This window comes from Podarcis pityusensis (genome assembly GCF_964106645.2).
Source record: "Podarcis pityusensis genome assembly, chromosome: 6".
Taxonomy (NCBI): Eukaryota; Metazoa; Chordata; class Lepidosauria; order Squamata; family Lacertidae; genus Podarcis; species Podarcis pityusensis.
Genome location: NC_138030.1, coordinates 35,890,813 through 35,962,901, shown reverse-complemented (window position 1 = coordinate 35,962,901; position 72,089 = coordinate 35,890,813). Strand labels below are relative to the sequence as shown.

The 72,089-nt window shown below is 41.8% G+C and overlaps 1 protein-coding gene across 2 annotated transcripts; it reads left to right on the top strand.

Annotated features, from left to right (window-relative positions):
- Positions 1–16,746: 16,746 nt before the first annotated feature.
- CTTNBP2NL (CTTNBP2 N-terminal like) lies at positions 16,747–46,941 on the top strand. 2 transcript variants are annotated; one of them, XM_081009847.1, is made up of 5 exons: positions 16,747–16,803; positions 25,443–25,550; positions 39,258–39,488; positions 40,876–40,983; positions 42,190–46,941. In XM_081009847.1, the coding sequence occupies exons 2-5, from the start codon at positions 25,452–25,454 to the stop codon at positions 43,633–43,635; spliced, it is 1,884 nt and encodes a 627-aa protein (XP_080865973.1). In that variant the 5' UTR covers positions 16,747–16,803; positions 25,443–25,451; the 3' UTR covers positions 43,636–46,941. The 2 variants fall into 2 exon arrangements, with proteins under 2 accessions (XP_080865973.1, XP_080865972.1); XM_081009846.1 differs by lacking the exon at positions 16,747–16,803 and adding an exon at positions 16,813–17,063.
- Positions 46,942–72,089: the final 25,148 nt, after the last annotated feature.

Here is a 72,089-nt window from a genome sequence, read left to right as displayed (position 1 = left end):
TGACTACACTGAGGAATCTAAAAATGGTTATAACTTTCCCCCCTTTCAAGATAAATGGATGAAATTTGTAAGCAAATCCCTTCAGAGTGGACTAAGCCCTCCAAATTTCAGACAGGTACATTCAGGATCATTCCAGCAGAAATCTTTTAATGTTTATTTTAAAAGAAAGAATGTCTCACTTTTAATTTTCTGCCAGAATTTGATGCCAGGCACAAGCCCTTCAAAGGGAATGAAGCCTGTCAAATTTCATAAGATTCTCCCTCAAGGGCAACCATATGGAAAACAGAATTCACATTCAGGCCTCTAAATATCTTGGGGAAATCAATTTGAAAACTGGATATGAGGGATTGCCCTTGGGTAAGAAATTTGCCCATGTTCAGATAAGTAATTCTCATGGCTATTAGGAGCCATGATTTTACCTTCATTTTAAAAAAAATAATAATCTGGAAAAGTCCTTTTTTGTTTCCTTTGCCACTCAACCCTAACTTCCTGGAAGCAGTTTTCATGAAGAAAAAAGAGAGAGTGCTATGGTTTTTAACTGTTTGTTGGGAAAAATAAAATTGGGAACAGCGGCGTAGCGTGGGTTGTCAGCACCCAGTGCAAGGCAAGTAATTTGCGCCCCCTAACCCCTAACCTGCCGCCGCTGCCAGCTTCTTCTTGCTGCTGCCTGGGCTGGTCTGGTGTGGTTCTCTCCCGCGCTCAGCGCTGCGCTGGGCGGCCGCTACACTGTCCCTCCCCCAGATAGTCCCTCGCTCTCTCTCCTCACCGCACGCCTGGCACCCACCCCCTCCACAGTGGGCGGCGACCCAGCAGCTCGGATCGGATTCGCACAGCCAGCACTGCAGTGAGAGAGAGTGAGTGAGCCAGGTAGGGGCAGAGAGCTGCGAGTGCGAGCGCGCCCCCCCAGATGTTGCGCCCGGTGCGGCCGGCACCCCCTACACCCCCCATGCTACGCCACTGATTGGGAAAGAGGTTGGCTCTCCCCGAAGTCTAATCCTGCCACATATGCCCTGCTCTCAGAGCCAAATCTTGGAGAATGATGACTACCCAAGTAAATAGCAACACTGCTTACTTCAACTTCAACATTTCTCCTCCAAATCACTGTGACTGGGATGCACTGGGGAAATAAATCTGATTAAAAATTAGACCTGTCAGATGATCCCTCAATTCTCCACCTCCTCCCCTCTTGAGCATTTTCCGGGTCAGCTTAGTTTTGTTTTTCAGGAAAGGGAAAGGAAGTCCTGCATTTAACTTTCTGGAACAAATGAGGCAACAGAGCATTGTTAACAGTGCATTCTGATTTGGGAATATGAGAGTCCGGCCGGAATCATCCTAGTTCACCTCAGTTGGGGTACAGGCGGAGCTGTTGCATACCCCTACTTGATATACAGATCAGGATTAGTACAGTGGTACCTCGGGTTACATACGCTTCAGGTTACATACGCTTCATGTTACAGACTATGCTAACCCAGAAATAGTGCTTCAGGTTAAGAACTTTGCTTCAGGATGAGAACAGAAATTGTGCTCCAGCGGCGCGGCAGCAGCAGGAGGCCCCATTAGCTAAAGTGGTGCTTCAGGTTAAGAACAGTTTCAGGTTAACTACGGACCTCCGGAACGAATTAAGTACCGGTACTTAACCCGAGGTACCACTGTACAGTGGTGCCTCGCAAGACGAAATTAATCCGTTCCGCGAGAGTCTTCGTCTAGCGGTTTTTTCGTCTTGCGAAGCAACCCTATTAGCGGCTTAACGGATTAGCGCTATTAGCGGTTTAGCGGCTATTAAAGGCTTAAAGGCTTAGCGGATTAGCTGCTAAAAGGCTATTAAAGGCTATTAAAGGCTTAGCGGATTAGATAAAGGGGGGGGAAAGCGAAAAAAAAATCTCAAGACTCGCAAGACATTTTCGTCTTGCGAAGCAAGCCCGTAGGGAAATTCGTCCTGCGAAGCAACTCAAAAACAGAAAACCCTTTCGTCTAGCGGGTTTTCCGTCTTGCGAGGCATTCGTCTTGCGGGGCACCACTGTATTTCCATAACAAAGATGACACAATAATGTGATGTAGTACAAGGTTTTGGTCACAGGGTGGAGGTACACATTCACAGAAATGGTTCTCAAAATTTTACAAGATCTGCAAGCTGTAACTGTCCAAACAAGTGACTAGATTTAGTATCACAGTTAAGTTGGCTTGCACAAATATTTCGACTGGCGTTTCCTTTTCAGGGAATTAATTATTGTTTAAAAGATTTGGACTGGCAGCAGGGGGAGGGGGGATCTCAATTAAATCTTGGGAATAGTTTATAATCCTCTGTCTTATAATGCACAATTGCTGGGAAAGCACATATACAAAAATAGGTTTGAAAGCTGGAGATATTTAGGCTTTGCAAGTTATTCTAACAAGTGGTCAGATGTATTTTATTGTCTTTTTGGTTGCTAATGTTCTTTTCTGACATTTGTAATTTGATTTTCAGTATCAGGAAGGCTTTCTTGAAATCGTTAAATCCAGTGCTTTTTTTCTGGGGGCATGCAGGGGGATGCATACCCCTAAACATTTTGTGAATCTTTGTACTTTTGTCCATTTACCATATTTATTTTTCCCAATTTGAACTATAAAATTTTGAGAGAGTACCCCCTAAACATTTTTTAAGAAAAAAAGCACTGCTTAAACCACATCTGGGTTTGTTTTATAAAATTTCAAGGGTGCTTGGAAATTAAAGCAAGGGTTGAACTATCAGTTTTGATAAACAGATTATCTACTTCACATGTATTTAAATATTTCTTTAAATGAGATATGTTTTTGAATGTATTTATTTTCTGCCGTATTCAAAAGTTTTCTTTCTTTCTTTCAGACAAAGTGTCTGAAACTTTCCACGTTTCATCCCACTTGAAAACCTCTTAAATAATTACTTGCACTTATTACTGATGTGACTTAATAAATGTGTACTTTACAATAAACCAAAAGATTATTGCAACTAAGGAAGCTTTGAGGGATTACAGCTGTTGGAAGGTTCTACTAGCCAAACTCTGTTTTACTTAACGGGGGGGGGGGGGGATATTTCTCAATTCTATTTAAAGCAAATAAGCATCATCAAGTACAAAATAATAGGTTAAGGAGCAAGAACCTGTGCACAAAGCACATTGATTAATGCTTTAATCTACAAAAAAGTTTGCCCTGCTCTTTCCCTCTCCAACTTCATCTCTCTTCTAGGAGTAAAGAATAATACATTGTTGAGAACACTGCTTCGGATATTGGCTAAACAGTTATTTCACTGTTTGGTTGTTCTGTTACCTCACCCAACCTTTCCCCATTTTCCTCAAATGCATCCTTCTGTACAGTTTTTCTACACTCCCACCTGCCCACAAACCCTGACCTCTTTAAGTGCCCTACTAACATCACATTTGGAATTGATGAACTGTGGATATTCTTTTCTTCCTTAGTATATAGTTAACTATCAACACAGGAGCAAATGCAGTTGGCTTCACTAGTTTCCTCTCACGCTGACATTGTAAGAAAATTATATTTCATATTAAAAGGTTACATGTTCCTGTGCTGTTCTCTTGGCTAAAGATGATACTGGGGATGTAATATTTAAAATTAAACATTGTTAATGCATAACTGCTATTTTAATAAGAAAGTCAAATGTTTAATTTTGATTTCTATGTTTTAGTTGGGAATGGAGTCTTGAACAGATCTATGAAAATGGCAGAGGATGAGTAGTAGAGTTCTGAGGATGGCTGAATGAACTGGGCCACTTTGGACAACTCTTTATTGTAAACAACGAGAAGTTAGAAAACCAATACAACAAGGAGTAAGAGCTAGCTAGCTTCTATTTTCTATTTTCATTTTAGCATGCAAGACTATTCAAAACTGTTCCACCTGCCTGTAAAGCAGGCTTATGCGTTTCTTTTGCTTTGTATACTTGTGGATTTATGGCTTCCATCAAAAATAGAAACCATTCTGTGCAGCAAAGATATTGCTTGCTTAAACTCATTATTTGCATTTGGTGTCCTTTCATCCCACCTGTCTTCAAAAGAGCACCTTGCATATGGTTCCCAGATGGCTTCCTATCCAGGCAGACCCTGTAACCTTTACTGCAAAACAACTGCACATGCTTTCCGACAATTATTTAATAATCCTGTTGCTTCCCCATCCCCTCTAGCTGTGCAAGGAAGGAAAATGTAATGCTGGTGGTTAGTAGATTGGCCAAAATGAAAGCCCACCCTCTCTCACATACCTCCTCTCATGTTTCATAGCTTAGCTTGTTGTACTCCAAATTAGCCTTCAAAGAAAGGGAGGAACTTTAATGAGCAAACATTTCATCCAATGATTGTTCTAATTCATCTTAGTTTTAGCTTTGCACTTTGGGAAGTAGAACTGTCCCATAATTGGACTTTGTGTGATTCATAGTATCACACACTGTACAGTGTATTTTTGGGAAGGGCCATAGTTCACTGCTTAAAGAACACCCAAGTTCAATCCATGACATCCTATCTGAAACTCTGGAAAACTGCTGTCATTCACTAGATGGACCCATGATCTGACGTGGTATCATTATTATATTTATTTATATCCCACATTTTCTCCAGACCGGGACTAACAGCAGCTCTCACACAAATTGAAGTAGCACAGATAAAATACAAAAAGCTAGGAACATATGAAAGATAATCATTAGAAGTGATTTAACTCAGTCAGTTCCTGAAGGCCTGTTCCCACCAAGTGTGCCTGTGACGGTGGTGGGACTGAGAGAAAGGCCCTCCACCAAAAATCTCAGAGCCCAGGTAGGTTTGTATGGGAGAATATGGTCCCCCAGATTGACTGGGCCTAAGTTACAGAAGGCTTTATGGATCATAACCAGCACTTTGAAGTGTACTCCGTATAAGGAAGATTCCTTTCGCTCACTAACATCCTATAACCTTTTAAATGTGTTTATTGGAGAGGGTAGGGAGGAGGCGAGAGGATTATTGGTTTGGTTTGGCTTGTTCTTGTTATTATTATGCATTTTATATTTTATCTTGTATTTTTATGCTGTGAACTGCACTGAGATCTACGGATAAAGCATGGTATACAATTTTTGTTGTTGTTGTCATCATTGCTGCTGTTATGTACAGCACCATGTTTATAAAGGCTGCATATCTGAACTTCGTTTTTTGAAGTCACAGGCTTTAAAGGAATGTGTGATTTATTCTTGACACATCTTTTATCCAAGAGTAAAAGCTCTTGAGATTGCTTTTAGCTCAGAAACAAAAACACATGTGACCACTTTGTTTTGCTTCTGTGAAGTAATTAAAGTGGCAGAAATAAAAGATTTGAAAAGTAGCAAATGGTGTTTTGTTCCACAAAGAAAGCTGATAGATCTTACTAGTCTCTTTTTGCATCTGATAGTCATTTCACTGTGAGCTTTTGGAACCCAAAGAAAGATCAGGCAGGGGAATTGAACTCTGCTTAGGACACATATTTTGTTCTGCTGTCCTGTTATAAAACTAATACTTGCATACACAGTAGAGGTCATTTCTGCTTTCACTGTTGTTAAGTTTCATTGCTCTTCAGACAGAAAGTTTAATTACTTCTAGACAAAGGGGGGGAGCACAGTAACACAACTGGATGCTCATAGTAAATGATGAAACCATTTCCAAATACTGAGAATTTTAATTAAATGTGTGTAAAATACTTCAAAGATTAGACAGGCTGTTTTTTAAAAAAGAAATGTCGTGCCTTTTTATACAGCATGGATCTTCAACCACTTTTACATTTAAAACTTGCAGCCCTCCTGTGACAAATAATATGCACAGCACTAGGTGAGAAGTATTCGATGGAAAGAAATTAACATCTACATGCAGCCGCTGGGAGAGATCATCAGGGGGTTTGGACTGGGTGTTCATCAGTATGTGGATAATACCCAGCTCCACCTCTCTTTCAAATCAGAACCAGTGAAGGTGGTGAAGGTCTTGTGTGAGTGTCTGGAGGTGGTTGGAGGATGGATAGCGGCTAACAGATTGAGGTTGAAGTACTGTTTTGGGGAGACAGGAGGCGGGCAGGTGTGGAGGACTCCGTGGTCCTGAATGGGGTAACTGTGCCCCTGAAGGACCAGGTGTGCAGCCTGGGAGTCATTTTGGACTCGCAGCTGTCCATGGAGGCGTAGGTCAATTCTGTGTCCAGGGCAGCTGTTTACCAGGTGGATGTCGTATGTGTTTTTGCAAATCACCCTGGCCACAGTCCCTCATTCAGTACAATCCTATGGATTTTAAAATCAGATGGGGACCACTGGCGGAGGAAGAGGAGTGCAGGGGAGCGCAGTCCAAGTGCCTCGAGGTGGTGCCGACTTCAACCGTGTCCACTAGAGCGACTATAAACGTGCTCAGGAAGCTATTTGCGACACACGGCTTGCCAGACACACTGGTGAGTGATAATGGGACCGCTTTTACTTCAAAGAATTTGTAACCAAGAATGGAATCCGCCACATTCGTTCCGCTCCTTTTCACCCAGCCACTAACGGCCAAGCTGAGCGCATGGTCCGTACGACCAAAGATGAGCTTAGGCGCATAGTGCATCGAGACTGGACTCTCCAGTTAGCGGAGTTCTTATCACCCCAAGAGCAGTGACCAGTCGGAGACCGGCGGAGTTGCTTATGGGGAGGAGGCTCACTACCCTCCTTGATCGTGTGCACCCCAACCGGGCTCTTGAGCAACAGCCATCCACTGTGGTGCGGGGGGCTCCAAGAAGGTTCTCCCCGGGGGACACTGTGTACATCCGAAACTATGGGCCCAGACAGGGTTGGGTCCCTAGTATCATTGCCCACTGTACAGGTCCAGTTTCCTATGAGGTAGGGTTGGAGGGGGGACTGGTTTGGAAGAGACACCTCGACCAGATCAGAGCCAGGGCACCTCCGAACATGGAACTTAAAGGGGAACCAGAGGACAGAGAAATGGGTACTTCGGGAGATTCTGTGCCAGGCCAGGGTGGGAACTAGACAGGTTGCTGGTGACTGAGTTACCCCAGCAGGGCGACTACAGGCTGGAATACTCAGTGGCTCCATCGGCAGTGACCCCTCCGGCGCCAGCCTCCCAGACCGCCCCACTCAGACCGTGGGTCCTGGAGGAACCTCCTGGGTCACCCACTCGGGCACAGGAACCGCGACGGTCCCAGCGGGAGTGGAAAAGGCTGGCACACCTTGATGACTATGTTTGTTCCTTTTGTTAGGAAGTTGGGGGGAGGAGTGTTATGTATTGGGTTTAACACATTTTATGTTACAAGGCACGTTCTAACCAATCATATAAGTGTTGGTAGATGAACATTCTAATGGCAAATAAGCACATGCACTTTCAACTGTTAACGGTCAGTTCCTGCTCGGCATTATTATTGTGTTGTCCAGTCAGATTGGTTCTTGTTTTCCTATTTGTGAGCTGTTGTCACTGACAAATGTTAAATAAACATAGTTAAGGAACTTATACTGCCTTGGGCTTCTGACTTTTCCCGAACATTTAACAGGGACCTACTGAATTCAACAGAAATCAGGTGCATAGGATTTTATTTATTTTGTTACAAAAAAATCTAGATGGCTGTCCATCACCAATAGTTTCCAGCATGTTATGAAACAATATCACATCACATCAAACAATAATAGAATACAGTTATTAAAACCAATCAGCAATTAAATACTGGGGCACAAAATTAAACTTTTGGCCTTAAACAGTCACAGCCCATCTCCTAAAAAGTCCCAGTAGAACAGACAAGTTATAAACATGGGAGTGGAATCATTGCCATCAGCACCACAAGGGAGACAGAATTATAGTCAGTGCACTACAACAGAGAAAGCCCTGTCGCTCATTATCGCATAGTGAGCCATGCTCATTGTCAGGATAGCAAGGATACATGCACACACTTGGCCAACTGTGTGGTGTGGATCACTTGTTAAGTGAGGAAGTGTTGCAACAAATAACTAGGTCCCAAATTGCTTTCCAAGTCAGTACTAACATCATAAATTGGCCCCAGTAGAATTTATATAGGCAGCCAGTGCAGATCCCACAGAATAGGTGTTGAGTTGTTATATGCAGATGCACCTGTGAATATACCAGCAGATGTATTTTCAACCAGTGGCAATCTCTTGACCTTCTTGAAGGAAAGCCCAGTATAGTGCATTTCCATAGTCTAGATATGAGCTTTCAAGAACGAGCACCACAGAGAAGGGAATAGCTGTAGTTGGGACAAGATCCATAGCTGATAATATGCACTGCTGGTCACCTGGGCCTCAAGTGTCAGCACTGAGCCAGGAATATCCCCACACTACAAACCTGCTCCTTTAGGGAGCATGCAAGTCTATCAAGCACAGGCCACACACCCAATTCCTGAGCACAATAGAGAAGGCCAGGGATGCACCCTTGCAAGGTGCCAAAGGTTCATTTCCTTTACTTCAAACATTTTTTAAGCCTCATGCTCACCCAGAGCATCACAGGGCTCTTTGCAGCCCCACAAGGCTTCCTAAAATGATAGTTTTAATTTAAGTGGGGGATAGGCTTTTAAAACTTTAGAAAAACCCCATTGTGATTTAGTGCACAGATTTTTCTTTATTAAAAAAAAGAAGTTTGAAGAGCATCTTGCACATTTCCTAAAGTGGAGCACAACACACAAACACACAGGATCCTCATGACAGCCTCATATATACAGTGGTACCTCGGGTTAAGTACTTAATTTGTTCCAGAGGTCCGTTCTTAACCTGAAACTGTTCTTAACCTGAAGCACCACTTTAGCTAATGGGGCCTCCTGCTGCTGCCACGCCGCCGGAGCACAATTTCTGTTCTCATCCTGAAGCAAAGTTCTTAACCCGAGGTACTGTTTCTGGGGTAGCGGAGTCTGTAACCTGAAGCGTATGTAACCTGAAGCGTATGTAACCCGAGGTACCACTGTACAACATTTCATGCATCTTTACTTATGCCCAGACAGGCCACTGGCTCTTTTTAGAATCATAGAATCATAGAATCATAGAATCATAGAGTTGGAAGAGACCACAAGGGCCATCGAGTCCAACCCCCTGCCAAGCAGGAAACACAATCAGAGCACTCCTGACATATGGTTGTCAAGCCTCTGCTTAAAGACCTCCAAAGAAGGAGACTCCACCACACTCCTTGGCAGCAAATTCCACTGTTGAACAGCTCTTACTGTCAGGAAGTTCTTCCTAATGTTTAGGTGGAATCTTCTTTCTTGTAGTTTGGATCCATTGCTCCGTGTCCGCTTCTCTGGAGCAGCAGAAAACAACCTTTCTCCCTCCTCTATGTGACATCCTTTTATATATTTGAACATGGCTATCATATCACCCCTTAACCTCCTCTTCTCCAGGCTAAACATGCCCAGCTCCCTTAGCCGTTCCTCATAAGGCATCGTTTCCAGGCCTTTGACCATTTTGGTTGTCCTCCTCTGGACACGTTCCAGTTTGTCAGTGTCCTTCTTGAACTGTGGTGCCCAGAACTGGACACAGTACTCCAGGTGAGGTCTGACCAGAGCAGAATACAGTGGCACTATTACTTCCCTTGATCTAGATGCTATACTCCTATTGATGCAGCCCAGAATTGCAATGGCTTTTTTAGCTGCCGCGTCACACTGTTGGCTCATGTCAAGTTTGTGGTCAACCAAGACTCCTAGATCCTTTTCACATGTACTGCTCTCAAGCCAGGTGTCCCCCATCTTGTATTTGTGCCTCTCATTTTTTTTGCCCAAGTGCAATACTTTACATTTCTTCCTGTTAAAATTCATCTTGTTTGTTTTTGCCCAGTTCTCTAATCTGTCAAGGTCGTTTTGAAGTGTGATCCTGTCCTCTGGGGTGTTAGCCACACCTCCCAGTTTGGTGTCATCTGCAAATTTGATCAGGATGCCCTTGAGTCCATCATCCAAGTCGTTGATAAAGATGTTGAATAAGACCGGGCCCAAGACAGAACCCTGTGGCACCCCACTAGTCACTCTTCTCCAGGATGAAGAGGAACCATTGATGAGCACCCTTTGGGTTCGGTCAGTCAGCCAGTTACAAATCCACTGAGTGGTAGCATAGTCAAGACCGCATTTTACCAGCTTCTTTACAAGAATATCATGGGGCACCTTGTCAAATGCCTTGCTGAAATCAAGGTAGGCTACATCCACTGCATTCCCTTCATCTACCAGGCTTGTAATTCTGTCAAAAAATGAGATCAGGTTAGTCTGACATGACTTATTTTTCAGAAATCCATGCTGACTATTGGTGATCACAGCATTCCTTTCTAAGGTGCTCACAGACTGTTTGCTTAATGATCTGCTCCAGAATCTTCCCTGGTATTGATGTCAGACTGACTGGGCGGTAATTATTTGGGTCCTCTCTTTTCCCCTTTTTGAAAATAGGAACAACATTTGCCCTCCTCCAGTCTGCCGGGACTTCGCCTGTTCTCCAGGAATTCTCAAAGATGACTGCCAGTGGTTCTGAGATCACATCTGCCAGTTCTTTTAATACTCTTGGATGCAGTTCATCTGGCCCTGGAGACTTGAATACATCTAAACTAGCCAAGTATTCTTGCACTATCTCCTTAGTTATTCTGGGCTGTGTTTCCTTTGCTGAATCATTTGCTCCAAATTCTTCAGGTCGGGCATTGTTTTCTTTATCGGAGAAGACTGAGGCAAAGAAGGCATTGAGGAGTTCAGCCCTTTCTGTGTCCCCTGTTTGCATTTCACCATCTTCTCCTCTGAGTGACCCCACTGTTTCTTTGTTCTTCCTTTTGCTACGAACATACCCATAAAAGCCTTTTTTGTTGCTTTTAACCTCTCTAGCAAGCCTGAGTTCATTCTGTGCTTTAGCTTTTCTGACTTTGTGTCTACACGTGCTGGCTATTTGTTTGAATTCCTCTTTGGTGGTTTCCCCCCTTTTCCATTTTTTGTACACATCCTTTTTTAATCTTAACTCAGTTAAAAGTTCTTTAGATAGCCACCTTGGCTTCTTTAGGCACCTTCCATGTTTCCGTCTCATTGGTATTGCCTGAAGTTGTGCTTTTACTATCTCCCTCTTAACAAACTCCCAGCCATCATGAACTCCCTTTCCTTTTAGTATTACTGTCCATGGGATCTCACCCAGCACTTCCCTACGTTTTATGAAGTCGGCTTTCTTAAAGTCAAGAAATTGAGTCCTAGTATGCTTGGCTGCTCCTTTCCACTGTATAGTAAACTTCAGAAGAGCATGATCACTCGCGCCTAATGATCCTTCCACTTCTACCCCACTAACCAGGTCATCAACATTGGTTAGGACCAGATCTAAAATGGCTGTTCCTCTTGTTGCTTCTCCCACTTTCTGGACAATGAAGTTGTCTGCAAGGCCAGTGAGGAATCTGTTTGACCTTATGCTCTTGGCTGAGTTTGACATCCAACAAATATCCGGGTAATTGAAGTCCCCCATTACTACTATCTCCCTTCCTTTTGCATGCTTGGCCATCTGTTCCAGGAAGGCATCATCTATGTCCTCCGTTTGGCTTGGGGATCTATAGTAAACTCCCACAATGAGGTCACTGTTATTCTTCTCTCCCTTAATTTTGACCCAAATGCTCTCACTTTGGCTTTGAGGTTCTAAATCTTGGATCTCTTCACAGGTATACACATCCCTGACATATAACGCCACACCTCCTCCTTTCTTGTCTGGTCTGTTTCTCTGAAATAGATTGTATCCCCCCATTATTACATTCCAATCGTGGGACTTATCCCACCAGGTTTCAGTGATGCCTATTATGTCATATTTAGTTTGCTGTACCAAGAGCTCAAGCTCATCTTGTTTATTTCCCATGCTTTGCGCATTAGTGTACAGACATTGAAGTCCATTAATCATTCCCCCGTGTCTCTTATTTAAGGATTTTTTCCTCCCACCACTAGGTCTGCGTGCTGTTTGCTCCATTTGGTCTATGACATATGGAGGATCATCTTCATCAATTGATAGACTCCTACCTTCAGGAGCACTGTCTCCCTCCCCCACATTAGTCAGTTTAAAGCCCTCCTGATGAGGTTTCTGAGATTTTTGGCAAAAACATTTCTCCCAACCGTTGTGAGGTGCAGCCCATCGCTTGCCAGAAGTCCATCTTCAAGAAACTGCAGTCCGTGATCTAAGAATCCAAACCGTTCCTGTTTACACCATTTGCAAAGCCAGCTGTTCACTTCCACTATTTTTCCCTCTCTCCCTGGGCCACGTCGTTCAACTGGGAGGACAGATGAGATGACAATTTGTGCATTTAATTGCTTCAATTTCCTGCCCAGAGCCTCGTAGTCTCTTTTGATCTTCTGGAGGCTATTGCTTGCAGTGTCATTGGTTCCCACATGAACCAAGAGGAAGGGGTATTTGTCAGTGGGTTTTATGATTCCTTGCAGTCGTTCAGTTACACCTTGGATCTTAGCCCCGGGGAGACAGCACACTTCCCAAGACATCTTGTCAGGCCCACAGATCACTGCTTCTGTTCCCCTCAGTAGGGAATCCCCTATCACCACTACACGCCTCCTCTTAGGTTTGGTCGGGGTTCTTCCGTGAGCTGTCCGCTCCAAGGTCGCCTGCACATTCCCTGAGGACTGACTTTGCTGCTCGTCTTCATATACCTGATCGACTGTAATGAGGGAGAGATCCTCAAATGGAGTCTGCTCTTCGTCTTCCATGCTAGGGGAGAGGACCTCAAGGCGATTGTGTATTTCTAAACAATCAGAGCGAACCCTGGGCCTCCTACTTCTTTGAGTCACGTTTCTCCATATATCTGGCTCCTGTGTTGGTGAACTAGCCTCCTTCTCAGGGGAGTCCCCTGTCTCCTCCTTGGTGGACACGGTGTGCTCTGTTGCTTCCAAGAAGAGCTCCAGCTCTCTAATTCTTTGGAGCGTAGCTACACGTTCCTCCAGTTGCTGGACTTTGTCTTTTAAGAGGGCAATCAACATGCAATTGCTGCAGGTAAAGCTGCCTGCAACCTTTGGCAAGATGGCAAACATTGCGCAGGAACCGCAGGCGACTGCAGCTGTTCCCTCCCCCTCCATCTTGAGAACGTGTCGTTGGGGGTGGCTACAGCGGTCCTCCATCATAAAAAGCATGAAGACAGGACAAATAACTCACCCCCACAAAAAAAAACCTAGGTCTCCCCCAACAAACGTTTGAGACTAGCTCCCCTAAATCTAAAAGATGGATCAAACTCTGACCTTTGCACAGGGAGAGCAGCTAATCAGCCACAAAGACACACACACACACACACACAAGAAAACCCTTTTTGCTCCTTCTTCAACTGCTGCCCTGCAAGCTCTGATAAGCTCCTCCCACAGCTAATCACCTGCCTCAACAGAAACCCTGCCCCCTCTAACCTTTGCACAGGGAGAGCAGCTAATCAGCCACAAAGAAACACACACACACAAGAAAACCCTTTTTGCTCCTTCTTCAACTGCTGACATCAGGGCATGTTGTCCAGAAAGGTGGATGGGTTAAACCATTGCTTGTTTTTCATCTCCTGTCACGTGGATCCTGGACCAGAGGAGAGCTGGCTGGGCAATTCCTCCAGATGCTGAGTTACAAAGCAGCTCTTTTGAGTGGTCAAACAATGCTTCTAATGTTTTCTACAGTTCAGTTCTTCTGCATAAATAAAATTGGTCTGCATTCATTGGCATTTCCTAGCAGGGTGATATATTAACACTGAAACATTGCTGAGTTAAATTAAATGCAATGCATAGTGCATAGTTGTATGATATTTTAAGTGAATTGGTGGTATATAAATACTTTCATAAAGAAATAAACAAATTAATGTTGGCAATTTGGGGGGAGAGATGCATGAGAGAGTGACTTGCAGATAGAAATGTGGAAGATTCCTCTTGTGCACAGACCTTATTTGGGGGTCTGGGACCCTTTCATTAGCCAGCCACATTTCTTATCCTGTGTTCAGACACCTGTGGATAATGTGACTAATTTCTTATCTGCCCTATAGTCAGGGGCAGCTCTTGGCTGGGCTTTAATGTCAGCCACCTGTTAGAGGAGCACTGCTGTATAGTCATGTAGTCGCAGACAATGTTTATGTAAGATAGGAAAGCGGCTTGGGAACTCACCTCAGTGTAGACCAAGACCATGAAAGATGCTACCTACTGGTCATTAAATAAGTCCATCTCTTGCTGTTCTGAGAGAGTTCCACCAACTGAAGGGACCTAAGCTATCTGGCTTTTGCTTTCCTCTTTCATCCCCTATTATTATTATTATTATTATTATTATTATTATTATTATTTATACCCCACCGTCCCCAGCCAGGGCCAGGCTCAGGGTGGCTAATACAGAATATAAATTACAATAAAATGTAATAGAAAAATAGAAAAAAGGAAAAAAAGTTAATTAAAATATGGCTTAAAATATGGCTTAAAATACAGCTTAAAATGCAGCCTCGTTTTAGTAGTAGCCCATAAATCAAGACCATAAAGGGAGGAAACATCAGATATTCACCCAAGTCAGCTACCCATGCTGGTCCTACATGGGCCAGCAAAAAAGCCAAGGGAAAATTTATATACCATATCCCATATAAGGGGTCAGAGTGAGTCCAAGCCAAAGGCCAGGTGAAACAGCTCCATCTTGCAGGCCCTGTGGAAAGATGTGAAATCCTGCAGGGCCCTGGTCTCTTGTGACACCAAGTTGGGGCCAGTGCTGAAAAGGCCCTGGCCCTAGTTGAGACCAATCTAACCTCCTTGATGCTCAGGACCTCCAAAGTCTTGTTATTTATGGACCTTAAGGTCCTCCTCGGGGCATACCAGGAGAGACAGTCCTGTAGGTATGAGGGTCCTAGGCTGCGTAGGGCTTTAAAGGTCAAAGCCAGCACCTTAAACCTTAAATCTTGCCTCAGATTAAATGTTTGTCAAGGAACAGTACTGGTGTGCTCTTTGCTTTGTACCAATCCCAAAAGAACCTCCGCTCCTGGCAGAACGCCCTACAGATGAAAGAGTTTCCATAAGAACATGAGAAGTCCCGGCTGGATCAGGCCAGTGGTCCATCTAGACCAGCATCCTCTTCGCATAGTAACCAACCAGATGCCAGTGGGGAGCCTGAAAGCAGGACCTGAATGCAACAGAAACTTCCCCTTCTGTTGTTTCTAGAGACTGGTATTCAGAACTATTGCTGCCTCTATCAGTGGAGTTAGAACATAGTCATCAGGGTTAGTAACCATGGATGTTCTTCATCCACTGTCATTGGCCAAGGCAATTTCCCTGCCGAAACCAGGCCTGAAAACAGATTGAAAGGGGTGCAGGTAATTAGAGGTAGTGCCACTGCCAGGTTATTTTGCCCCCTAGGCAAGACTAACTACTGGCTCGCACGCACACACACACACACACACACACACGCTAACTTCAATTTTTTTTAAAAAAAAGTATTGCAGGGGAAAAATAAAAGGCAAAAAACTTGAAACTTCTAAAAAAAATAAATTGCAAGATTAAGTAATGCAACAATCTTTGATTGATAAAAAAAGAAAATGTTTTAGGACACAAATCATTTTGAATTGGGGTGTAAAGAGTCTCTTCAAAGTTTCCATTTCAGGCACATCAATTTTGTTACCAATTCCTTTAGGTCAGGTGCTGATGCTTGGACATGTTCAATTGATCTAGTTGCCAAGCAATTTTGCAACATTTTTGAGCAGATAAGTCTATATAGTTGCCAAGCAATTATATTTTGCAACATTATATTTTGAGTTTAAGTTTTTGTAAGTTGGAGCTTTGAGAAATTGGGAAGGATCATTAGAGCAACAGATACATTAGACAAATTATCCAGGAGTTTTGGTTGTAGTGTGAAAAGAAGTACACTTTGTGGCAACATGGACTTTGTAAGTCTTCAAGCAATAGCTGTAAGTTCACAGCACAGATCTTCAGTACCATTGTCACTGCTTTTCTCCCAAGAAGCAGGTGTCTTTTAATTTCGTGACTGCTGTCACCATCTGCAGTGATCATGGAACCCAAGAAAGTAAAATCTCTCACTGCCTCCATTTCTTCTCCTTCTATTTGCCAGGAGGTGATGGGACCAGTGGCCATGATCTTAGTTTTTTTGATGTTGAGATTCAGACCATATTTTGCACTCTCCTCTTTCACCCTCATTAAAAGGTTCTTTAATTCCTCCTCACTTTCTGCCATGAAGGTTGTGTCATCTGCATATCTGAGGTTGTTGATATTTCTTCCGGCAATCTTAATTCCGGCTAGGGATTCATCCAGCCTAGCCTTTCACATGATGAATTCTGCATAGAAGTTAAATAAGCAGGGAGACAATATACAGCCTTGCCGTACTCCTTTCCCAATTTTGAACCAATCAGTTGTTCCATATACAGTTCTAACTGTAGCTTCTTGTCCCACATAGAGATTTCTCAGGAGACAGATGAGGTGATCAGGCACTCCCATTTCTTTAAGAACTTGCCATAGTTGACTTCAAAAAGGATGTCTTACTTACTTACATCATAGGAGTCTACACAACACAAAACATTGTTGCTGTATGTAGATTTTATTTTAATTGTTTTTTATCTTATACTATGGAAATGTACATACATATTTTTATTTCCCTTTATTTGGGGGGCGGGGCCAAGAGAGTGGGGCCCTAAGCTATAGCTTGTTTAGTTTATACGTAAATCCGGCACTGGTTGGGACAGAAAAACCTCCACTGCTACATTTCTGCCAAGCAGCTACGACTGAAGCTTTACCTGGAAGCATTTTTGAATTTGGCGCCAGAGGGTCCGTCGCTAAGGTGGTTGCTAAGGACGCCCTGGGCTCTCAGAAAGACGTCGCTATTTCCTCCTTCCTGCATTGAGGCCAGGCTGGAAAAGGCACTCCTTGCGAATCGCTCTGGTAAGGGCTGCTTTCTCCGGTTCCTCCCCTCGCTGAGCCTTTTTGCACAAGGAAAGGGAGCTCCCTGTTTCTCTCTGCGTGTTTCCCACCCTTCCACCCGGGGGCGGGGGGGGGAGGCTGCTTGTTTCTCTCTGTGTGTTTTTCCCTCCTCCACCCGGTGAAAAAGGCTGTTTGCTTTGTTTCACTCGGTCACTGATAAAGTCTTCCATCGGGAGCTTGCCTACTTCAGCGTTGTCTGCCTTCTGTGCGTTGCCTTGCATGTAAGTTTGGAGCTGCTGGCTTAGAAAAGCTTCCTTTGCGTTTAAGTTTGGAGCGGCAGGTTTGAAATGCTCTCTCTGTTTGTTTGGTTAGAGAGCACAGCTTTTGATTATTATTTTTAAAGATTACAGCTGCTCTTTTTTTATAAAAAAAAAGTTCTCTCTGTGTGTTTTGCATTTACGTTTGGAGATGCTGGGGTTTTGTTGACTTTTTTAAAGGCTCTGTTTTTCATTCAGCTTTAGCTCCCCCTTAACTTTTGGCCTCGTCCACTTGGCCCTCAGAGCGATGGTAATAATCTGGCGCTCTGGCAGAAAAGGTACCCTGCCCTTGTTTTAGAACATCAGGTACTAGGGAGAGGGGGGTGCACTGAGCAAGTCCCAAAAGGAAAAGCAGGAACTGGGTGTAGGGCCCCTTCAGAGATCAGTCTGCACCTTCAAATGTAACTGGTGATCAATAAAAGTTATTGCAAAAAATAACTTGTACATTTGGCAAAAATAAGTGTTTGCTTGAACAGTTGTAACAGATCCTATCATGGGAAAACACAAGTACAACTATATAATGTGTGAAATGACCCTGCATGTCTGGGATTTGAGAGCTGTGTGTGAGAGAGAGAGATTCTAAGGTTTGGTTGTCTTGTAATCCATATTTAATTTCCTAAATGAGAAGTGCTGCTGATCAAGATTTTACTGAGAATCCTCACAATCTCAGAAGTGTAAGGATGGTTGTGGTAGCTTGGTGATACAGCATGAAGCATTTTGCACATGCACAAGCTGAGCAAGTTTTTAAAAGCATGTTTGGAATGGAAGAAAGTGTATTTATCTATTCTAAGTAATAAAATGAGTCTTTGGTGTGATAACAACGAAGAGGGGGAAATGAAAATTACTGGTGATTGTGGGGTACCGTGAGCACAAAGGTATGTTTTGGGCAGGAGCAGGTCAGATAAACCTTGTGGTCACAGACTTCTTTAAAGGATTGCTGTATGAAATGTTTGGTTTTGGATTGTTTTAGATCTGCTTGAAAACAATTTGATAAGTATCAGAAAAGAATTGAGGGTTTTTATTTCTTTTTAATGGGTGCCAGGATAGTGTTCGATAGGACTTCTTTCTGGAAACAGATCAAGACTAGGAAAAGCAAATGGCTGAAACAAAAATAGAAAGTATTTACATTGACTGCTTAAATAAAGGGCTGCTTTGGACTACTGAAACATTTGCAGTACATGACAATTTGTTTACTATATGTCAAACTTTATTCATGACTCTGTGAAGGATTCTGGCAATCACTTTATGTTTTGACATCCTCTCAATTAATATTATAGTGATCTTACATGTCACCTGCGGTGGTATGTAGTTTTGTATGACATTAGAGAATATTGTAAAGCATTTCTTCCTAGAACGATTTTTTTTATTTAGAAAACTCTTCTGAGTAATGAGATTACTAATTTAGTAATTAAAAACTGACTTATTAGTATTTTCAAAAATCAATATTAATGTATGACATGGTTCCTCAAGGTTTGCCATCACTGTTACTTACTCTAGCCACTACCTCCAATATCTTTGCTTCTTTTAAAGTTATTGCTCTTGCATGCCACTGCTACACTGAATCTGTGTTTGTTGAAGGTGTGTTTAGTGCCCATAACAGCACTGACAGCATAAGTTTGCAGGAATTCTAAAAGCAAACACACTGTTGTATAGGAAATTAGTTGTATGTTCTAGTTTTATTCTAAAAATGAAGATGTTATATTTCTAACGATTGCTAGCAGTAAATTAATTTGGATTGGCAGGAAACAAAGATTGAGGTTCTGATTTGGATATATTGAAGAATATGATTTAAAAACTTTTAATTCCTATGCTCATGAACAGATTTGTATGTATTTCCTTTTGACTATAATAATACAAATATGCGCCTGCAGATCTCTTTAACTGCCACCACTCAAAACTATTGCTATGCATTTTGTAAATTTGATAATTTGTTATCCTCACCGCTTTGGCTATTGTGCCTCCAATATTAAGCAGAAATGTTGCGGCAACTATAGTTTGTTCACGTGCAACACTACACACATGCCAGTGACTTCAATGGAGGAAATGGAAAGAAACCAGATGGCCATATGGCCATTCTAAACGTTTCAGGCAGCAAACAGTGATCTGGATTAAACTCAGAATTATAATTCTCAAGATCCCATAATGCAACAGACTATTCCAGGACCCACTAGTGACATAGCTTTAATGTTATCTTAGGACACCACTAGATAATCTTGTGTGTTCTTCACTTCCCCATGCCTTTTTCAGCTTTCATTGTTGCTGCTGTCTCCAGCTGGCTTACCTCAGGCAGACTAAAATGGGGATTTCCACACTGAACACTGTCTGCCTCTTTTGGAAACAAGTTGTGTCAGACTGAATTTTTTTCTTACACTCCTTCTGACTGAGAAATCCAAGATGTAAAGTAAGGGTGGAGGGAGGTGTGGAGGAAAGTGAGAATGAAACAATTGTTCATGTGCATGGGAGGTAACTGCACAATTAATCAGAGTGCATGGCTGCCTCCTGAAGGATGGCGTATGTCTTCCTGCTCGTGAAGTCCAAGTGGTCTGCCCTTGATTCAGTTCTGGGTTTCATGCCATGTCACGTAAAAGGTCCCCTTTTGCATTATTTTATTATAGATATAGAATGGTTGGGGGACACTGAACAGTCCTTTTCCCACCCCTGGTAAAGGCTCTATTTGATTTACTTGGAAAAGCTGCCTTTCACACATTTGCAACTACTGTACTAAGAGTATGTACAAGGATGAATGAGGAAAGCCCTTGAAAGGCTAGCTTGTATCTCAGAGTAAATGTTTAGCAGTCCCTGGATTAGGCAGAATGATATCCAGTTAGAATCACCAGAATATGATATGACGTGAACTGAAAAAAAGCTCTTTATTAGGGGGATGATTGTGAGAAATGAATTGAAGCTACTATCTTCAGTTTGGAGAAATAAAGCTACTGTCTTCAATTTGGAGAACTGAAGAAGGTAAACCAGCAGTGACTTTGTATGCTACAGTAGGTTTTGTGCAGCTTTCTATAAAAATGGCCATCTAGCTATATGGTTTATGAAACAAGGGTGCTGCCATTTATCTATATTTTACTCAGGGTTTGTGCCTCTGATAATTTCAAGATGGCAAAAACCTTTAAAATCCCTGCTGCTGCCCATCACTTCATGTTGGATGAAGGCAAACAAGTTGAAACTTCTTCCAGTAAGACATAAGCTGTGCTCAAACATTTTATCTGGATGGTGCATTGGAGCTCTGACCCAGCCACCTCAGGTGCATGGGCTTCTCTTCATAGAATTGTAGATAGAGTTAGAAGATACCCTGAGAACATCTAGTCCATCCCCCTGCAATGCAGGAATATGCAGCTTTCCCAAACGGGGATCAAACCTGCAATCAGCACCATGCTCTATCTAGCCAACTGAGCTATCCAAGCTTTTCATTTCTGATTTAACTGGGCTCCCAGTCACAGGGAGGTTTCTAAACTTGTTCAACCAAATGCACTTAGAAATCCTCTTTGTATGTTTGCACTAAACACACAAATGTCTGAAGAGGAGCCCCCACATCCAAAGATGTTGGTCTTATTTCATTCTTATGTTGGGGTGAATGTATTACCATGGCTAAAGGAACTATGGTTTAGGAAGCAAGCTGATTTTGATAGAGGTTTTCAAACAGTTTTCGATGGGTTGCCCTCCCGTTGAAAGACCTCATTCATAGCATGTTCATTGGTGGCAAGGAGTAACTTTCATCAGTTTATGGTGTTATTAACTTTGATTCCTATCATTCCTACCCATGGGCCAAACTACTTGGAGCAGATGGGAGTTGTCCAAAACTTTTGAAGGGCACCATGTTGGCTACCCCTCTTCTATAAGTAAAAAAACCAAACATAGGGTAGTTCTGATCATATCTGTTCTGCTTCCATTGCTGAATGTGAACAGATACATGCCAGCTAATGCTGTGAACCAGATTTGGCTTGACAAATCCAAGCATTCATTCTTTACAGCACCAGTTAGCTATTTCTAGTCTCTTTTTAGGTGCTTCCAAGTCACACAGCCTGGCATGTGTGAGTGATATTCATGAACAGCATTTCTTTGAGAACAGCCTCCAATTCACAGGCCCCATAGATGTGACTGTTGCAAACTCTGCCTTTAATGGACAAAGTGCTGGCTTAGATCTATCACTTGGCATCATTGCTAGCTGATTCTCAGAACAGTGCTGGAAATTTACAGTACAGCAAAGAGGGAAGTGCAAGAGAATTGGTGACAGAATAAATAAAATAACAGGCATGTCTTTCTGATGATGGAAAGAATGTGCATCAAGTACCTTTCCTAGCGTTGGAATTTGGCTTCTCAATAAAAGTTCTGAAAATGCCTCTCAAAAGACAGTGAAGATTACTGTTGCATTTTAAACCTGAAGCAAAGCGGTAGCAGCACTTTCAAGAGTTCTGTAGAAAAAAATTAGAAATACAAAAAACTGCATCCTCACAGAGCTCCTATAAATGTAGAGGAGCCTGTGATTTTACCATATCAGTACTTAGAAAGTACTGAATGCCTTTGCAATCACTGAGAAGTCATTTAATTGGATTTCTTGTGCAACTGGAGGCTGAGCAAAAAATATCAGATTTGTACATACAGATATTTATATGGCTGTTGCTGAATGAATCTCTCCTTCTTTTTTTAAAAAAGGATGACCTTTATTTTAAGTAGCATAGAAAAATAATAATCTATTTTTATTTGGCACAAGGATACATACTTGGTTTTTAGATTTTTCCAGGTTCATTTTTCTTCATATATTTAGTATGAGACAGAGATAAGGGGCTAGTGATTGTGGGAAAGTGATGTTTTCCCCTCAAATGAAGAAAATTGCATCTCTGAGATTTTATATGCAAAGTTCAGAGTTGTGAAACTTTATAGTAAGCAATTGGACCCAACTGAAGTGTGACTTGAGATGGACAGTGCATGATGTGATTGTGAGTTACTTCTAGGTAAGTGGGCATAGGATTGCTGCCTAAATAACATTTTTTGAGTCCCATTGTATACTTGGCATTCTATACCATGTAGAGTGTAAATACTTTGTGCCATAAAGCCTTTGATGTGCCACAAGGCTTTACTCATTTTTTACTTCTTAGTAGACATGCATTGAACTGTGCTTTTAAGTTGCTGCCCTATATATTTACTTATTAATGTCAACTGAATTTTCTTCTGAGGCTTCTGACATCTGGGTAAACACAATCTGAGTTGCGGTTTTTAGGCTGCATTCACAGTCTACTTAAAAATTACTCAGGATGCTGCAACTGCCCTAGAGTAAGTGAGTTTTTAGCAATAGATTAATGGAAATAACTTTTTAATCTCAAAAGTATACAGTGGTACCTCAGGTTACGTACGCTTCAGGTTACATACGCTTCAGGTTGCAGACTCCGTTAACCCATAAATAGTGCTTCATGTTAAGAACTTTGCTTCAGGATGAGAACAGAAATCAACCTCCAGAATGAATTAAGTGCTTAACCTGAGGTACCACTGTACAGATAAATTGAATTAGTGCTATACATGTAAACCTCTGTAGACATTGCTGTGCTTGCATATATACCACAAGGAAGTAATACATTCCACATTACAGGAAAATGACAGCATATTCTCAGCTAGCACATAGGGAAGTTTTTGAAGTGCTGAAAATTCCAGAGTTACTTGGATACAATGAATTTAAATGAGGTTTGTGCACAGAGGAGCCTTGTTTCAGTAACAGGTATGTGTTGTCAAAGAGTTTAGAAGGACAGGAAATATCTTCAATAATTGCAGGAAAATACTGGCCTCTGTTTATTGTAGTTTATGCCAAGGAAATAGCACCAGGCATCTGAGGCAAAATCTCCAAACACAGATCTTACGAAAGAAAAACCCTCACTGCTGGTACATATTGCTATACTGTATTGGGCTGGCCTTTCAGAAATGCTGCAATCAGTGTTTTTTCTGATTGGTGCATTTGTGGAAACAATATCATTCAGGAATGTCATTCTTGTTGAATTATGATGCAATAGTCATGGTTTGTTTAGGTTTAACGTGAAGGAGGCTTTTGACAGTAGTTCCTGTTCAGCCTACAAATGAAAAGCAAGTTGCTGTCTTCACAAAATAATTGTGCTGCTTCACTCTGGCTAGAATGTGTGTGCATTTCTTGGTGACATTTTAAAAATTTGAGGATAGCACAGAACTTACTAGCTGCAGGGTAGAGAAGAAGAAAGCATACTAACCAAATTATGTGATCTATGTTTCTGCAATGGATAGTTCCCTGCCTACTGTAGGTTTAGTAACTGTGAAAATAATAAATGGATTCAAAGGTAGGTAGTATAAGACACCTAAAGTAAATCTACAAGTGTATAAATTATAGTGTGATGTAGAAACACTCATAAGAACAAGAAGCAGCTTCACCTTACAGTATAGATGTCAACCCTTCCCAACATGAAAATATCTGTCAGATTTTGGGTTTTTATATTACAATCAGTGGAATATATGGTCATCTGTTTACTGCTGTTGAGTAAAACATTTCTGAACTTCAGTTACCAACCATTTGCTGCTACTTCTATCTCACAGCTTTTCTGTAGAGAAGTGCTATTTCTTGTCAAGGTTCTGAGAACTTTATGCAACTCATCAAACTCTACAGGTAGATATAAAAACCCAAGACAAAGGTGTACTACTGTTTGGAATGGTTTACAGTGGTACCTCAGGTTGCAGACACTTCAGGTTACAGACTCCGTTAACCCAGAAATAGTACCTCGGGTTAAGAACTTTACTTCAGAATGAGAACAGAAATCGCATGGCAGCAGCACCACGGCAATGGGAGGCCCCATTAGCTAAAGTGGTACCTCAGGTTAAGAACAGTTTCAGGACCTCCAGAATGAATTAAGTTCTTAACCCAAGGTACCACTGTATTTTAAAGTAAATTGTGGTCCATCATATTTTGCTTTATGTAGCAGTGCCTTCCTGAAGGGCCTGTTGGAGTTGCCAGGAAGTTATAGTAACAGTGCAAATGTGTGCCTGAGGGAAGGATTTCAGAAAGCAGGGAAATGTGGCTGTTAACTTCAAGATCAACATATCACCTCCTCTGTTGTGTCGGTACCAATTTAGGTCTGTCTGGTCTTGTTTGAAATTATGAAACCAGGCGTTTGTGAGTTTTCCAAAGTGTTTAAACTTCCCCTAGACAGTCAACTTGTTTATCTGCAGTACAGAATGTACCTGTACATGGTATGTACATGGTATGCTGACTGTTGTAATGAGCAGTTATGCTGGGTTCAAGCTGCCACAATACCACAAAGAGCCATACTTATGCATTCATTTGGAGAAGAATCTCTAATGAGACCAGCAGTGTCTTTTCTCTCCCTGCCCTGCCTTTGACATCTTTAATGTTCTGCTGAAGAACCTAATATTTCATCTTGAACTCCAGTATGGGACTGATCCAATGAATGCAGTGAGAATTCAGCAGATGGCCTAGTTTCTTACGACATATTCAGTACATTCATACATCTTCTCTGAGCAGCTGGATCACTACTATGCCTTAAACAAATCTAAATGTGTCTTTGTTTAGATCAGCACAGAATAATACAAATCACTTGCAGAGTGGTAATGGATGTGGAGCATTTTGCATGCAATAGTCTCTTAAGCATACAGAAACTTTGAGATAGATATATCATAATTTCAAGATGCTGGCTTGCTGTAATTTATTTTTTGACTATTTGATGGAATAAGGTGATTAGTTGGACTCAAAATGTGTAAGAAAACCGAATTTGGGTAATATGCTTTCAAGTGATTGGTTTCGTAGTGACTTCTAATAGATGGGGCTTCAAATTTATTAGGTAGGATGACTCCTAGTGATTCCAGCATGAGTGAATGCCTTGAAATTTTGTCAGAGAGTGTCTGTATGTAGGATGTGGTTTTGCCACACTCTATGTAGTATTTCAAACATTAATTTTAAGTTTAAAATTGTAGGGCTTTAGAATGGTTCTCAGTGGGATATTTAGCTATATAGTCTAAATGCCAAGTTTGGTTAATGAGCCCTCTCATTATCCTAGTTAAATGGGTTGTTACTTGGTTGCTAGTGCTGCTGTATTAAAAGTTGTGTTGTTCCCAGGCCATCTGGGTGTGCATATGTTTGTGAGCCCAGGGGAAACGGTGAAGGATTGCTGATTTGCAAAGTAATTATGCTGGCCATAAAAAAGGAGAAGTGTTGGGTGGGTGTGTTTTTTAAAGGAGCTTCCAGACTGAGACCTTGGAAACTTCAAACTTGTATGTCATAAGTTTTTTATGGCTTTATAAAAGTATGCTTGCTGGCTGCTCAAAAACAGTATCTAGCTTAATGTTCTCTCTCTCTCTCTCCAGGTGTTCAAGATGAATCTGGACAAACTCAGCAAACCTGAACTACTGACACTATTTAGCATTCTTGAAGGGGAACTAGAAGCCCGAGATGTTGTCATAGAAGCCTTGAAGGTAAGCTATAAATTACTGGAAGAGCTGCTATGCAAGAGTGCTGCTGCAGGTGCTATCCTCATTTTCTACCCAAAGATATATTGTTCGCTAGCAATGGTTTATATACTGTTCAATAGTTTATTAGCAGTCTTGGACCTCAAATGCTATGTAGCCACTTATATATTGGCATTTCATGTCCAAATTGATAACAGGTACAGAAAGTGCTATGGTTAAACACCTGGATTATTAGAAATTCAAGCACATCATTTTTAAATCAGAATTGTTCTCATTTCATCACAGAAGAATAGTGCAACTTGAAGATCCTGTTCTAACTGTCATGTTTCAGCATGTTGTTCTTAAAAATGGCCTGGTGAACAGCAGCTGTAGGAGTCTCAACAGGCAGAAGCAGCAATACAGATATTTCCTCTGAATACCTAACTATCCTCGCTGGCTTCTATCAGTCCTCTTCTGAGGCCGCCTCTGCAGTACAATATTTGTACAGGGTTAAAGTCTGTTGCTAGGAGACATATTGGCATGATTTGGTTCTCAATAGACGTTATCCGCCTAGTATTTTTAAGTGTTTTCATTGCATTTAATTTATGCTTACCCCTTTTTTGCATTTTCGGTTGGCGGTGATGAAAACAAAGCTTGCTTGGTAAATGTATGTATTTGCTTAACTACTTAAAGAATAAGCAAGAAGAATAAACCACCACAATTTTTTGTCTGTTGGTGTTTTCTGCACGTTTCCGAGCACAATTCAAAGTGTTGGTGCTGACCTTTAAAGCCCTAAACCAGGCATAGGCAAATTCTGGCCCTCCAGATGTTTTGGAACTACAATTCCCACCATCCCTAGCTAACAGGACCAGTGGTCAGGGATGATGGGAATTGTAGTCCCAAAACATCTGAAGGGCTAGAGTTTGCCTATGACTGCCCTAAACGGCCTAAACCCTGTATACCTGAAGGAGTGTCTCCACCCCCATCATTCAGCCCAGACACTGAGGTCCAGTGCCGAGGGCCTTCTGGCGGTTCCCTCGCTGTGAGGGAACTAGGCAGAGAGCCTTCTCGGTAGTGGCACCCTCCCTGTGGAACTCCCTCCCATTAGATGTCAAAGAAATAAACAACTATCTGACATTTAGAAGACCCCTGAAGGCAGCTCTGTTTAGGGAAGTTTTTAATGACTGATGTTTTAATGTATTTTTAACCTTCCTTGGAAGCCGCCCAGAGTGGCTGGGGAAACCCAGCCAGATGGACAGGGTATAAATAATAAATAATAATAATTACATAACTTTATAAGGAACTTTTTAAGCCTAGCTATTCTGAGCATAATGTCTAGGCAAGAGGAGAGGAGAGGTGGCGAAAATACAACTTGTATAAAATGGCATTGTTCTTAGTGAAACGGTGTGGCAATCAATCATATAAGGTCATTCCTCTTAGCTTTTCATTCAGTCTGAAGGTGCCTGTTATGTAAAAGTTAGAGACAAATAAGCATGGGTTGGAGCATGTGAAGACAAATGATGTCCTGGGTAGACTTGTGCATGGCTATTAATGAGTAAGAACATAGATTACCTTAGTATATTTTATTAGTATTTATAATTTTATTATTGTTTCACAACATTTATATCCTGTTTGATTGTAATAAAACTAATAAGCCATTTACAAAAATTAAAATTAAAACATTAAAATCATCAATAAAAGACAGTTAAACAATTCTTAAGAAAGTTAAATCAGCTGTAAGCAAAAAGAGACCAAAGCACATGTCTGCATTCTACATATCTGGGTAGGCTTGCCAAAAAATTGTTTTAAAACAAAAAGTTTTAAGCAGCTGCCAGATAGAGCACAGCAATGGGGCCTGCCTGTTGTCAACAGGTAGGGAGTTCCACTAGATACCTCCCACATTAAACTGTATGAATTGAGCAGTGTGCCAGATGGAGTCACCCAGGCAAGGGCAAAATCTGTAATGAATGTTTTAGTGCTGCCTAAAAGCTAAAAGAGAGCTACTGCTACTGCTGTAAGACTGTTCTACCTCAATATCTTCTATGGCCAGTGTAAAAACATGTGATTGTTTAAAGGAATTTAAAGACAATTAACACCCAATAAAAGCAACCAGGGATCGAATTTGCAGAACATTTGCTGCAACATCCACTGCTGCTATGCTGTTTGATCCTGGGTTCTTCTGGGGTGCTGCAGCTGGATCTTTCTGTCTGCCAGCCTCATGGAATCTGTAAACAAACAAACCCACTCAGGGAATCAAGTTGTTGGGGGGGGGGAATCTCCTTTCCACTGCCTTTACCTGCTGTGAATTGTTGCAAGTCCCCACTTGTCTGTATTAAAATTAATTAGAAGGCATTTGAATGAGTAGTCTGGGCACTTGCTGTTGCCACAGCAAGTTGCATGAGAGATCAAATCAAAACACAGATCAGCAAAACAAATATCAGTTTTGCTAAAAGTCTCACAAACATGTAAAGAAAGAAAACAAGTTGCCATCTCTGAAAACCTGTCTAGTCGCTTTGAAACCTGTAAGTGCTCTGGCTTCTCTTAATCCACCCTGTACCCCCACTGCACACCAACCCACCACTGTCACTGCCAGAGGTACAGGAATGTCATAGAATTATCATAAATATTTGAAGTACTTGGCAGTTAAAACTCTCAGCCTATAAAGCCTAGAAAAAGAAGGGGCTTCATGCTTTTGGTGGGAAGGGATACAAAGATGTATGGAGGCATTACCAATGCAGAAGGAAGAGGGGATGCTCTGGTGCTTATCTATCTATCTATCTATCTATCTATCTATCTATCATCTATCTATCTATCTCTCATCTCCCGCCCATCTGGCTGGGTTTCCCCAGCCACTCTAGTGGCTTCCAACAGAATATTAAAAACACGATAAAACGTCAAACATTAAAAACTTCCCTAAAAGGACTGCCTTCAGATGTCGTCTAAAAGTCAGATAGTTGTTTATTTCCTTGACATCTGATGGGAGGGCGTTCCACAGGGCGGGCGCCACCACCGAGAAGGCCTTCTGCCTGGTTCCCTGTAGCTTTGCTTCTCGCAGTGAGTGAACCACCAGAAGGCCCTCGGAGCTGGACCTCAGTGCCTGGGCTGAACGATGCGGGTGGAGACACTCCTTCAGATCTTCTCTTCGAGCTCCCTTTCTGCCTTTCCATTTTTTAACATAGGCAATTGGTGTGCATATGGCAGCTGTAGTCTATAGACTACAGACTTGGCTGTCTGAGTTACACCTGAGTTGACTCCTCATCTTGTTCCAAACAGAACAAGAAAGGGAGATAAGTCATTCTCCTTTCCTGTTCCACATATTAGGAAGAGGAAAATCAGATGCTTACTGCTTATCCTGCTCTGAATACTGAGGGATAAAAGCTGAATGTATGCACAAACATTTTTTTAAAAAAGTAAGCCTGTTTTAATAAAACCATTTAATAATGCTGTCTTGTCTCTTTTCTCTTGGGAGACATTCAGATATGGTTCCAGTTTCAGGTTTTTCATGTGGTATAGACTAAACTGATTTCATTTCTGCAAAATATGTGCAATACTTCCTCATTAGACAATGATTTCTGGTTCTGTCTGAGCTGGCTGCCTTTAAAATAAAAAAAGGATGCTTTATTCTCCTTTTACTTGGCTTCTTCCTCTTTTTGTTTTTTTATGCTTTTTTATTTACCACTTTCTTATTACTGTTTCTGAGGAATGAATCCAGTATTTTAGTGACTTTACTAAAGCTTTATCTAGTACATGCAAGCAAAACCAACGTGTCTTCCCATTTGGTAATTTTGGAAAAGGAAGGAAATGGGCCTCTTTCTGCAGCCAACTATGGGGAAGTCCATGTGCTCATCCTTTTCAAAATCTGTGCCAAGATACTACTTCTAATCACAAATGACACTGGCTTATATCCAACAGAAGCCTGTGAAATGACTTCTGAGGAAGGAGAATTTCCTGCCCCCATTGCTGCAGCCCTCAGAATCCCCTGAAAAGTGTCTCCTGAGGGTGTTATCCTTTTGGGTGAATTGCTTTACAGACTAAGTAAGAACTCCCATTCTTACACTTTAGGATAATAGATTTGGCATTTCGTACCAACTTATGTATATGGTTATGCATCAATGCTAGCTGAGAACAAAAGGAGTTATTCACCTGCTATGCATGTATGAGAAATTCAGTTTGCATTTAAAGGTGAACTTACCTAGGACACTTTCCTTAAGATGCAAACTAAAACAGACATCCTTTGAAATTTGCACTTCTCTGAATTTTGCAATGCAGTTCTCCTGCCCAGTAGAACTGTGTGCAAAAATGCATACATTAGGGAAAACAACATTAAAATGAATTATATTTTGGGAAACTGCTTTGCAAAAATGTGTTTATGTTAAAATTACACACAAATAAGTGTATATTAGTAGAAATTCAGTGATGAATTTTCAACAACTTGTTAAATTAAAAAAAACAAAAAACTGACATGGATATGGGAAGAACTGAACTTATGATTGAGAACCTGAGAGCAACTGACAGATTCACCCGTCCCTGCCACCTGCACTAACTTGAACAATAAGCTGGGCATTATGCTTTCTCAAGTGGCAAACTATACAAATACTGCAAGATAATGAAAAATTGCTCATTTAAATTGAAGCTCATTTGGGGGAAACCTGTCTTGTTTTACTTCACCTTTGTGATTAATTCCTGCATCATTGCAAATTTCTTTGCACATGAATTTAATTAGCGTTTGTCTAGATGAAGAATTTACAAAAAGAGAGAGAGAGAACTATTTCAAGCTATACAGTGTTTGAAAGATGTACGTTCCAAGGAACTGGACAAAAATAATTGAAATAGTACACAGTGGGATAGCTGAACTTTTGACTGATGGTATAGGAAAGAGGAAAATTGATGAGAGTAACATTAGCGTTTCAGCCTTGAGGAACAGTCTTAATTATGTAACAAGAAGATTATTTGCCTTGAGCTTTTTCATGAAGAAAGGAGAGGAATAAAAATAAAATCTTGAAGTGAATTAAGCAATGATAGACCATAGATTACCTAGTTGAGCGTGGTTTTCTTTTCAGAAACTAGGATGAATGTTTTAATGATTGGAACTGCAGTCGGGATTACTTACCAGGATAGCTAGGAGTCATGCACAGAAGAGTGGAGACAATATTTAGCTGATTCCTGAAAGCTGAACAGGATTTGAACAGCAGGTGATTGTGTGTGTGTGTGTGTATGTGTGTGTAAAAATTAGTCAGGATCTTTGAAACTTACTCTGCAAGGTATGTTTATGTTAGAAATCAGTATTGGCTCATATTGCAGCCCATTTTCCGCTAGTAGAAACATACTGCAAAGTAAACCAGAGAATGCTGAAATTAGCTAGTATGGCTTTGGAATTCAAATGCTACTGGACTAACCGTGCAGATTTGGGCTTGGACTATAGCCAAAAGCTGTTTGTGCTTGCCAATGAGACCTTGGGCACACACAAGACTCAAGAAGGAAAATGATTCTTTTCCTTTACTTCATGCTCAGCTCTGAAGAAGGAAAATCCTGCACAAGTCCTCCTTGCTACTCCTGCTCACATCTGTATAGCATGGCATAGGCCAAACTAACTGTGTGAATGCAATTGAGTGTTTGTTTGTTTGTTTGTTTGTTTGTTTGCTTGCTTGTTTGTTACACAAATAGCAGCCTTATAGGGGGATGCAAAGGGGAGTTTAATTCCCTCTCTACCTCCTATGGTCCCAACAACAAAATTTGTGAAGCTTCTGTTTGCATCTCAAGAGAAGCTTTCATAGGCTTCAGTATCACAGATCAAAGGTGCAGCAGTAATCTACTGTTGCAAAGGTTGTGCACCACCCCCAATCTCTGCCAAGTGGTAGCAAGATTCCAGGTACTCTCTCAGAGTTGTTTCTGTTGGGAAAATCAAGGCACAGTGGAGGCTAGTGGTTTATTTTACACATGTTTACACCTGTCTTCAGTGGAAGGGGTGCAGAACATCACATCCTTAGAGTGTCTCTCACTGCTCTCATAGCTCCAGCAAGCTTTTTCTATGGCATCATGCTACTCATCATCACCTTGACAGCCTCCCAAATCTCCTATCTCTGTCCACTCCCTGAGCAGAGGGGAAGGATCACTTTTTGCATTGCCAATTGCCCTTAATAGCCCAATACCTGAGTCCTCATTGTTGCTCAGTGGTTCTGTATTTTGCTAGCCTGGCCAGGCTGGTTTGCATAAGCAAAGCCAGGAATTTCTTGTTCTGGTACAGTTCTTCAGCTTGTATTTTCCCCTTGCATCCCAAATAGTATCTAAATACTACTGTTTGTTAATTTCTACCATCCACTAACAGGCCCCAGTGCCCTAGATCTATGATACTACTAATAATATAGAATTTGAGAAGGGGAAAGAATTAGAATTTGTTATGAGAGCCAGAAAATTTCAGAGGAGTTCTGTGTTAAGAAATACAACTTAGAAAACTTCCCCATAAAATGTAAACATATTTTTTGCTATTAAAGACTCCATTTACCTGGGTAGTACGTTCATGGTAATCTAAAGTCATTGGGTGCAAATTTCATTCTGCAGAGGTGGTAAAGTGTAGACAAAGGGCCACACCTTACAGTGCTGCCCCGCAAGACAAATGCCTCGCAAGACGAAAAACTCGCTAGACGAAAAGGTTTTGCGTTTTTTTGAGCTGCTTCGCAAGACGAATTTCCCTATGGGCTTGCTTCGCAAGACGAAAAACGAAAACGTCTTGCAAGTTTGTTTCCTTTTTCTTAACACCGTTAATACAGTTGCGACTTGACTTCGAGGAGCAACTCATAGAACGCGGTGTGGTAGCCTTTTTTGAGGTTTTTGAAGACTTTGGTGATTTTTGAAGCTTTTCCAAAACTTCTTTTGCAGCCATTTGGTAAGTTAAACTTTTAAAACTTTTTTGGGGGGGTTTTGGATTTTGGGTTGGGGTGTTTGGAATTCAGGGACTTGGTGTTGGGGAGGGGTTTGCAAGAATCTGGAAGCTTGTGTTTTTTTTCTGCATTTTTATGATTTTCTGTGACCATTGGGCCACTCTGCTGTTTTTTTAAAAAAATTCTGGATTTGAATTTCTGTGTGGTGGGTGGCTGGGGGAACAGTTGAGGAGGGGTTTGCAAGAATCTGGAAGCTTGTGTGGTTTATTTCTGCATTTTTATGATTTTCTGTGACCATTGGGCCACTCTGCTGTTTTTTTTTAAAAAAAAATCTGGATTTGAATTTCTGTGTGGTGGGTGGCTGGGGGAACAGTTGAGGAGGGGTTTGCAAGAATCTGGAAGCCTGTGTGGTTTTTTTCTGCATTTTTATGATTTTCTGTGACCATTGGGCCACTCTGCTGTTTTTTTAAAAAAATTCTGGATTTGAATTTCTGTGTGGTGGGTGGCTGGGGGAACAGTTGAGGAGGGGTTTGCAAGAATCTGGAAGCTTGTGTGGTTTATTTCTGCATTTTTATGATTTTCTGTGACCATTGGGCCACTCTGCTGTTTTTTTGAAAAAAAATATCTGGATTTGAATTTCTGTGTGGTGGGTGGCTGGGGGAACAGTTGAGGAGGGGGTTCTTCAGCAAGAAGCAAAGAGTGGAAGAGGAACCTTCTTCGAGTTGTCCCCCAGAGTCTTAGAAAATGTACTGTACACTTTGTTGATTTTTAAATGTTTTTCTGTCATGTTTAGAAACTTAATTTATTGTTCCTTCAATTTTTGAAATGCTCTTTACAGTATGTGTGACTTTAAAGAGCACTTAATAAACTCTTGTTGTACCAAATTTGGCTTTGTTTGGACTTTTTTTGACCATAGGAACGCATTAATTGAATTTCAATGCATTCCTATGGGATTTCGTGCTTCGCAAGACGAAAAATTCGCTAGACGAAAAAACTCGCAGAATGAATTAATTTTGTCTTGCGAGGCACCACTGTATTCTTGTATATAAAACAGATTGATCACTTGATTGAAAAGTGGCATGATTAACCAAATAAGCTTCGTGTGTCTGTGTTTTCTTTTAATACACTGGCAACTTTTAGCCATTATTATATAGAACATCATTTTGATTTGGAGCTTCTGCAGACTAGAGATAAGAGGGTTCAGTCTTTTATCAAGTTTCTGGCTGACAGATTACTTGCATTAATCTACTCACATTCTCTCTCTACCCCCATGCTATGACCTCAGTCTGTGTTTATTTTCAAACGTCTGTCTCTAGGAGAGAAAAAGCTAGCAATAAGGAAGTTCAGGATTGCATGGTATGCTATTTAAAGAAGATGCATTTTCTGTGATCTAGAAGAGGCACTGAATTGTAAACCTCCCTGTGATCTCTGGATGAAGGGTGTTATAGAAATTTAATAGTAGTAGTAAGTACTGTAGTAGTAATGATGATGGTGAAAGCAGCTTGAGAAATGTAGGATCTTATAGCCAGTGCTTTTTTTTCTGGGGGTATGCAGGGGTATGCATACCCCTAAACATTTTGTGAATCTTTTTACTTTTGTCCATTTACTGTATTTATTTTTCCCAGTTTGAACTATAAAATGGTGATTTTCTTGAGTTACCATGAGAGTACCCCTAAACATTTTTTTAAGAAAAAAAAGCACTGTTTATAGCATAGTGAAGCCAGGTATTTAAGCAACTTACATGTATGATGTTATAAAGGGACAAGAAACACAGCGGATGGTGTAACTCTGTTTCTTTGCTTCAGAAATACTGATAGCAACTAAACATTTTTAATTTTTAAAAAAATAATTTTTATTGAATTTTCAAATTGTAACAAGATTTAATTAAGATTTGTGGAAAATTTGTTAATTGAACAATTTATATATCCAGTTTTCTCCCCTCCCCCCCCCCTTTGGACCCATTGGCAGGTTTTGACTAAACTTTCACAACTATATAAGAGGTAATACCAGCAGGATATAGAATTTGTTGAAAAATCAATACAGAAATACGGGGGCAACTAAACATTTTTTAATAGATCTAGAGGATGTGTAGTAGATCAGGAGGAAACATTCTGTTAAGCCCTTGTAAAAAGACCATCCAATAAATGTTAAAAACCCTGTGGGAAGTATTCTCCAAAGGCAGTATGGAAATAATAATTAAAGTGTCTTCCTTTCAAAGTGTTGCAGTGAACAACTCTTAATTCAATACAGTGGTACCTCTAGCTATGAACCTAATTCGTTTCAAGGGTCTGTTGTTAACCTGAAACTGTTCTTAACCAGAGGCGTGCTTTCGCTAATGGGGCCTCTTGCTGCCGTTGCATCACCGGCACACAATTTCCGTTCTCATCCTGGGGCAAAGTTCTCAACTCAAGGTAACTCTTCCAGGTTAGCGGAGTTTGTAACCTGAAGCGTTTATAACCTGAGGCATTTGTAACTCGAGGTACCACTGTACTAGCAAAGTGCCCTATACTCAGTGGCATCTTTCCATATCTGTGTTCTTGCTCCTTGCCCTGCTCATTACTGCAGCTGCTACTTGCCCATGCCTCCATCGAGTCCTTTTTCCTTCACTCGGGAAACAGTGTTGGCGCTGATGCTGGAGGTCTAAGCAGTTCTCTTCTCTCAGGAAAATGTCCTCTAGAGTAAATAATGCAAGTGTTCAAGGCAACTCCCTTTGTCTCTTCAGCTATTTTCCTTTTTGCAAGCAAACTTAATAATGGCTCATTACTCTCATTCAGACTCAACAAGTTTGTCAGTGCTGACTTCCCTATCAGTGTGGCAGCAAGGAAATGGGAAGTTTTCACTTTGGTTTTAGATTAACTACCACTTGCCATATCTTCCAAATCTGAACAAACTGGTTTTCTTGCAGGCATTTTGATCTCTACATAGCAATATAATGGAAAATACTATAATTGACCAATAATTTAAAAAATGCATAATCGTTCTTTCTTTAAAAAAAATAATCCTCTCAAATGAGTCAACGTCTCATGATCTGTCTGTTTCCTGTTTTCCTAATCTCATCAGGCTTTAAAGATTTGTCCTCCCGGATAAATTACTCCATATTGGGGAAAGAACTGTCTTTTAGGATTTCCTGCTTTGTGGTTGTAGTTTTTTAAAACTCATAGCAACCCATGAATTGAACAGTTTTTTGAAGTAAACAATTGTTCCATTTCTGGAGAAATATAAAATTGAACACACATACAAACAGTTATTTCTACTTCCCACTCGTTCCAGAAGAGTGGCTATTCACAAGTCTATTTTATATATTGGTATTTTGAGATTGCTTTAATCTAAGGTTGCTTTAAAGGCTTCTGTGAAAACATAGCTATGGTTTTCTTCTTGAGAAAAATACATTCTATGGTCCCTGTCCAAAACGCTTACAAACTGGGAAGTCTCTTCATTTCTTCAGAATCTCAGTGAAAATGTTTTCTTACATATTTATTTAAATTCTATTACATATCCCACCTTTGAGGCTACCAGGGAACCCAAGGTGGTGTGCGTGTGGTTTTCAGGCAATCACTTCAGGAAGGTGGTGACCTCATGAGCTTTCAGACCATATCCTGAAACACGCTTAAATCATTCCTTACTAATAGTGGCTCATTCTGTTTTAACAAGTGAAATAGATCCAGCAACAAAATGTTACAGATTGTAAAGGGGACATTATTGCCTTCTATACAAATAGCTTGCTTTTCCTGTAGTTTTAACTGCTGTATGTTGTTGCACAGAGACTCAGCAGAGCTGTAGCTTTATAGAGCTACCGTTTAAAATTAAAGTCTTTATTGAAGCTGAAAGGGCTACTTTACTTAACTTGGTATGGCTTCAACATGTGTTTGTGGTCATGGAGACCCCCAGATGTGCAAGCATAGCCATCATTTAATACAGCTACGGTATTAGTGTTGCAGGAGACAAGATCACTTTGCCACAAGAAAGTTTTTAATGTGTGATATTTTAGTGTATTTTTGGTTTCTGTGGAAGCCGCCCAGAGTGGCTGGGGAAACCCAGCCAGATGGGCGGGGTACAAATAAATTATTATTATTATTATTATTATTATTATTATTATTGCTTGGATAACTGCTCTTGTCTGAAGAAATAGCTTTGCCCTGTTCATTAGGTTTACAGTAGTCAAAACAGGTCAGGCTTGGTCAAAATGACATTGTGAGCTGCACTGGGAGGAAGCAAATGCTATTGGTTCTGTGCTGTTCGTAAGAACAGATTTTCACGAGACAAATAGCGACATGAATTAATTTTTTGGCTGCTTTTGTATAAATTAATCAGGGATTCCATGTAGGATTAATGCTTCTGCATACTTCAGCCCTCATGAAGATGAATATATGATGGATCAGCAGTCTAAACTTCAGAATGGTATTAAATTTACTGAACAATTAAATTTATTGAAAATGCACCACTCTTTCATTTAGCATTTGTGTGGACTGAGATTAGGCAAGCATCATTCTGCTTCTTGAATTTCCTGGAGTATTTTTCCTCTCCGGTTACAAAAGCCATTCATGAAATGCCATGTTGTTCTGTGCTCAGTAATTCTGAATGAGTATCAGTGTTCCCATCCCAGTGTGGGAAAGCAGAGTTGTCTGTAGTTCGGAACATGTGATTCAGCTGGTAAACTGGGAGTTGTTTTGTGTGTAGAGAGCTTTTATGGGTATTGAACAAGGAAAGAGATTCTGAAATAAATTTCCCAGAACAGTCTGAAAGCAAAGTATTTCCATCAGCCTCAAGACTGAAGGCTGCTTCACTGTTACTTTGTTTAACAAGAACTTTATAGACCCACACTGTGTATCTACTACAGCTAAAATGCTAGAAGTGGAACTGTTCCTTGCTCCTATGTCAAGCGTGTGCCAGTAAATGAAATGTGTGGAGCAACCTTGAGTTGAAACAATGTCAGCAGCATGGTATTGTTGAGTTAAGCTGCAAGTGAAGTAAAAGACAATCCACTGATTATCTTGTATTTGGAGTTGGGAGAGCAAAAGTTGACCTGTCAAATACGCCTTGACATCAATAAGCGTTTGTGTAAGTGACACTCTACCTTTATGTTTGTGTCATCAGATAGCAGGAGTGGGACATAGCAGGAGTGGGACATTCCCCCTAGGGAAATATTGCCTATACTTATTGGCAGTATCTCTCCAGGGTTTTAGCCAGGGTTTTAGCCCTACCTGGAGATATAGGGAATTAAACCAGGGATTTTCTGCATGCAAAACAAATGTTCCAATACTTAGGAACATGGAGAAGTGGGGTGGTGGTGAGGTGGTGGTTCTGTGCACTTGTGCACAAAGCTGTTTCCTCTTCTCTCCTCCTTGTTCCCTACACTAAGCTCAAAGTGCTCAAACCCAGCTGCTCTGCCCTTTAGCTCCCTACCCCTGCCAGTCTAGAGTGTTTGCGAATAAAGAGTGAAGAAGAAACCTCCTCCCTAGCCTGTTTGTCAAGTTGTTTGAACCCTATTCACAAAGGAAACTTAATACTTTTCTGAACCAAATCCTGGAATCCTGACAAATTATCCAATCTGCTTTACTATGGTGGTGTTTTTTTTTTTGTAATAGATCCAAGTGAGTGTATTTGTAATCTGTAGGCCAGTGTTGGCAACAATGGAAAAGGAAGCAGCTGTATAACCAGCAACTGCCTGACCTTGATGTATTCATCAGCCACCATAAGCAAACACAAAGGGGTCATGGGGCTGTGCATGTACTTTGGTTCTTTAGTTCAAAGGGTTCCTTTTGTGTTGATCTTGGGAATTTCTTTTTTGGCACTAATTAAAATACCACAGACCTCTGCATTTTGAAACTGGGCTTCCTTTTCCTGCAAATGGTTTCCTGCAGGGAAAAGTGAGGATGTAAATGGATGGCTGTAGTTAATGATGGTTGAGATCATGGTGAGAGGAAAGGATAGTAGTCAGTTTCTGCTCTTGTAATATCTTGTAATAAGATATTAATTCCAATGCCACATAGCATATTGCATTAACCCCCATGCATCCCTATCCATTGTGGTCTATGTCAGAAGTACGAAGCCACCCTAAAGATTACTCAGTAAGCAGTACTTTAAAAACAACCCACTACTTAATCTTAACATTAAATCCCCATGCCTCTTAAGTGAATAGATTCTGTATAGAGAAGCATGCACCCCATTAGATTAATTTATCACCACACTAACAGGTAGTTTATTGCCATAAAGAGAGGCTGTTGGGTAGGCAAGTGCTGACCTCAGCTTCTTCCCTTCCTCTTCTGAAGTGGCTCAGGAAGAGAACCCCCATGCTTTCTTTGTTTACTGCAACACTACCCTTCATAGCGCATAGGAAGCTGCCCAAATCAGGCACATTGGATCTCCAGGATTTCAGGTGGAATTTTCTCCCAGCCCTATTGGAAGATACCAGAGATTGAACCAGACACCTTCCACATGCAGAGCAGATGTTCTACCCCTGAGCTACAGCCTTTCCATGGCCCCTGCTTCTTTCAAGGCTGCTTTCTTGCCTTCTCACTTCCTTCGCTTGGTAGCCTCCTCTCTTCAGCCCCATTCCATCAATCCCAATGGAAGGAACCTCCCATTTCTCAGGTTCTCTTGTTGTTGTAAGTTGTTGTTGTACAGTAGTAAGGCAGTGCTATAATAAGTAGCTCTCATGCTGTTTTCCCCCCTCCCAGGTCCTTCACAGTCACTCATTCCACTCACAACCAGCCAGTTGTGCTGGTTTTTGCACTCCTGCCTGTCCAGTATTTCATGACTCCTGTTTCCATGAGGTGACAGGATTTTATCCTGAATTTTATTTCTATTTTCCCCCTCTGGTAGCTAATAACATTAAAAACTTAATCATATGTTTCAGGCCCGGCGCAGAGATACTTTCATTGAAGAGCGCTATGGACAATACTACATTAATAATCCATTTACAGCTCTTCAGAGAGATTTTGAAGCACTGAATGAAGAGAATCGTGATGATAAGCAGCCTGTTTGTACCAATCCCTTGTCCATCCTGAAGGTAGTGATGAAGCATTGCAAGAATATGCAAGAAAAAATGTTGTTCCAACTAGCTGCAGCAGAGAGCAGGCACAGAAAGGTGGGTTCCAAGACCTTTGTACTTTGATCAAAGGAATAAAATTCTTCCTGCTTAGCATTTGGTATTGCAGAGCAGTTTAACACTACATGTTGAACCACATTTTCTCCCTCTTGATGTGACACTTTCAGTGTGTGACATTCATGGTTTTGCACATTTCCCAGTCTCAGCCTTGTAGTTTAGCTGATTAAAATAGCATTGCAGTGCTAACATTCTTTTTATGAAGCTCCCAACAAGCACACTTCAATTAGTAAAGCACAAATACGTTGCTGTTTGGTTTTTGTTTTTAATTGATGCTGCTATTGGAATGTAGAAAACTTTTCAAAACTGACCAAAGTCTTGTTATCATCCAGCGTCTCCTTTCCCTGTTGTGCTGGATGTTCAGTTAACCCATTTTAGCGCTTTGACCTTAAAGTTTCTGCCCCCATAAGATGATAATTATCAATCTCTGGTTGCAGTTTGATCATAGGCAGCTTTAAATCTGCAGATATGTGCTTTTCCAATAATTACAAATATCCTAGAAAAACAGCTGCTGACAATTCTGAAAGGAAGCAACCACTTCCTTTTAGAACATTAACAAACTAGAACCTCTTTTGTTCAGTTATTGCCCTGCATTTTGGTCATTTCCCCAAGTTCATAATTTAGAAAGATGCAGATCAATCTTTTCCTTCCTCTCCAAATGGTCTTGAGTTGTAGACTAGCATGCCCTATTGTATGTTAATATATCTGTCCCAATCCTATAAAAAGAGTTGTCCAAATTGATTTGATTTACACCAGTTACACAGTTTCATAAACTCCAGAGCAAGCATGGGGGCTTGGGAGAAGCAGAAGCTTACACATTTTATCTCTTTTGCCATGGTCTAATTTCTAGTTGAGGAAGACCCATAAACTTGCATGTAGAAATGCCTGTTGTGCTGAAAAATGGGAAAAGAAAAATTGAGTGCTCTCCAGTTACTGGAAGAACAATATTGGCAGCAGTTGGATCTAGTTACAGCTGCCAGAGACATGAGACAACATGGATCACTCCACTGGTTCAGCTGGAAACCAAGTGCTGTTTGGCTCCTCTTGGTTCTACTGAGAACTTGCTCTCACTCTCTCAGACTCAATTCCACCTGGTCATGAAGTATTTTCTGTACCTGTGAAGAATTAGCATCTGAATTTGTTTGTTTACCTGTTCCTTCTCTGTTCTACCATGAAGTGACACTTTAGGGTTGTTCAGAAGCCTTATGCTACTAGGTAAAGGTCAAAGATTCTGTATGTCTGTATTTTTGTGTGTTTTGCTTGAAATGTTGCTTTAGGCAGAAAGGGGCCTGGCCTGTACATCTGGATACATTTGTAATTGTTGCTGTATTTAAAGGTGATTGATGGTGTTCTTCTTCTGGTCTGAAAGGTAATCTTGGATCTTGAGGAAGAGAGGCGGCGGCATGCCCAAGATACTGCTGAAGGAGATGATGTCACATACATGCTGGAAAAGGAACGAGAGCGGCTCGCACAACAGGTATGCCTTCTCACTAGTTAGTCAGCTCTTGGAGAGGAATGATTAATTGCTGCTTAGCACAGAAAACATGCCTTGTATGGGTGGGGAAACTGATGGCTAGCATTGGTATTTGTGTATTTGAGAGCTTCATTCTCCACCGCCAGGGAGAGACTAGACTTACTAGAGTGAGATTTTTGTCCAGTGTGTGAAAGTAGCCTGCAGATGCAAGAGATGTAATAACATTTGAGCATAAAAGGAAATCATGTCTCTAAGAAGAGGTTTATTTCCAATGCACATTGCAAGTCGCAGCAGGGAGACTCTAAATGGGACTGCAGTGGGAACCCCATGCCTGCAGTTTGGCACTGGGACTTTCTTCCATTGCCATGCCACTAGTTTCCTCACCCACACAAGGCAAATAGTAGATGCACAATGGAACTGGTGTGTGTAAGGGTTGGGGAATGGATGGGAGAGAACATGTGGGTAACCACAATTTATTTATTTTTTTGCTCCATACTTGCACACCATAGGTATGAGACCCTTGCCATGATTATGGCTGAGGGAATGTGGCTATCAGTTGGTAAGTAAAGGTAAAGGGACCCCTGACCATTAGGTCCAGTCATGGTCGACTCTGAGGTTGCGGTGCTCATCTCGCTTTATTCACCTAGGGAGCCAGCGTACAGCTTCCACGTCATGTGGCCAGCATGACTAAGCTGCTTCTGGCGAACCAGAGCAGCGCACGGAAACACCATTTACCTTCCTGCCAGAGCGGTACCTATTTATCTACTTGCACTTTGACATGCTTTTGAACTGCTAGGTTGGCAGGAGCAGGGACCAAGCAACGGGAGCTCACCCCGTCGCTGGGATTCGAACCGCCGACCTTCCGATCGGCAAGTCCTAGGCTCTGTGGTTTAACCCACAGCGCCACCTGTGTCCCTTTTATCAGTTGGGGGGGTGGAATAAAAGGTCCCCACCCCTAATCTACATTATGTTGACTTTACATCTTATGGTTAATGTTTGTACTCCTTAATCTGGTTATTTTCTGTGCACACATTGAGCTGGGAGTGCAGACTGCTCATGAAACTTAATTTTTATCTACAGTGATCCTTATATCCATCCACTCACTAACTGATATGACTGCCTTTGGGAATCTTTGTGTGTACGGAGTGTGCACAAAACTATTTTTTACTTACTTCCCCCCTCTGAGCTTCTTTACCTTCCTTTCTATAGCTGGAATTTGAGAAGTCGCAGGCGAAGAAGTTTGAGAAAGAGCAGAAGAAGCTATTGGGCCAGTTGGAGGAGGAGCATGACCGCCAGCAGCAGCTTTCTGCCATGCTTGTGTTGGAGTGCAAGAAAGCCACAGCCAAAGCTGCAGAGGAAGGACAGAAGCTTGGGGAGCTGAGGCTGAAGCTAGCTGAGGAAAGAAGCAAAGTAAGCCACTTGGAGGGAGAGCTAGCAGCCCAGAAGAAGAGAGGCTTGCAAATGGAGGCACGAGTGGAGAAGCAGCTGTCCGAGTTTGACACTGAACGGGAGCAGCTGAGGGCCAAGCTGGATCGGGAAGAGAATCACACCAAGGCCCTGAAGGAAGAAGTAGAGAATCTGAAGACAACTCTAAAAGAATTAGAGGCCTCCTATAAAACTGGGAGAGGCAAAGTAGAGCACACGCCACCAAAGGTCTCAAAGGTATCCACAGCAACTGCCACAGAGGGCTCAAGTAGGTCAGTCACTTGCCAGACAGAAAGCCCCTGGACAGAGAGCCTCAGCCAGGGAAGTACTATTCGACGGGCACCTATATTATCACCTATCTCTGCCACTGCTTCCCACTCTTATACCAAGGCAAATGGGCACTGTGATGCTCATGTACAAGCAAGTATGGAGCCAGCTCTGCCCAAGGATGAGTCGATTGGACCAACAGCTGAGAGGGCCACAGAAATTAGCAGCTCCCCAGCGAGAACAGTTTCCCTTTCGCCTTCAACCCCACCAGTCCCTTCCAGTGGGATATTCTTTTCTCTGAGCAACACAGCTTCTTCATCTCTGACACCCTCCCCATGCTCCTCCCCAGTGATGACTAAACGTTTGGTTGGAGCATCAGTCAGCAGCCCCAGCTACCAATCTTCGTACCAAGTGGGGATCAACCAGCGCTTCCATGCGGCACGTCACAAATTCCAATCCCAATCTGATCAAGATCACCAGCCAAGCGGTCTCCAAAGTCCTCCATCTAGGGATCTGTCACCCACCCTGGTGGATAATTCTGCCGCAAAGCAGATTGCCCGTAATACAGTCACTCAGGTTCTCTCCAGGTTCACCAGCCAGCAGGGTCCCATCAAGCCAGTTTCTCCCAACAGCTCCCCCTTTGGCACAGACTACCGAAGCCTGGCCACTCCCCTGAGCCCCAAAAGTGAGTGTGGCCCAGGCAAGGTCTCTGGCCCATTGAGTCCACTGTCACCTGGAATTAAATCACCGACCATACCCAGAGGAGAAAGAGGGAACCCTCCACCAATTCCTCCCAAGAAACCTGGACTGACTCCTTCTCCAGCCAGTCCCACTCCACCAACTAAAACCTCCTCTCAGGCATCTTCTCTGGGTTCTCCTATGGACTTGGCAAGTAACTGCTCAAGCAATCCTGTTGTAGCCAATGGGAAAGAAATTGAGATCTTATTGCCAACCAGCAGCTAGCTTCCAAAAGTGTTGCATTCCAAGTGTTTGCCATTCCTGGAGCTGAAACAGCTGCTACACTGTCTTATCCACTTTACGTTATTTATTATTTGGCTAGTAACAATATCTATTTGTATAGCACGTTTAGTGTACTTTTCCTTTTGATTTATAGTATATAGAAAATAACACAACCTGTGTACAAACCTTTAAACACTAGATCTTCAAGGTGTCTTAACGGCAGCAGGCCCATCGAACGAACAGAGAAGCAGTTGATTTCCTGTGCTGGGAGCTGACCAGTGGACTATGACAATGAAGCAGTTGCTTTTAAATTATGCAGCAAAATACACTCCATGCAAACTTCCATTCCAGACAGACATTTCCTAAGAAGTGCCTGAGCTTAAGCTGCACTGCAGCCATGCATGTGTTTCTCTGCAAAACCAGAAGTGATTGTCCAATTGAAGCAAGCACAGATTCCTCTCTGAATCATGAATGTTGAAATAACCACTATACTTAATCCTTTCCAGTAGTTCTGTTATCAGCAGAGGCCGGCCAATTGTTTCCCTCTTAGGAATCAAGTCAGTTAATGTCGCTGCATTGTCAGGCACATTTGGCCTTAATAGGGAGCTTTGTACATCCTGAGCTTTTTCTATGTGACCATGTAAGCATAAAATAAAAGGGGAGGGGGGCTTTAAGCAATCAGGGTGCCATTTTCCCCCAGTCAAGTACTCATTTCTTTTTATATGTAGAGAGAGAAAATAGGTGAGATTAAATCTGGAAGTGTTCCACTAGTTTTTAAAAAATATTTTTCACATATTTTGCTGTTTTGTATGTAGAACCTCTGAGAGCAGAATCTTCTGTGATAATGATCTTAACATTACTTGAAATGAGAAGTGGTTAGTCAGTTCTATGTATGTTTTAGCACTGGAAAGATAGGGATCCGTGCTAGATGATTCAAAGCAATAACGTTGGGTTGTATCCAGCTAAGTTTTTCTCAAAGTAAACCCATGGAAATTAATGATGCTTGCAAAAGTCATCCCTCCCTGGGAAGAGTATAGCATTTTCAAAAGTTGTGTGTGCTGCAAGGAGAAAAGGAAATTTCTCCATCATCTACACAAACACAAACTATTTCTTTTTCTCTCAAGATCCTCAGGGAGCCAGAAACATTGTGTGGTGCTGGTGACTTGCAGTTCTTACTCTGCCCACCAGCCGCTCTGGTCACACTGACATCTGGACCTCTGCAAAGGTCCCTCCCTGGTGGGGAGGTTGTCTTCTCCTGCACCGGACACGAGGTCTTGATGCTGCTTCAAGACTCCACTATCTCCTACTCTAAACTATTTCTAAGCTATATTGAAGTATTTTAGCAAAGTGACTGATATTTCTGAGACTAGGAGGCCATACCACTTGACTATATACCTCTTAAATTTTGATCAGAGTACCGTAATTTCAGTTGGCTGCCCCTACACTAACAGTACTCCAGAATGTCTTATAGACAACTAGGAAAGCACACAAACAGTTCATTTGTGCAGTGCAAGTTTCTGAATATGGTCTGTGCAGCTGCATACTGGGTGAATGGTTTCTTATTGGTATCTCTGTGAATCATGAACTATAAGGGTATTGTAGCAGCCCCTAAAATCTTTCCTTGGAATTAGACTAACTTGTATCTTGATATGATAGAGATTTATAGATAATAATATTATTAGGAAAATGCACAGAGTATTGTAGTCTACAGTGGATGGTGGGAAGGGAGAAGGCAAGAGGAGATTTATATTTTTGCCAGTAGTCTGTCTTCAGAGATTAAGCTAAACACAACTATTAAACTATTAAAATGTTCCCAGCTAATCCAGTAAGACATCTAGTGTTAGTATTGTAGGTTTTCTATAGACCTGAGTGTATGCAGGAAAAACAACAACATGTTTATTCTTCTCAGAATCCTGTATCGCTGGAGAAGTTCCTGGATAATAATGATGATAATATATTTTAATGAAGTCAAAACTGCATAATCTAGTATTATCATTAACACTGGTATATTTGTAAAGTCAAATGTGTGAAGCACAGTCTTTTTACCATTTTTATAACTGGCAGCATTAAACACCTCAAACGTTCACACTATCAACAAAGGGTTATATTTTTATTATGTGAATATTGTGCAAGAACATGTTTGAGAAGTAGGTTGGGCTGCTTGTATCATGAAATGTTTATAACTGGATAGCCATGAAGCATTTGCTAGCAATTTGTAGGCATTTTGTTAGCTGTAGTATGTCTGAAACACATATATAAAAATGTGCAAATGCTTCCAGTAGCTGGCAATAGCAGGGGCAAAGCTTTTAAAACAAAAATAAGAAACTCCCTACTACTTGGTAGGAATGCTGCCAGTATTTGACACCACTTTTGTCCTTAGCTTCTGGGCAGTTTAGTCTTTACTCTTCAGAGTTCTTCTATACCAACATCCATGCCAACCATTGCCATGCAACATAACATTATGATGTGATGGCACCTCTCCAGCCAGCTTTTGGGTAGGGAACCACACCTCTTCATTTCCGCTGCACCTTCTGATTCCTCAGTCTTGCATCATGCAGCAGTGAGCCAGCACCCTTGGGAAATATGTATGCATTTGTAAGAGGGTGCATTAGGTGCATACCTTAAAGATTATCTGCAACTTTGGTACATCTGAGATTGCAACCAATGACACAAATTTCTGTAAAGAACTTTTTGTGCTTAGGTGCCAGCACTTGGCAGAGGATATGGGCACTTGGTCAGCTCATTTCCACCTATTTGATCACACTTCTGCATATAACCTGATTCTTTTTCCACTTCTGGGGGTGGAGTCAGACTTTGCATAAGGCAAAGTCCTCTCCCTGGTCTGGAATGTTGCAAAACAATCCGTACAACATCAAAAGCCTGTTAAGGTTCCACCCACCACTTTCTACCATCCAGCGCTCAAATCTATGAAGGTATTAATCTCACCTATGGCAATCTACTTAACCCAGCCCATTTTCTAGAGCTATGACTCCAAGGAGCCTTAGAGCAACTCTGCAACCTGCTTTGAAACTACGGGAATAGAAGCAAAGAGACGATTGCCGACAGAGCATCTGTATGCTGCTGCTTTATTTTGTTTTGTCTCTTGCAGCTCACATACAAGAATTTTTTTCTTCACAGACAATTACTCAAGAGAAAGGGAGAGGGGGAGTTTTGTCCAAAGTCTTCTTTCCTTACACTAAGAAGAAAACAGTGTCTGCACTCTCCTGGAAGTCAGAGTCTGAGACTTTGAACTAATTCTTTTTTACTGGAGGATGGGACAAGTTAAAAATATATTTATGACTAGGAAAATTCCAGTCTTCTGACTCTTTCTTAGACTTCTTGCACTATGACCATGGGATGATGTGGTTAGAGTGTCAGACTTGGAGAACCTGCGTTCAAATCCCTATTTGGTCTTGAAACTCACTGGATAACTGGCTGAGAATATGTAACTCATCCAAACTTACATCAGAGGGTTGTTGGGAAGATAAAATTAGCAGAGGTTACTTCCTACTGCAGTTACTCTCTTCATTGTTAGAGCAGAGTCTTGATTTGTGCAGCAACTTGTCTGCAGCTCTGAGAGCCATAATTTTCCAGTCCAGGAGTGTTCAAAAATAATTCTCTTATGCCACCTTGTGTTGTGAATAATGCATGCTTCTCTGTTGTCTCTGGCAGACATATATTCTTGCAACTATTAAAATGAGGGGATTGAAAGGCACGCTTGGATTTAGGCTTATCTCTTGAATGTTATTTCTCCAGGTGACTGGTATTTTTCTTAATTCAGTAGAATTTCCACCTCAGTAGGTCCTTTCCCCCCCTATAGAGCTACCAACATAAGATTACAGCATTTGGGACTTTTTAGTTTAAAGAAATGGCGAGGAAGCAGTAACTGGATTGAAGTTTTTCAACTTCTATAGACAAAGTGGTTAGAGAAAAGTTATTTTCCTTCTCTCATAACACTAGAACCCATGGACATTCAGTGAAGTTGATTATGATGAATACAGACTGCATAGGCATAGACTTGACATAAACACACTCAAAATATTCATTGCACATTCTGAGCAGCTAGAAAATTTGCAGGTTGAAACGCAAGTTTACTAAAATACAAGTTGCCTGACTGCACTGGAGGAATTAGGTTACAGCTCCCCAAACAAGCAAAGAAGCAATGGGTTTTAGCAATGAGGCACAGCAGAGACTGTGGTTGTCTTTGGGATATATTATTTACTTACACATATATACAACTGGGGCCTATGATAGAAGGGTTCACAGCATTGACACCCAAAAGGGGTCTTGCTTTTCACATAGCCGCAGCTTTGGATTCAAGCAGAAATCAGCCATGGCTCGCTCTCTGCCTTTCCAACCTGCAGCTTTTTCCTCTAGGTCACATCACAGCAAACTCTGCTCTAAAACTCAGGTTTTGTCCTTTTAGCTGAGAGATGGAGGAAGGCCCTCACCCATTTGCTGTGCCAGAGTCCCCTCTCCTTTGCTTTCTTAATGGCCCAATACCTTTCCTTTGTTCTTCTGAATGGTCCATCATCCCGAGTGGTTACCACATCAGGAAACTAGCCTGGCTTATGTTTTAACACTTGCTGAGTCCAGGAGTTAGAAAGTCTGGCACCCACAAACAATACATTGTTAGAGCCCAACCCCTATCACCCCTACCTAGCATGGTCAATGACCAGCGGTGGTGAGTTGTGGTCTAGCTGCATCTCCTCATCCTTGTTGGTATGTTCTGTATCCAGGCCCAGGTCGTGAGCCACATCTTGCCCCTGAACAGGTGAAGACTTTGCCTGTGCACCTGTACCAGGAGTATGACAGAGGCTTAGCCTGTCCTCTTTATGCTTGAGTTGGAGGAAGAAGAGAGCAGGTTAGTGGAAAGGGTGCAGGGGTGACAACTTGAATAAAATATGGGGGGGGGGACAGTTAAACCCCACCATGCATAATTGATCACAAGACATGGCATGCACACACTGTTTGAATGGCAATGCCCATCAACTGGGGCAGCAGCCCCCTTAAATATTTTAGTGGGGAGGCTGAAGGGACCTTGGTCCCTAGAAGTTGGCTCCTATGGAAAGGGGTGCTAAGCATACAGTCTACAAGATGAGAGTGGAATAGGATCCTTGGGAGTCAAGGAAAGAAGCTCAATCTGCCCAGATCTGGTGGGTGCTAGAGAGACAGCTGAGGAGTTAGCACTGGATCAAGGAGGGAGTAGAAACTTGTGGGGAGTACAGAGAGTGAAATAATGTTGGAAGCTGTGGGTCTTGTGGCTCTAGGTCATAGGAAGTTCTCAGAGGGATTAGGAAACTGACTGGCCTAGTATTTGGCAGTCTGTAGCATTTGTGACTCATGATTTCATGAAAATTACAACCTTTAAACCAGACTTACAGAATGTTCCTTGCTCTGCAGAGCTGCCTGTTGGAAACTTCAGCCAAAGGAAATATTGGTTGCTGAAAGGCACTTTCCCTGAATACGTTGACATTCTGACACAGTGGACCCTCCTGACAGTTTATTAATTGAAACCTGCTATGACTTCTAGAAGAATGACGCTAATAATGAGTTTTCTGATGAAAACTTCCTCTGGAAGCATTTTCATGGCTTATCCACCAGAGAGCAGCCTTTCCATATCAAATCACTCGCATGGCCAAATTTTGCTTAGGATCCCTTCCAACTATATGATTCCAACTGATCACTGCTCAGTCCTCTAACCAAATGCCAGTGGCCAAAAAGAGTTGACTATTTGAAATGTTTGTTTTATATTATTTCAGAATGTATAAAGCATTCTTCATATAGAGAAGCCCCGAGTAATGTACAGAAATAGAATATAAAACATAGTGTATGTCATAAAATAGTATTAAAACACAGAAACAGACAAGAATTAAAAACTGCAGAAATAAAATTGACTAATCTGGGTAGGCTTGGGACAAAATAAAGGTTTTCAGCAAATGTTGATAATTGATAACAGTGTTGGCACTTGCTTCACTTGGAGGGGAGGAGACATTTCAGAGCGCCTTGCTGTCCCATAGTTAAGTCACAACATGCTTACTGCAGGGGCGTGAATGGGGCTTTTGGGACCTGAGTGTGCTGTTGACAGCTTTTAGGATGCTCCAGAAGAGAATAATTTTTCCTTGGCAGCAAGTAACAGAGCAATCACTTGCAACTAGCGGAAGCGAGAATTAAGTTAGCCATTTCTGGGGTTTGTATTTGAGATTACTGGTGCCTTACTATGGGGTAAATTGACTTATTATTATTATTGCTACATATTTATTTATACCCTGCCTTTTGCCCCCTGAAGGGACTCCAGGTAGCTTACAGATAAAAACATAGAAAAACCAATCATTAAAATACAATTAGACATTGATAGAATTAAAGCTACATACATACATACATTGTTGTTGTTGTTGTTTAGTTGTTTAGTCATTTAGTCGTGTCCGACTCTTCGTGACCCCATGGACCAGAGCACGCCAGGCACTCCTGTCTTCCACTGCCTCCCGCAGTTTGGTCAGACTCATGTTTGTAGCTTCGAGAACACTATCCAACCATCTTGTCCTCTGTCGTCCCCTTCTCCTTGTGCCCTCTATCTTTCCCAACATCAGGGTCTTTTCCAGGGAGTCTTCTCTTCTCATGAGGTGGCCAAAGTATTGGAGCCTCAGCTTCAGGATCTGTCCTTCCAGTGAGCACTCAGGGCTAATTTCCTTAAGAATGGATGTGTTTGATCTTCTTGCAGTCCATGGGACTCTCAAGAGTCTCCTCCAGCACCATAATTCAAAAGCATCAATTCTTCGGCGATCAGCCTTCTTTATGGTCCAGCTCTCACTTCCATACATCACTACTGGGAAAACCATGGCTTTAACTATACGGATCTTTGTTGGCAAGGTGATGTCTCTGCTTTTTAAGATGCTGTCTAGGTTTGCCATCACCTTTCTCCCAAGGAGCAGGCGTCTTTTAATTTCGTGACTGCTGTCACCATCTGCAGTGATCATAGAGCCCAAGAAAGTAAAATCTCTCACTGCCTCCATTTCTTCCCCTGCTATTTGCCAGGAGGTGATGGGCCCAGTGGCCATGATCTTCGTTTTTTTGATGTTGAACTTCAGACCATATTTTGCGCTCTCCTCTTTCACCCTCATTAAAAGGTTCTTTATTTCCTCCTCACTTTCTGCCATCAAGGTTGTGTCATCTGCTTATCTGAGGTGGTTGATATTTCTTCTGGCAATCTTAATTCCGGCTTGGGATTCATCCAGCCCAGCCTTTCGCATGATGAATTCTGCATATAAGTTAAATAAGCAGGGAGACAATATACAGCCTTGCCGTACTCCTTTCCCAATTTTGAACCAGTCAGTTGTTCCATATCCAGTTCTAACTGTAGCTTCTTGTCCCACATAGAGATTTCTCAGGAGACAGATGAGGTGATCAGGCACTCCCATTTCTGATACATACATACATAAAATACATACATACATAAAATTTACATATATAAAATCTATTTAAAGCATACCAAGATTTCGATAAAAACAGTACAGCACCAGGTCTCTCATTAAAAGCAGTCAGTTCCAAAAAGCCTGTTGGAGTAGAAAGGTCTTCACCTGCCGGCGGGAGGATGGCAAGGAGGGAGTCAGTGTAGCTTCTCTAGGGAAGGAGTACCAAAGCCTGGGAGCAGTCATCAATAGAATCATAGAATCATAGAATCATAGAATCATAGAGTTGGAAGAGACCACAAGGGCCATCGAGTCCAACCCCCTGCCAAGCAGGAAACACAATCAGAGCACTCCTGACATATGGTTGTCAAGTCTCTGCTTAAAGACCTCCAAAGAAGGAGACTCCACCACACTCTTTGGCAGCAAATTCCACTGTCGAACAGCTCTTACTGTCAGGAAGTTCTTCCTAATGTTTAGGTGGAATCTTCTTTCTTGTAGTTTGGATCCATTGCTCCGTGTCCGCTTCTCTGGAGCAGCAGAAAACAACCTTTCTCCCCCCTCTATGTGACATCCTTTTATATATTTGAACATGGCTATCATATCACCCCTTAACCTCCTCTTCTCCAGGCTAAACATGCCCAGCTCCCTTAGCCGTTCCTCATAAGGCATCGTTTCCAGGCCTTTGACCATTTTGGTTGCCCTCCTCTGGACACGTTCCAGTTTGTCAGTGTCCTTCTTGAACTGTGGTGCCCAGAACTGGACACAGTACTCCAGGTGAGGTCTGACCAGAGCAGAATACAGTGGCACTATTACTTCCCTTGATCTAGATGCTATACTCCTATTGATGCAGCCCAGAATTGCATTGGCTTTTTTAGCTGCCGCGTCACACTGTTGGCTCATGTCAAGTTTGTGGTCAACCAAGACTCCTAGATCCTTTTCACATGTACTGCTCTCAAGCCAGGTGTCACCCAGCTTGTATTTGTGCCTCTCATTTTTTTTGCCCAAGTGCAATACTTTACATTTCTCCCTGTTAAAATTCATCTTGTTTGTTTTGGCCCAGTTCTCTAATCTGTCAAGGTCGTTTTGAAGTGTGATCCTGTCCTCTGGGGTGTTAGCCACCCCTCCCAGTTTGGTGTCATCTGCAAATTTGATCAGGATGCCCTTGAGTCCATCATCCAAGTCGTTGATAAAGATGTTGAATAAGACCGGGCCCAAGACAGAACCCTGTGGCACCCCACTAGTCACTCTTCTCCAGGATGAAGAGGAACCATTGATGAACACCCTTTGGGTTCGGTCAGTCAGCCAGTTACAAATCCACTGAGTGGTAGCATAGTCAATATGCTAATAACTCTCAAAGTTTAGAGCTGGGAGACTACAAACTAAAGTGATGGCTAATACTTGTGACAAAGGGGAACTGGTGTCAAAAAGTGTGTTTTTGCCTACAACCTCAAACTGACACCTTAGAAATTGACTTAAGTTGACATGTTCATTCTGTGGCATTAGTTCTGTAGCTAGGGAATGTAGGAATTGGATGAACGAAGGAACGCAAGTAGAAAGCTCTTTCTGGTGGTGTGGTGAAGTCCTGTATTCTGATGTAGCTCTACAATGCCACCTAGAGTGCCAGTCACCAGGGCACTCTTTGGGAAAGACTGCAACAGATCTACATCCTGGGTTGTATCCTGTGTTAGGTGTACTCGGAGTTAAAATTAATGGGCATGACAACTTAGAACCATTTGTTTCAGTGGGCCTTAACTGGCTATAACTCCCTATCTTTTGTTTTCCAACAAACTCTTTTAAAATAATACCTAAGATGGTTGGAACTGGCCAGCTTATACTGAAAAGGTGAATCTTCCTCTAAGTCAATTTATCACTGGCCACTCAAACAACTGACATTAGAAATGGAGCTTATTCTGCCCCTGGATAAAACAGCTTATGGTGTGCTCAGATGCCTATAAATAAGTGAGGCTCTAGCCTCAGTCTCTGGAAATATCTGATGTCCAAAGATGCTCGCTTTTAGAACCTCTCTTCTGCAAGGAACTCAGTACCTGCTCTGAAACCCAAGACTCTGCTTAAGCAGATAACATATAACGAAGAAAGTTAAATTTATTTCATTTTATTTGCAAGCTTCTCTGTGTGTGTTTGCTTGAGACCACATGGTTAAGTTATACTTCATAAGGATATTTCACAAGGTTTGGGTGAGGTTCTGTGTCCTCTGCAGTTTTTGGGGGGACCAAAACCTACTGGGCACAATAGGTGGGGCAGTAGGGCCTAGAAACGTCCCAAGCACTAAACAGACAAGTGCGGCAGCCTATCATAATTCTTTGAGGAGGAACCCTTGTCTAAAAAGGGGTCTCCCAGCAAGGAGCTCCCCCAATCCACAACAGGTGGAAAAATCTGTGTGGCCACTGTAGTGGCCAGTTGTCCATGAATTGACTTTCACATCTCCAAGGCATGAACAGAATCTCCCCAGATACCTGGCCCTAGAGTTTCTCCATCACTGAAGGCCAGGATATCGTGTCCACAATCACCTCAGATCAGAGGTCCACAGAGGCATCCTGTTTCAAAGGAAGTTCTAACAGATCCTGTTTATAAAGATACCCAGATAAAGATCCTGTTTATAAAGATACCCTGGGTAGAAAATGTCTCTAAGAATGTATGGTGGTCAGCAGAGGGCAGCATTGTTCAGGCAGATGCTTTCCACCTGGCAGAAAGAGGTTATTATTTCATTCCCAAATCGGTGCAGAGATGCAAACAGGCTAACGGGAGTTATGGCACTTTTTCCTTAGGCCTCTGTGTGATGAGCACACAAGCTTCCAGGCGTCACAGAGCTGCTCTTGAAAAGCCTGGTTCATCTTTCACAAGCCCATCCCGCCAGAGGCGACTTCATACCTCTATTCCTAGGCAGCCGGGTAAACACAGCACTTTCTCAAATGCAGAATGGCTATTGGAATTGTTGCTGTGCGCAGCCTGCTATCTCTAGCTCCTGAGATAAGGCCGGATGTGGTGTACTTCTTCATCAGGCACACAGGAGCGAGAGATACCAGGCTGCACACAGAATGAACAGGATTGGAGCACCAAGGGCAAGAAGCCGAGAGCAACTTAAGGGGCAATTTCTGTGAGGAAACAGGGTGGTGAGGAAAGAGCTAAAGCCATCCTCCCACCATCACAGACTGATCATGGGCCTGGGTGAAGCTATATAACAGCTTTTTGTAAAAACTTTTCATTAAGGGCCAATGAAAGCAATGTTTGGGCAAAAAGGATGATGCCCCACCAACCAACCTACCTGCCTTCTTTCTTAAAAACCAGTTCAGGAAGTGGCGCTGCCTGTCAGTTTTCTCCTCCTCAATCTCAGTGCTGCTATTGTAGCGAGAAGGATGGGGGCAAAACTAGAATTAGTTGGCTCTGCCTGTTAATGACTCGGGTTCCCCCTACTGCTGGGCTCCCTGCCTTTCTCCCTAACAGTCCCAAAGGATGCAAAAAAACCTCACTGGTTTGTGCTTATTGTAATGCAGTTCATTGTATGTATCTAGGATCAACAAAGACTATTTCCCTCCTGGAATGTGTAGTTGTTTCTTGACTCACTTTGGGCAAATCTCTTTGCTCCAGAGCCCCTTTTCCCCCTTACAAAGGGAAATTCCAACATCAGCAGCGACTGTTCTCCTATTGTCAGCATAATAATTCCATCCTGAAGAGAAAGTGTAACCAGATCTTTCCCAGCCCCAAACATCGAGCAGGGCAGAGGGTTGGCGTTTGTTTAGAAAATCAACGTAGAAAAACCTAATTACATGATGCGGGTGGGATGGACAGCCTTAAAACCATTTCGTTTTAGAATAATATTTGGCACGGAGAAGAAAAGAAAGAAGCAGCATTTAACACAAGTCTCTCTCTCTCCCCCCACCCCCCTTCTTCCTGGAAATTTCACTATATGGATCACATTGGGCCATGCCAAGGATAAAATATGTCCAGCTGGCTTTTATACCTCTCATCCTCAGTGTTATCATGAGCTGTGAGTGTTAAAGAAGGAACAAATGCAAGAAGAGTTGACGCACTGCTCTTCATAGGGCTTTGATGTGCTAGCAGCACAGGGGCGCATGGAAGATGAAGGATGGAGGATGGAGGATGAAGATGGAGGCTAGAAGGCTGGCGGGGGGGGGAGGGAGATTGCGTTAAAAGATTGTCTTTAAAATCTCTCTCATCTCCAACCCAAACAAAGCCAATGTTGATGACTCTGATTTGGCCTAAGTGAAATACGGTTTGGAAAATTTGGCAGAAACTCGGGTGGCTGCAGGAAATGAGGGGTCACTAGCTTATTGGGGTTCATGAGCACATTTGCAATCTAGAGAAGCAGTTTTGGGCACCACACACTGTGATCTATTGGGTACAATAGACTCCTTCTCACAAGCCTAATTTCAGCAGTGGGAGGGGACTTTGTGGGTGCCTGGGAGGGCTGACCCACAGGTGTCGTATTGGCAACTTGTGGGGTAAACTATAGGGCACTAGAGCCCTATAGATTCGAGGCAAGTGGAGCCATGTAGAGTAGGGGGAAGAAAAGGCCCTGCTTAGTGATTTCTAGAAATGCGACATGACCACTTATGGCTTCCGTTGTAGCAAACTCCCCACAGAAACAGGTTGATTTGCTGACATTGATTCCATCTTTGTCATGGGTAGAGCATTTTAAGGTGGTTTTCTTCGATGACTGTATTCCACCTGATAGTCAAGACCATACCACTTTTACTTTCGCGGATGAGTGGCCCCCTGTCTCCATCATCGAAGTTATAACTTTAATTGACCAGATGAATGCAGGAAAGGCTGCCGGCCCTGATGCTATTCCATCTGAACTGATCAAAGTCAAGCCAGAGTGGTGGGCTCCAATACTAGCGGAACTATTCACTATGATAAATAGATCTGGTATCATACCTAACTCATGGCAGCAATCTATAATTATCCCAATCTTTAAAAAGGGTGACAAAAAGCTGCCATCCAATTATCGGCCAATATCGGTCTACTGTCAAACATCGGGAAATTGTACGCTAAACATCTGTTAAATAAACTAACTACTTGGCTTATGGCTTCCTGGGTCTGTCGCTCATGTTCTGCCTATGTGTTTAAGCAGACACCTAATTATTCTAATTGCTGAGATTTTCTGGATATTTCCCCCCCATAATTATTTCAAATTTTTGACTTGTTCTTTGGAATTTGATCAAAAGTCTTAGTATCATTTAAGGACAATTGGTATTTTATGGATTTGACAGACATATATAATATTTAAAGCTCACCCAATCAATCAGAAATTTATCTGTCTTTGATTATTGATCTGAACATATATAATTTGATTTAAATGTTTTGCTTGAATTAATAATTATAAGGTACTGATTAGTAATAGTAATGGGTAAAATTAGAAAATACAGAGTTGTTAGACATAGAAGGATTTGATAACAGATTTGGGTGGCACGCCTACTTATGGCATGAAAAATAGAAAATCCATAAAGGTTTTGAGAACCACATTTTCCGAAGATCGTTGATAGAAATATGGGATAGGTATAAAAACCTACTCGAACCAAAAATCCCGCACTGGTTATCTCCATTAGAGGTTATGAGTGTTAAAAAAATCAATATGAGAAGGAATTGGATTACATATGGAAATCTGATTGTTAAGGAAGGGGGGAAATGGAAAATGAAACCCTATGAAGAAGTAAAAGAGTATGTATATGATTGGTTGCATTATTTTCAAATAACTGAAATGTTTAAAAAGGATCTTAAAGAATATGGATATACAGAGAAAGATTCAAAATTTCAAATAGAAATAATAAATAATGAATATAAGATCTTATCTAAAATGTATAAGATATTGCTGGAATGGCATACAAAAGATGAAGAAGTTAAATCTGTCATGATACAATGGGCCAGAGATTTTGGCCACAATATACAATTTAAAGATTGGATTAAATTATGGAATGAAAACATTAAGTTTACTGCATGTACTGCGTTAAAGGAAAATGTTATGAAAATGATTTATAGATGGTACATTACACCGGTAAAACTTGCAAAAATGTATAAAACATGTAAGAAATGTTGGAAATGTAAAGAAAAGGATGGTACTTTTTACCATATGTGGTGGGAATGTAAGAAAGTGAAGAGCTTCTGGGAATTGATATGTAAAGAATTGAAAAAAATGTTGAAATACACATTTGCTAAGAAACCAGAGGCTTTCCTTTTAGGAATCATAGGAAATGAAATAAACAGAAAGGACTGTAAACTTTTCCAATATGCAGTAACAGCGGCAAGAATATTATTGGCCCAGAGATGGAAACAGGAACAAGTACCTACTTTGGAGGAGTGGAGAATGAAGCTGATGGACTATGCAGAACTTGATAAAATGACAGGGAAGATCAGATACCAACGAGATCAAAAGTTTATCGAGGGCTGGGGGAAATTAGTCGAGTATTGGGGAGGTATAAGTGATAATGAAATAACGTTAGTGGCATTTAAAGAAGCTCTGTAAAAACTTAAGAAATATTGTAAGAAAGAAAAACAGGTGTGAATGGGTATGTTAAAAGGCAATAGGAAATTCAGGAAATGTGTAACTAAAAATTTTAATTCGGATGATTGTCAGAATGACTGATGGAAGTCCAAAAATGACAAAATTTGTTAAGTTGATATGTTTATCTATTTTACTTTTGGTGAAAATTAATAAAAATATTATAAAAAAGTAATAGTAATGGGCATCTTATTTGTATGCAGCCTTTCCATAGTTAAAACCATGATCAAGGCAGCTTACAACATGAAAAGCTGTGCATAATTACAAGCATAACAAAAGTAGTCAGTATATAAAACACATCAAAAAGTACACAGCAAAATTTAACAATTTCCACATAAATCACAATAAGGTCTAAATACAAAGATACAAAGAATAATAATAATCTCCCCAACAAAAACCTGTAAACAATAGCCCAGCCCAAGAGTCAGTGTCCTCCTGTTTTTCCCCTGGTTTCCTAAGACAATTATTCTGGATATCTTCCATGAATCAGGACTGGGCTCATCTTGCATAATTCAATTAAATAATATACGGTACTTGTGTTTTCATGCATTGCTTTGCTCTCTATTTATTTTCTGGTCAAGTATTGGGCAAAGATCCCAAATGTGGCATGTTTTAACAAGATTTTGACCCACTCAGCATTAATGAGGAAGGAAGCTGTCCATCACTGGTAGATTTATTCCATCTCCTTGTTTAAAATTTAGATCATAGCTAAGTTGTATTGGCTGTGGAGTATCTGTTTCCATCACCAAATAGGTTTGATTACTAATGTAGTTTATATGATTCCACCAATGGCAGACTCAAGTGGTCCACCATAAACACAGCTGACTAGTTTAGCTGAGTGGTGTTATGAAAAGATTTCATGTGATGGGTTAGTGCAAAGAAGCCAAAATCATCTCCATACTCGCCACCCACCTTTCCTGTATTCAGTTGCATTGGAGGAATCATTCTAGAGTCTCAATTTACTACTTTGGCATGCTGTCATTTCATGAGACTGACTCAAGTGACATGAAGAAGAAGAAGAAGAAGAAGAAGAAGAAGGAGGAGGAGGAGGAGGAGGAGGAGGAGGAGGAGGAGGAGGAGTTTGGATTTGATATCCCGCCTTTCACTCCCTTTTAACGAGTCTCAAAGCTGCTAACATTCTCCTTTCCCTTCCTCCCCCACAACAAACACTATGTGAGGTGCGTGAGGCTGAGAGACTTCAAAGAAGTGTGACTAGCCCAAGGTCACCCAGCAGCTGCATGTGGAGGAGTGGAGACACGAACCCGGTTCCCCAGATTACGAGACTACCGCTCTTAACCACTACACCACACTGGCGATCTGGAAACTGCTGATCAAGTTTACTGTACTTATCTCAGTCCCAGCTATTGATTCATGCTTTAAATGCTTGTGGATGAGCATGAATCTTGTGAAACCTGAATTTCTTGTGAAAGTCCAGGAACTCAACTTTGTTTTTCTGGCAAAGTTGAAGTTTGCAGATTCCATTCCAGCCACCCACCCACCCGCAAATTGTAAATGCATTCTTCCTGATGTGAGATTCAAATGACTTTTGTGTTTGTTTTTGCTTTTCCTAAAGATTCTCAAAATCTCTATCCTTGGAAAACATCTGGATGAACACCAGTTTCCCTACAGACACTTCTAGATTTAATAGCCCTCTTGGTAGGTCTGCTTCCCTCAGGAGTCCGGGGGGGTGGGGTGGCCCAGGTGAGGGCATTTTCTGTGGCATCCCCTAAATTGTGAACTTCCCTCCCCACAGAGGTGTGTGTGGTTTCTTCACTGTACAGCTTTTGGTGAATAATGGAGAGACGCCTCTTTACCTTGGACTTCAACATCTGAGGTGTCTGCTCTCAGGGCCCACCTGTGACAGTAATCTGTTTTAACTGTTTTCAATTCTGAATTGTGAATTATAATTTGAATAATAACCTACCCTGGGACCTGCTGCTGAATGGGGTCATAAGAATCAGAATAATAATGCATTAAAAAAAACCTAATGCAGAGGAATAACTTGCTATAGGAAAAGTCCTAGAAGTGAAAATGACAGAACACTATTTGTCATCAAGAGCTCCTAGCTGAAACCACTCCAGTATATCGGCAATGAGCAACAGTCCTGAATTGGAAGAGATGCAACAGGGGACCTAAAGGCTGGATAAGTATAATAGTACTAGTAGTATTTAGTAGTAGTAAAGGGATGCAGGTGGCGCTGTGGTCTAAACCACTGAGCCTCTTGGGCTTGCCGATCGGAAGGACGGCGGTTCGAATCCCTGCAACAGGGTGAGCTCCCGTTGCTCTGTCCCAGCTACTGCCAACCTAGCAGTTTGAAAGCATACCAGTCCAACTAGATAAATAGGTACCACTGTGGTGGGAAGGTAAATAGCGTTTCTGTGCGCTCTGGTTTCCATCATCGTGTCCTGTTGCGCCAGAAGCGGATTAGTCGTGCTGGCCACATGACCTGGAAAGCTGTCTGTGGACAAACGCTGGCTCCCTTGGCCTGAAGTGAGATGAGTGCCGCACCCCATAGTCACCTTTGACTGGACTTTACCGTCCAGGGGTCCTTTACCTTTACCTTTTACCTTTTAGTAGTAGTAAACTTATTAAATAGTAATTTTTAATGGGTGGGTTATTCTTGTGGTTGTTCTGCTGCCTTGGGAAAGGGCATTCATATTTGACTTGTGAACAGGAGCCCCCCTTTCTGCTGCATTCAATTTCATCTTGCTCACTGTCTTTTGAGGAGACTCATTCTGCGTGCCTTTCCCCAACTCAGTACTTCGCTCTAGGAGACCAGTAAAGCTTTTCTGTCCACAGCTGCCTCTTATCCGCCTCACAGGCAGTGAGAGAGTGTGTGTGTTGCTGGGTGATTAATCTCTTGTGCTTGAATAATTGGCCAAGGCGGCGATTAATAACCCACCCACCCTTCTCCAATCTTAGACACAGTGCTGCCTGGTAAACATGGGCCTTTTACTAACTGTGACTGGGGATGTTCCGACTGTTGGGACACAAAAGAACAGCACCAGTGTTATTGTAAAGGCTGCAAGGCCCAGAGCCACCAAGGTAGGCCGTGTGTTAGGATCCAGGGTCAGATGTGTTTGACGGCGAAGGGTCACTGCGGCGGGAGGTTTGTTTGTGGAGGGCTTACAGCGATGGGAATGTCGGTTGTCACTTAGGGGCTGAGGAGCAGGCTGCCAGCCTGAGGGGGGAAATGCCTGACAAGTTTGGACTAGGAGGTGAGTTGATGAGCTGAGAGGTGAAAATTCACAGCTCAGCGCAAGGGGCTTCTCCTGAAGAGGTGTTTTATGTGAGGGGGGAGATGCAGAGATGCAGCTACAGATGATGCCTACCCACACACAGCTATGGTTGCATGGGGAAGGGCTGTAGCTCAGTGGAAGAACATCTGCTCTGCACTCAGGAGGTCCCGGGTTCAATCCCCGGGTTCTCCAGGTACAGGTGGATATCTCTGAAACCCTGGGAAATCGCTGCCAGTTAGTATATCGACGATCTTGAATTGTAGGATTACTAACATTTAGAACATGAAATTGGTAAGATTCACACGATGTGGTGAAGACTTGTGAGATCCAAAAGAAATTACTGAGATTTCCCTTGTGGAAAGAAGCATACAAGCAATCTCATGAAAGAAATGTTAGCTGCCAATGCAGAAATACACATACATTTGCTGTAGAAATGGAGGCACGTGCTCAGAAAAGCCATATCTGTCAATTTGAATTAGGTCACAAATAAATAAATAAATAAATAAATAAATAAATAAATAAATAAATAATAGTTACGTTGAGATCAATGGGGTATACTCTCAGTTAAAGGTATAGTTTCACAGTCAAAGCTAAGTGTTTTTCACAATAAAGTTAAAGCAGAAGGCAAGCTCAAATGCAACTCTGCAGTAGGAAAATTCACCAGAATGCCCATCACGTTTTGTGAGGTGTTTAAAACTGTTTGGAAATACTGATAATGAATACTTTCTAGTGTTGTTGTTGATGATGATAATGAAGATGATGGTTGTTATTAATTAAATTTGTATACTGTTCTTCATCTGTTGATATCAGGGCAGTTCCCAGTATAAAAATACAAGATAAAAACCTGAAATGCACAATAAAAACAAGAACAAAAACTACACGCACACATATATATACACACACACACACACACACGTACGTGTGTGTGTGTGTGTGTGTGTGTGTGTAGACAAATTCCATACAGAATAGTATGGGGGTGGAGAAGAGGGGAGATTGTTTTGTCAGGCAAGCTGATGGAATGATTGGAGGAGCGTGAATTGAGTTCCTCCCAGAGGATCATAGAGTGGGAAGGGGCCTTGGAGTCCCTCTGGTCCAACTTGTGTCCTTTGCAGGATCTGCAAGCGACACAGGATGCAGTTACAACACCCTTGGCTGATGGCTGTCCAGCCTGTGCTACATATTGATTACCAGATATTCACCACATTATGCATGGGAACCACAACTGCAACTAGACACAAGAGGTGACGGACAGGCGAACAGCCACACAAAGCAAACAGGCTCAGACATACAGCTATCCATAACAACAGCCACAGCCACTCAGCCATATGCACTGACCCATTCAATGGCTATTCCTCTCTTGTGGCTGCCTTACCCCATATTCCACTCCACAAACAAGCACTTTGTATCTGCATTTGTACCTGTCTATTGACCAAGTGGACATATGCACTATGGGTTTTCACCCTTTGAATATCAGCTGCTGGTGTATCCCAAACTGAGACGGGTTCTGAAGCTTGCTCAACCATCATTGTGCAAGTCAGCTCACCCCACTTGACATGTGGTTCCCGTGACTTTGCTTGTGTGCATTGAACTCTGACATTGTACAAAAAATGTTAATATGTCGGGAGCTTAATGTTGTGTGATGATACAAATATGCAGAATGCATGGCAATTTCCAAATGTGAAAATGCGATTTTTGGGAATTATTGGGAAACTCACATTTTGAAGTTTACATTTCAAACCTCTTTTGGCAGGGCTTTCAAACAGCCCCCATGGAAGTAGGGCTCATTCACTTATCGTGCTGTAAATGCCTTGAAATCTTGGTGTATAGCTGGGGTGGGCAATCTGTGGCCCTTTAGATCAGGGGTAAGCAAACTTTTTCAGCAGGGGGCCAGTCCACTGTCCCTCAGACCTTGTGGGGGGGGCAGACTATTTTTTGGGGGGGGGTGAACGAATTTATATGCCCCACAAATAACCCAGAGATGCATTTTAAAGAAAAGGACACACGCTGATTCTCGGACCATCCACAGGCCAAATTTAGAAGGCGATTGGGCCGGATCCAGCCCCCGGGCCTTAGTTTTCCTACCTATACTTTAGATGTTTCTGGAATATTTGCTTATACACAATGTTTTATTTACATACCATTTCGTGGCCCAAATGCCCACAAAAAGGTTGATTAATCCTGCACACCATGAAGTCTCTTGAAGGCATTCATTCTATGCCTGTAAATCAGGGAAGGGAAGTCCAGATATTCTTAGACTCCAGCTGCCATGATCTCTGACCCTGGGCCATACTGGTTAGGGTTTATGAGAAATAGAGTCTAGCAACATCTGGAACAGTGGAGGCTAGTCCATTAGGGCAAAGTTAGAAGTGCCTCACTAACCACTGCCTGGCTTCTTACTTACAACCAGGGCAGGGAGTGGCACTGGCTGTCAGCTTTCTCCTCCTTCGTCGCAGTGTTGCCCTTGTAGAATGAAGCGGGGAAGGAGGAAAAGGAGGACTAAACTAGAATTAGTTTGCCCTGACTAAACTAGAATTAGTTTGTCCTGCCTCATTGGCTCCAGCTCCACTTCGTATTGGCCTCCCTGTGCTTTGCTTTGCCTTACCAGTCCCATGGGCAACAGCCACCATTGATCTGGAGGACTACAAGTTCCCAACCCACTATATAGGTATACTTGCCCCTATTCAACTATTGATATGTGTGTGGTACTTACTTGCAGACATTTTTATCTAACTCTTTGGCCTTGAAGCAAGAGAGTGCCGGGGGGGGGGGGGGCAGCAAAAGAGAGAGATCCGAAGTGAGTGCCTCTTGTGCGCCCCCCCCCCCAGCTGGATCAGGCCTATATGTACAGGCAGGGTGTTGCCTTGTGGATATTCAAAGTGCCTTTTCTAAATTTTTAGCTTTTTTAAAAAAAAGGTAAATGTAAGCTTCCAATTTTTTAACTTATGGAGATAATAAGAAATACTACCCCAGGTGTGGACAGTCTTCAGTCATGCAGGGTCTACTCTTCTTATTTTCTTTTCTGTTTAATTCTTGAGATTCAGTCTGCCTTTACCAGGGTGCAAACTTTTAACACTGACGGCCCTGCCCTATGGGACTCTAAGTCAGTTGAAGTCAAGCAGGCATTATCTCTGCCTTCTTTTATGTATCTTAATAAAACTGGACTGTTCAGACACATCTTCGGGACATAATTTTTTTGTTTTTTACCAATTGGTTTTTATTGGATTTTTATTATTATTATTTACTCTAATATTATATTTTTATGTTGTACACTGCCTTGATTATATTTTTTATGTAAGTGTGGTGTATAAATATCTAAATAACAAAATAAACATGCATCTATTTAAATTATAGTAATTATTTCTAAATTCTAACCTATCTACCCATATTGCCTCTGTCAGTTCTCTTTTTCAAGGGGCTTGCATTAATTTACAAAGCCCCCGAACAACTTAGGGATCACCTGAACCCTTATATCCCAGCTCAGTCACTGAGATCTTCTACAGGAACATCATTGGTTGTTCCCCAATCCCCACATTGGTGAAACTTACTTGACAACTGCAAGATACAGAACTTTTAGTGTCATTGGCCCAGTATTTTGGAATACTCTGCCAAGAGGGATTTAGCTGGCGCCTTCTGTTTCAAATTTTAAGTGCCTGTTGAAAACTTTTTTATTCTGCCAGGCAATTAAGAATACAACTTTCCACAATAGTTAATTGAAGTCTGATTTTTATCTTTTTTTAATATGGCTTTTACTATATGGTTTTATGTACTTTTGTTGTAAACCACTTTTATGTTTTATGAAACAGTGGAACGTAAGTATTTTTCATAAAATAAGTAAGTAAAATTATCATACACAAATTGTGTTCAAATGCGTGTAATCTCTTACCATTCTTTGGTGAGGCGTCATTACATAGCTGCTAAAGATGCCAAAATGGCCAGGCTTGGGTGTTCCATACATAGACAGGTTGTAGAATCCAACATTCCTTGGCACAAAATTTGCACTTGTCTAGGCACAGAGCTTGAGCTGCTGTTAGGACACAGTATGAATATCATTACGTAGGATGCACAAATTGCTTTAGAAATGAGATGAGTCGCAAATGGCATGGAAGATTGTGAAGACTACAGTGTATGGGGAAAGACTATGCCCTAGAATAGGGGTGGGGACTCTTTTCAACCCAGGGGCCATCATTCTTTATTATTATTATTATTATTATTATTAAAGATTTTTTTGTTTTACAGAAGTATGTGTAATGTCTCTCGTATTTTTTTCCATGTAACATTTTTACAAATCAGTTTCATTTGTTGAGACATTGGAGGGGGAAGGGGTGGAGGGGGGAGATGGGGGGGGCTATATACAGTGGAACCTTGGTTGTCAAATGTAATCTGTTCCAGAAGACTGTTTGACTTCCGAAATGTTCAACAACCAAAGCACAATGGCCAGTCGGCAAAATCCATTGGAAAAATTTGGAAATCCATTGAAAAAATTTGCATTCAAAAGCCGAAACGTTTGACTTCCGAAGTGTTCGACAACCAAGGTTCCACTGTACCCTTGTTGGGTGGAGTCAAAAGCAAAAATGGTAAGAGCAATGGATGCAGCTACACAAAACTCAGAAGTTTTCCCACCCACACACCCCTTTATATCCTCTGTGAAATCAAGCTGGAGGTATTATCAGAGTTCAAGAACATATAGGAGGAAGGATTGTTGCTGAGTCATGGAGCTTCTGATTTGCAGCATCTCCAGGCTTCTGCCAGCCAATGTAGACAATGCTAAGCTAGATGGAGCAATGGCCCAGCTCAGTAGAAGGCAGCCTCCTATATTCCCTGTGTTTCTATTCCAGCAGGGGAAAGTCCTTGAGGGGAGTGCAGAGCAGCACTGGTGATGGTGAGGTCTGAGGAGAGGGATTGTCCTGGGCTGGATATAAAGCCCTGGAGAGCTTCATTTGGCCCCCAGGCCTGAGGTTCCTCACTCACTGCCCTGGAACTCTTGCCATTCAGCAGCTGTGTTTAGAATATCTTAAAAAGCTATTTCACAAAATGGAAGAGCTCAAGTCCTTTTATGAAGGCTGTGTTTGAAAGATGATTTTTCCTAACATTACCTTATAAGAGGAGCAAAACAGAGGAGGGAAACCTAGCAAAGGGCCTTTGAATCAAATCTGGTCTGCTGATTTTCTTTGCGGCTGCAGATTAGCCCCAATAGGCAGAGATAAACTCATACAGCTGGAGGCGAACTAATTGATACAATAAGTTATGTAATTGCCTTGCAAAGAAGTTAATGATCTGGCTCATGGAATGCTTTGATCCTGTCTGAAAGGCAAGAATATTCACTAATGGCTTCAATTAGATTTGTGGGATGAAATTAATTTCATCGCATGGGTGAGATCTTCTCTGGTGTTGACCACTGACTATAGGGAATGTTTTCTTAGTCAGATGTACAGTATGTTTCTCCTCATAAAAGTGGGTATGTGCAGGACACACACACAGGTGAAGGAGACCCAAGCCAGGGTCCAAGGAAGTCCAGAGGCTGCTGGCCAGGACTGTAAATTCATTGCCATGAGAGGGGAAATAAGGCTGAATTGCAGATCATGCTTGGGGATCTTTGTACAAAACACATTTCTTCGTCTTTATATGGGATGTCCATATCTTCTATGATCTGCAGAAGCCCACTTCAAGCAGTATTAGAACAAGAAGGGTAATGTTCTGGAGAAGGAGCTGCTGATCAGTGGACAGAGACAGACAAAGAAATTGAATAGAAAACTATATAGCTTGTAGTCACTTGAAGGCCAAAGTTACATAATATTATGTAAGCTATGCAGCTGCAGCTTTAAGCCATGCAGGCATTTCTTGTGTATACGTTGGCAGGAGAAAGTATCAGATTGTGGCAGAAGGAGGTAGGAACAAGCACCATAGTGGAGGACATCGAGATCCCAGAGATAGGAGGAGCCAGTGCTGCTGATAGGATTTACAGACTCAATTTGGAGCATGTCCAATGGAGTGAGTTCATGGGTTGCTTTAAGACCCAAAGACAGAGAACTGTGTCCAGAGAACACAGAGAACTACATCTGCATTGGAATTGAAAAAGTGTTTTTAATTGTTTAAATTGTGTAATTGTGTAATTTTGCAATTCTTTTTATTGCTAATGGTTTTTATTGTGAAATTGCTTTCAGATATTTTCTGGGAAGCAGAACCACAAAGAAGACTGATCGCTGAAGAATTGATGCTTTTGAATTATGGTGCTCTTGAGAGTCCCATGGACTACAAGAAGATCAAACCTATCCGTTCTTAATCAGCCCTGAGTGCTCACTGGAAGGACAGATCCTGAAGCTGAGCCTCCAATACTTTGGCCCCCTCATAAGAAGAGAAGACTCCCTGGAAAAGCCCCTGATGTTGGGAAAGATGGAGGGCACAAGGAGAAGGGGACAACAGAGGATGAGATGGTTGGACAGTGTTCTCGAAGCTACCAGCATGCGTTTGACCAAACTGCGGGAGGCAGTGGAAGACAGGAGTGCCTGGCGTGCTCTGGTCCATGGAGTCAGGAAGAGTCAGACACGACTAAACGACTAAACAACAACAACAACAACATACAAGCCAACCAATTTTTTTGTTAAAACTTATCAACTGACTGCTTTGAAAGATGGTGAGCTCTCCTTGGTTGCAGGTATTTGTTGAGGCTGAATGGCCATCTGGCCAGGGATGCTGAAATTGCATATTGCCTTGCAGATTCTGCCTCCAAGGCCTCTTTCAACTCTACAGTTCTATGAATATATGCTTCTGTCATGTGCTTTTAAAACAATGATAAGCCTGGCCCAGCAGCAACAGCAGCAGCTCAAAGTCCACTAGGGAAAGCAGTGCTAGAAGTGTACATTCCTTTATTAGAATTGACAGCATTTTCCTTGATCATGGCCATGCCATCCCATTACTGTGTCTTTGTCAGAAAATCCTGTTTCATGCAGGAATTGCTAAGTGGAATTCTGTGGACTAGGAAGAACAAGCAGTCAGAATAAATTATCCTGATGATCTCTTCTCACTTTAATCTAGGTATCTCTATGTGACTATACCCTCAGAAAGCACCAATTCCAGACTTAATAGGTAGACATGTTTTACTTCTACCATGAAGTGGCCACCATGAAGGGAACAGTAACGGAATGATGGCAAGGGGGTGGGGGTGACCTAGTGACTTTGGGGCATATCTGCATTATTGTAGTGAAATAAATATGCATGTAGAATTCCCCGAGTGATGTTTGCAAAATGTTGCATGCATATTAAAACCTATATTATTTTAAAGTCTTATTTGGCGCTGGAGCAGCAAATGCATTGAAAAACAACTGAACATGCATATTGTCATTAGGCAGTGGTGTGTTAACTGTAAGACAGCCTGGGGGCATACATTTACATGCATAGAAATGCCTCCACAGTCACTCCACATCCTGAATCAATGGCAACATCATCTGATGGATGGAACGGGTGTATGTGGCATCCAATCCTGATCCCTGTGTGAACTCAAGACCAAACTAACTCTGACATGCACACTTTTTAAAAACAAGCAAGCAAAGCCAGCACTGCAGGTGCAGGAGCCAGATTAGATCCACTATTTGGGGAAGGGAGTTAATTTTGGAGAGCCTGTGGTCCTCCAGATGTTCCTGTGCTACAGCTCCCATCACTCCCAACCACTGATCATGATAGCTGAAGCTGATCACTAATCTCTAGGTGGCCACAGGTTCCCCACATCTGGATTAACACCGGGTCTACTTTAGCCCTCAGATACACACATGGCGCTCACACACGAAGTACTCCAGTTCATCTGAACAGAGGAGAAAGGTCTATGTGAGTGTACCAATGCACACACAATCATCTACTTGCTTTGTTACAATGGAATGGACTTCAAGGGTTCCCATACCGCTATCAAAATAATTAAGTTGATGCATAATCAAAATGCCAGAATGTTAGCAGGGTTAGAAATTCCCCTTTGAGAGCAGCACTGGGGAGAATCTCACTTCTGGGGTTATGTATAATTTTAGCATGACCTGCTGCACAAAACATGAATGCTTGCTGAGTGTTCTTGTTCAGGCATATCACAAAGAAATCCTATTGAGCTTTTGAAGAGAGAAAATATTTGAGAAAAACTATGTCTAAGCTGTATCCAACAGAGCTCATCTCTTTTGTATGAGATAGCCGGAAGCAATGTTGGAAACAACAATGCAGGGCGAATTGTTAGAGCTTTCTTTTACATATGCAGGCCTTTATAAAACCACAACAAAAGCCATCCATCCTCAACAGAACATTTTGTATTGCTAGGAACATCAGAAGAGTGATCCTGATGGATCACACCAAAGATCAGCATCCTGTTCCCACAGTGGCCAACCAGATGTCTATGGGAAGCTCACAAATAGCTCATTAACACAACAGCCCTGCATGGCATTATTAATATAAGTATTAAATGGTCACAGGGCACATGATGCAGCCATTTTGCTGAAGCTAAGCAGGTCTGTGGCTGGTCAGTGACTAGATAGAAGTCCACCCGAGAACCTCATGCACACAGAAGGATGGGTAATATCCAACTCAGAAAAGACCCATTGACAGACATGGCTGGTAAAAGGGCATGACTGGTCCAAGCAATATTTCCTTCTCCTGTCACTTGAAGCATCCATGTGCTTGTTCTGCTTCTCTCTGACTATAGACCTAAGCTCCAAAATGGAGCAACGTGACCACAAACTGAATGAGCCTAATAACATCAGGAAGCAGCATATCCTAATCCATTTGTGCATTTATTTCTTCAGGTGTTCCTAAATTTGAGCACCTGTGTCAAACCTTGGTCCTGCCACGAGGCAAACGATGCTGGTGAAAAAATGGGTAGGTGGCAGCCCTTATATACTCCAATACATTAAGAATCCAGAGAAGATTGTGAAATGCGGGCAGATCTTCCAGTTAAAAGAGAGGTCTGGAGGGTGGCAACATGAGAACAGGCCTTCTCTGCAGTGGCTCCCAGTCTGTGGAATGCTCTCCTCAGAGAAGTTCACTTTCATTTTGCACCTTTAGGCACCAGGTGAAAACATTCCTTTTTAAAACTAGGCCTTTGGTTGATTTGATTGACATCCTATGCCCTTTTAAAATGTGGGGGTTTGGGGGCGGGGGTATTATTGGGTTGTTGTTTTTAATTTGATTATGTATGTTGTGGTTTTATATTTTGATTTTTTTCTGTGAACCACCCTGAGCCCTCCTGGTATAGGGCAGTATATAAATTCAAATACCACCACTACTACTACTACTAATAGCAGCAGCATTTGAATCCATTGAATCTGAAAATTCACTTTAGCTTGCATCCTAATATAAGTTAATATGGGAAAGTTTCTAATGATAACAGTGGTCATAATAATAAGAATAGTTCTGCATTCCCTTCTCCCTAGCAGCTTTCACAGCTCATCTAGGGTCATAGTGGTCTGCGGTTGTAGGGATTGAAGACCTGCCACTATTTCTGCAGCAGAGTCCCTGTCCCCAGCATTCTAGAGAGTCAGTGTGTTATAGTGGTTAAGAGCAGTGGAGTCGTAATCTGGTGAACCGGGTTCGACTCCCAGCTCCTCCACATGCAGCTGCTGTGTCACCTTGGGTTAGTCACACTTCTCTGAAGTCTCTCAGCCTCACTCACCTCACAGAGTGTTTGTTGTGGGGGAGGAAGGGAAAGGAGAATGTTAGCAGCTTTGAGACTCCTTAAGGGGAGTGAAAGCTGGGGTATCAAGTCCAAACTCCTCCTGCTGCTCTTCTTCTTCTTCTTCTTCTTCTTCTTCTTCTTCTTGAGCCACCCAACCAGCATGCAAGGGGAGCTGTTTAGCCACTGAATGCTAAGCATTTACAAACACTGAAAACACCAAGTGCTTCAGTTTCAAGGGAATGGTGTGCAAGTTCTGTTACATACAATGGAACTTCACAGAGAACACAATTCAAGTCACTCTGAAAGGAGGTATTGGAGCACCCATGTATGTGCACAGAAAACAACAGATCTATCTGAAAGGCAACATGTGGAGATCTGCATTAATTGTTGCAGTGCATCCCTAATTATTTTTATTGTATGAATGTTTTATCTTAGCGGAGGGGGGGTGATTGTAAGGGTGAGTGGTTTGGACTGTCATTTAGGACTCCTGGCCCCATCCCACATTGTTCAGGAAGGCCACCCAGAGCAGTGTTTTGGGGGTCACAGGCAACTGCAGAGAGAGGAGAGAATGTTAAATCTGAAGCGGAAGGTTAAGAAGTGCCTTATTAATGAGATTGCTGTTATTGGAAATGAAGAGCAGAGAGACAGCTCCTCATCACCACCACCACTATGGTAATCTTAGACCAGATTTTAAAAGATGTCAGCAAGCAAAGCAACTTATGAACATATCGCTTTGCTTCCCATGACTAATCCAAAGGTCCCTGAAATCAACAGAACTCGTTCAGCTTGTTAGCCACAGGGGGGAAAGGTGTTGTGTGAAGTTCCTGAGACTCTGGTTCAAACACTTTTCATAAGCACCAAAAATTCACTGAAGATAAGAGAGAGAATGAATGACCCAGAAAACAGGATGGAGAAAAAGAGAGGGGGACAAATACAATGGGTCTGAAGAAAAGCATTTATAAGAAGGAGGGCTCTTATGAGGAGGGATTCTGTTGCAGAAAGAAATTCCTGCCAGTTTGATACCAACCAGTACCATAGTCACCACTAACTACAGGAGGGGGGATTCAATTCGGATCACATTTAAAGCCAAATTCACAAAATTCACAGTTTCTGAAATAATACGAGAACTGAAGCAGGGCCATCCTTTGAAATTCTCACTTATCCAAATTTTGCAATGCAGCTCTTGAATCAACCACTGTTTACCAAAATACATATATTAAGTAAAAGTGTGCTTGAAATAGATATATTAGTGAAAATAAGAAAAAAAATTCATTATATTAGGAGAAACTGCTTGCATAAATGTGTTTATTGGGAGAATTTCCATGAGGATTTTTAAAAAGAAAATTCACAAATTGCTGCAGAAAGGCAGAGAACCAAATTTAAGATTCGAGAGAACAAAAATAGACAGTTTTATCCATCTCTAGTCACCACTGGGGGAAAACAGAGAGCCTTCTTACTTTGACTCTAATGTTGCTTGTAACAGACATCAAATACTTAATAGGAAAGCAGAATCAAAAACCATAAAATAGTATATAGTTTTGCAGCAGCAGTAAAATAAAAAGCAAGGAAAAAGGAAAGAGCGGTTACTCTATGGAGTAGGAGTCTGGCCTACTCCTTTTCTATACAAAGAG

What these genes read in the sequence shown, in the direction of transcription:
- CTTNBP2NL (XM_081009847.1), top strand. Translation starts at nt 25,452, where the DNA reads ATGAATCTGGACAAACTCAGCAAACCTGAACTACTGACACTATTTAGC. An exon ending in TTGTCATAGAAGCCTTGAAG is followed by an intron (nt 25,551 to 39,257) that starts GTAAGCTATAAA and finishes CATATGTTTCAG; the next exon opens with GCCCGGCGCAGAGATACTTT. An exon ending in GAGAGCGGCTCGCACAACAG is followed by an intron (nt 40,984 to 42,189) that starts GTATGCCTTCTC and finishes TCCTTTCTATAG; the next exon opens with CTGGAATTTGAGAAGTCGCA.